Genomic DNA, 72,089 nt, shown 5'->3' on the forward strand with positions numbered 1-72,089 from the left:
GAAAGAGAAATCCTTCTCTTAAAAGAGAAAAAGAGATTCCTATATCAAAATGGCTAGAACTGAAAAAGAAAGTCCTCACCTCATAACAACCCTACTTGCAGGCTATCTTGTTTGTAAGATTTCTTTGTCATCTAGGCTTTACCAACTGAAGTTTTTCCACACAGCACATCCGGTTTTGTATATTAGTATATCTTTTTCTTCTAGCTTTCACCAAGCATATACCCCGCATTACCAAGTTAGAATTTCATTTTCTGTAGGTATCTAACATCTCTCATTTAAAATTCTTAGGAGCTACGCACAAGCTAGACTCTTTATCTTGGGTATTTTATTCACTATTCCTCTTTTTTGTTTTCTTCCTCTTCATCTCCCTATTGAGAGACCAAGGCAATTCATAACAAAAGCACTTCATCAACAATATTAATTGGATTAACATTCACAACCCTAAACACATTTACTTGAAAGTAAGACTCTTATTTTAGTGGTCTTTTCACTTGGAGATGAGGTAACTTCACTGAGGATTGAAGCGAAAATGTATTTTTTAAAAAAATCTCTTGAATACAATTAATTATACTGACAAAAATGTACTCAGCTGTTAGGCTATGTAAGACCACAACACCAAAGCACATTAAAGTCAGTGGTTGTTGTGGGTTTTCCGGGCTGTATTGCCGTGGTCTTGGCATTGTAGTTCCTGACGTTTCGCCAGCAGCTGTGGCTGGCATCTTCAGAGGTGTAGCACCAAAAAACAGAGATCTCTCAGTGTCACAGTGAGACTGTGACACTGAGAGATCTCTGTCTTTTGGTGCTACACCTCTGAAGATGCCAGCCACAGCTGCTGGTGAAATGTCAGGAACTACAATGCCAAGACCACGGCAATACAGCCTGGAAAACCCACAACAACCATCGTTCTCTGGCCGTGAAAGCCTTCGACAATACATTACATTAAAGTCATTGGAAATGCATACAGGTTTTTTTTTTTCATTTTCTTATTTGTAATACAATGGGTTTTTTAAAAAAAATTGACAGTCTTTTCCTAAACTTCAAACAGTCAAGGCCCTGATCCCGAACCATCCCAAAGTGTGTCAGAATAGGGTGGTGATAGCAGTAAATTTATTTGACTGAAGTTTATTGGCAGGCTAAGTAACTAGCAGCAATATAGGATGGTGATGAATAAACTACTCTTCTATAATTGGTGGTAGCTCAGCTGCAAGTCTTTCATATCACCTACTACATTATGCCTTTAGCTGGAGATGCTGGGAGACTCATTTGGGTCCTTCTGCATGAACAGCAGAAGCTCCACCACTGAAGCGCAACCCCAGCCCTCCTCTCAGAAATGCATTACATCATCAGGCACTGTTAGCAATCTCAAAATGGTTTCAGGTAGGTAGCCATGTTAACCTGTAGTAGAAGAGCAAGATTCCAGAAGCACCTTAAAGATCAACTAGATTTCTGACAAAGAAAGCTTTGACTCTTGAAAGCTCATACCCTGGAAATGTGGACCCAAACCAACCTCAAGATGGGGTTTTCCTGGAATTATATCTAATCCCCAGATTACAAAGATATGTCCCTCTGGAAGAAATGGCAGCTTTGGAAAGCAGACTATATGACATCACATCTCTCTTGAGCTCCTTTTTCACCTTAAACTCCACCCTCCCCATTTACTGTCTCCAAATCTCCAGGAATATTCCAAGACAGAGCTGGCAACCCCATGGTATGCATATACAGAATGTCTTTGCAAAATGCCTCTCAGACAGGACTGGGCCACTCAGTCCAAAAAGTGGAATGTATGCTTTTCACCACCACAATAGTTCCAATTACACTGGTTTATATTTCCACATGATGGACTGGTAATATAGAAGAAAACAAAGGACTAAGGAGACATTACTGGATAGTCTCAGAAGCTGTTTCTGCTGGCCCTGTCCACCAAGAGTCACACTTCCTACAGTCCACATAGCCTGCTGATTGTGATTTTTTTCCTGGCCCTGCTAGAGTTTAATGCTAATAGAATGTGAACTGTTGTTTAGCCCAGTTATACCATATTAACAAGAAAAGCAGTATTCTAATCAGCCTGGTTTCTCCCCATACTAGGAAATACAACTGCAGATCACTTGTATAAATGTAGCAGCAAGCTGTGATATTGTCGATACTTCTTCCCTCGAGCAACGGCATCTAATTGGTGCCGTTAATGTTCATTATTGTGTCCTGATAAACTGTTGCCCTACCAAGCAGCGGATGTGGCTGCCTACAAGTTGTCACTGAACATTTGCAATTGCAACTCCCTTCTTTCTGAAAAGAACATATTGCAATTTAACATGGTGGAATGCAGCCTCTCTGACAGCAGATGTCTCTCTGGCAATGCGACTATGCACGAAAATTGTCAACATGCTTAGAGTCACCAGACACAGCCATACGGTTTAGCAGGAGCAAAATGATGTTCTATCATTTCATTCATCATTGATCACCATCCCAGGTGGCTATCATTTACTTAACTTGCCAAGGAAATTCAGTAAAAGAGAATTACTCCTCCCACCAACCATTCCTGACACAGGACTGTGTGTATGTCATAATTCTTTGAGATAACAGAAAAAACATGGTTTCAGAGAGCTTTCCTTCCTTAGCCTTTTGTAGCCTAGCTTAGCCTTCGAGTTTCTCATATGCTGATTCCGCACATGTTGGATAATGCACTTCCAATCCTCTTTAGAGATCATTTGGAACTGAATTTTTCATGTGTGAAACAAAAAATCCACTTCCAAACAATTGCTAAAGTGCATTGAAAGTACATTATCCAACATGTGCGGAATCCATCTATGATGTAAACAGAGTTTAAAAATGGATGAAATTAAAACCATAAGAATGTACGAAGAGCTGAAGGGCCCTGCATCTTTTTTCATACAATGGCATCTTGTTGCTCTGGAGGGTCAACAAATAGGACATGGATGCCAAGGAGTTCTTCTGGTGTTGCCTCCGAGCATTGGTATGGGAAGCTCACTGCCTCTGGATGTGGAGGTTCCCTTTAGTCTCCATAGCTAGCAGCCATTGATGGAGCTCTCCTTCCCGAATCAAAAGAGATGATATGAAACACTTGAACAAATCTGCAGCCTCCTTAAAAGAACTGCTTAGGTGCTTGTGCAAGTGGAAGTGTGAAAAGAGGGACCTCATGCGAACCCCTTGCTCAGAGTTAAACGTAATGTATCTTAAACTGTTGTTCCTCTTGTGCACGGCATTGTGTGCCACTAATTTCTGACCGTGAAATATAGGGAAGAAAATGCACAACATCCTATGTAAGCAAAACTGTGCTGTCCCTTGATGTTCCTTGCTTGTACATTGTCCGATGCATCCCATGGATGTCCATGGAATCAAATACCTAGACTTTGTTTGCTAAGTTGGCAAAAACTAGCTAAGCACTACAAGAATTTCTGTTGGTTTTCACTGTATCACAAGGGATGGAAAAACTGCAAATGGAAGCAAATATATTTACTGTATTGAGGTGTGCTGAAGAACTCAATACATCTGCATCTGACGAAGAGAGCTGTGGTTCTCAAACGCTTATGCTACAGTAAAGTTGGTTAGTCTTAAAGGTGCTACTGGACTCTTTACTATCACTGGGATACAATCTCATATATACTTGCGTGTATGTGGTGTTGTCCTAGATGTGTCTGCAACTGTATGCAGGGTCAGTAAACCGGCAGAGAACTAATAGTTCCGTGGTGGTGTTTTTGTACTTTGGTGACTAGTACAGTTATGCAATCCTGTGCTTTAGATTGAATACCTAAGTCAAATGTGACTTAATATGATTTTTTTCCCCTGAGGGAAATAGGCTAGGATAGTGCCCTGAATTTTCCCTACAACATTCTTTTATGCATCATTTTTCTTCAGTGATTGGGACATTATGGGAACAAAGCCATGCAACAGGTGGCACATTAATAGCAAGGGAAAACGTGATAAAATGTTGCATTGTCAAATAAATCTCTAACGATCTGGTGACTGTCTAATCTTGCGAAAGGCTTCCTTTCAAAAAGAATCCCAAACTCTAGCATGAAAAGCAAATGAAATTGCTGCTAATTTACATCACTTGTTGGTTTTACAGGTGTTGAGAGCCTTTAATGTGCTTTTAAACTGTCCAAATGCCCTTCGTTGTAAACAAGATGCTGCTGTTTGACTTCAGCATCTGACTCTACTTTAAATCACTGTGGAAAACAACAACCACAAACATTTGAGTTTGTTTTCCTCCCTTCTCCAATTGGCCAAATTATTCATATGTTAATTTAAACTCCTAATTTCTTTCTCCCACCTCCACACTCCCCCTCTCCTTCCCTTAAAAAAAAAATCTAGTACTACTATACTAGCAAATAACATATTGCTGACAGATGGAAAGGCAGCCTTACAAAACAGCAAAGAGTAATTAATACTTAATATGATTTTTTTCCCCTGAGGGAAATAGGCTAGGATAGTGCCCTGAATTTTCCCTACAAGAGTAATTAAGGAATGTGAAGCTTTCCAAGGGTTACCAACACCAGTTTCTGTCTTTTCATGGTGGCCTTCAGATTATCAACAAGGATTCCCTCAATGTTGTAATCCTTTTCAGACATTACAGCTATGCATAGCAAGAGCCTACCAACAGGAGCAAATGCTACCCATGATGCTAGTAACACATGCAGTCGCCATTTCATGTGAAGATGGCAATGCACATGCTACCATCGGTGGGATCTTAATATACATAGTTATAACATTTGACAAGTTGTCTGCCATCTTGGTCATTCCATGTTGTTATTCACATTAAAAAAATTCTGTTTAGGATTACTTTATGGCTCGACACAGACATAATGAGAAAGCATGGTTTAGTTTAAAGACAGTCACAGCTCAGGCCTAAGAAGAAGAAGAATTAAACCCTTCTAAAACCATAGAAGGAAATGGCCTTAGACAGGTGTAACTTTGCTTAGGACTACTTTGTTTGTTTGTGAAACTAGGATTTGGCTTGTAGATAACTATTCACTCCTTGTTTGTCTTGACAAAGGCTGATTTCATTGTCTCCATCCTTTCCCATACCTCACAGCATCTTAGCCTGTGTTGAGACATGGGGAGTGCCAATGATAGAGTTGTCAGGCCCCCAAAGTCCAAACTGGAGGATGGGTGGTGTCTTGGGGAGGGCGCCCAAGGAGGTACTTAACTTGCACACACACAAAGCTCATGCGTGCTCCAGAGTCTTTGTTGTCACACCGGGAATTATGTCATTTCTGGCATGACAATGAAAGCTCTGGAGTGTGGACTTCTGGTTTGGGATCCATGGAGGTCTAATGCAGCTCAGGGAGCTGAGCTGTCCATGCCGCTGTTTGTAGGGGCTGGAGGGGCGCAAGTTGCCCATAGCCCCCTGTTCTCAGGCGGAGAACAAGCAAGTACGCTCAAGACCTTGAGAGTGCGTTGATCTCGGGTGTGAGGGGGGGGTCTACGCAATGATCCCCCATCCACCCTTGAGGTCCTACTCGTAGACGGGTAGCCAAGATCTCTGCAGCGGCTCTGGAGTCAATTTCTGGCATAAGACCTTCATGCCCAAGCTTCAACAACTTAAGAAGGGATTTTGAATCGATTGGATAATTGAAGCAGTGATTACAACCCAAGAGAAACGTCTAAGAAGGTAAAGATTGCTATCTCTCAGTACGGGACAGATTACAATAAGAAATAAAGTAATAAAGAGAACTAGAAAACTGCAAGAGACTTAATAAATAACTGAGAAAATTCTGGCAAATAAATTGGCAAAAAGTGACATTTTAAAGAGAAGTTAGTGCGGAAAAATGGCTATTGTTTACATACCTGTGGCTAGGAGGAGATAGCGAACTGTGAGAAAGTTTTAACATTGCGAGAACTGCTGTGCAACGGAGAGGAACAGGAAGTGCGTCAAAACCATAAAGAGATGGGCGAGAAGCGGCTTGTAACCAACGGAAGTGGGAAGTTGCCATTTGGAAGAAGGGCAAAGTTTTGGCTTCAAGGAAAACGGAAGTAAGACATCTTGGATAAGGGTAAGGGCGTCTGCCTCAAATAAGATCATAGAGAAAAGACGCCCGGCATTTTGGATTTCGTAAATACCAAACTTTGAAAAAATAACCTAAATTTGGACTTTTAAAATAAAATAAAAGAATAAATCTGTGCCACGGACCTAAGGAAAAGAGTGGACTCGTGGGAGCGAGGTAAAGCCAGCCCCACGATGTCGAAAAAGGATTGGCAGACGGCGCTGGAAAATTTGGACAAAAAAGTTACAGATGGAAATAAAGAGATGGAGAAAAGAGTCATGGAAGGAAATAAAGAGCTTAAAGACATGATGCAGGAGATGGTGAAAAATCTGAAGGATTTTAAATCGGAGATGGCGGAAATATCCAAGAATATAGATCAAGTCAAAAATGACTTACAAGTTAAACAGCAGAGAGTCAATGTAGTAGAAAATGTAACTGATACTTTGGCGGATGCACACAGAATGGAGATGGGAGGAGTGAAGCGAAGAGTGGCCGCAGTTGAATGTAAACAAATGGAAAAACAACTTAGATTTCGTGGGATCCCAAAAGTTTTGGAAAAATCAACCCAAGAGCATATTACAGAAATTTTGGCAGGTTACCTGGACAAAGAAGAAGTGGAAACGGCAGCTCTTCTAGATGTGGCATACAGGATAAACTCAAAATATGCGGCACAAAAGAACTTACCAAGAGATATGATTGTGCATTTACATCTAGAAGTATCAGAGAGTCAATTGTGAGTAAACAATTTCAGAACCCATTAGAAGTCGACGGTAAAACGGTGAGAAATATGAAAGAACTGCCCAGATCGGTGTTGTTGGAGAGGAAAAAATATAGAGAGCTGGTCCAGATGTTAAAAGAATTGAAAATTAGATACAGATGGGAAATACCAGAAGGGCTGGCTTTCGAATTTGGTGGAGTCAGGAGAAACATCAGATCTGGACAGGAGATGGAAATGTTTATTAAGGACAATGAAAAAGACTTACCTAAAAGAGCTAAAATTTGAACATGGAGTGTAAAATTATATCTTGGAATGTAAATTGACTAAATTCACCTTCTGAACGTAAGACTGTATTCCACTGGCTTTTAAAACAAAAATGTAATATAGTGTGTTTGCAAGAGACACATTAAAAAGCAGGATGTAAAATATTGAAAACTTGCAAACCTTGGAAATGAGTTTGCAATGGCTTCCAAAAAGAAGAAAAGAGTTGTATTGTATATAAAGGAAGAGCTGCAGCCTAAATTAGTACTATGTGACACAGAAGCCAGATATATAGCAGTGGAGATAATCTGGAATTCAAAAAAGACATTGGTGATTGGGATCTATGTGCCTAACGGTGCGAAAGAAAATTTTTTCAAGGATTTACAGAAAGAGTTAGATGAATTGACTTATGCTCAAATAATTTTGGCAGGCGACTTCAATGGAGTTACAAACCTGGATGAGGATAAGAAATCTAAAAGTGCACACAAAAAAAGAGGACTTTTACCAAAATCTTTTTTTGGGATTAAAGAACAAGAAAGTCTGGAAGATGTGTGGAGGAGACAAAATCCCAAAAATAGACAATACACATTTTACTCAGCAAGACACTTTACATTATCAAGAATTGACATGATCTGGGCCTCCAAGGAACTGGCGACATGGACTAAATATGTGGAGATAATGCCCAAGGTAGGCTCAGACCACAATCCAGTCATGTGGAAATTTGGGAAAAATACTAAGAGAAGAGGATGGAGGATACATGAGGATTTGTTGCAGATAGAAGAGAATATGGCGTTGCTACGGAGGGAGACCAAATTCTTTATACAATACAATATGAAGAAGGATGTACCAACTTATAAGCTGTGACTAGAGGAATATTAATGGACTTGAATGCAAGAGATAGAAGGAGAAAGGAAGAAAAGAGACATGAAATTATGGAAAAAATTAAAGCCAAAGAGATACAACTTAAGAAAAGACCAGGGAAGAAGAAAATATATCAAGATATAAAACTTCTGCAGGAACAATTGACGGCAATGAATAATAAAGAATTGGAGTGGAATTTGAAAAAAATGAATCAAAAGTCGTTTGAGGGCGCAAACAAACCTGGGAAATACCTAGCGTGGCAATTAAAAAAGAAAAAGGAGAAGAAAACCATATTTAAGATTCGAGAAGAGGATAAAATAATGTTGGATCAACCAGCTATTAGTAAAGCCTTTTTTAAATTTTATGCAAAATTGTACCAAAAAAAGGAGGTGAATAGAGATTCAATAGTGGAATATTTGGAGAAAACGAAGCTTCCAATAATTTCAGAGGAATGGAAAGAAAAGTTAAACAGGGAAGTGACAGAGGAAGAAATAAAAGAAGCTATACAATCAACTAAACTAGGGAAAGCACCAGGTCCGGATGGAATAACAGCAAAGTTCTATAAAATGATGGCTAATGAATTGGCACCTTTTTAAAGAGAGGTGATTGCAAGGCCAAAGGATTCCTGACTCATGGAACGAAACCAACATATCGTTGATTCCGAAAGACGGACAAGATTTGACCAATGTTAAAAACTATCGGCCAATTTCGTTGTTGAATAATGACTACAAGATCTTTGCAAAAATTTTGGCGGAAAGGTTAAAGGGACGGCTGTTGGAATTTATTGCAGAAGAACAGGCTGGATTTCTACCTAATAGATAAATTAAGGATAATCTAAGGACAGTAATAAACGCTATTGAATACTATGATAAGCATTGTGATAGGGAAGTTGTTTTCTTTTTCATGGACGCGGAAAAAGCATTTGACAACTTGAATTGGGACTTTATGTTTGCCACTATGGAAAAGCTGCAAATGGGAGAAAAGTTCATACAAGCAGTTAAAGAAATTTATAAAGACCAGTGTGCAGCGATTGTAGTGAATGATGATTTGACCAAAAAATTGAAAATAAGCAAAGGTACAAGACAGGGCTGCCCATTGTCTCCACTGTTGTTTATTTTGATCTTGGAAATATTGTTGATTCAAATATGAGAGGATGATACAATTCGAGGCATAAAAATAAAGGAATTTTCCTACAAAGTCAGAGCATTTGAGGATGATGTAATGTTAATAGTCGAAGATCCAATATATAATATGCCAAAAATAATAGATAAAATAAAGGAATTTGGAGACTTGGCTGGATTCTATGTGAATAAAAAGAAGCCGAAAATATTGTGTAGGAATATGACAAAGCAAAAACAGCAAGAACTAATGGAGATAACGGATTGCGAGGTAACTAATAAAGTGAAATATCTAGGCATTGAGCTGACTGCGAAAAATATAGACATTCAAAAATAACTATGAGAAACTGTGGCTACAAATAGAAAGAGATTTGATAAAATGGAACAAATTAAACTTGTAATGGTTGGGAAGAATAGCAGCAGTGAAGATGAATGTGTTACCACGGATGATGTTTTTGTTGCAAACAATTCCAATTATCCGAGACAATTTGATAAATGGCAAAGGGAAATTTCAGATTTTGTGTGGGCAGGCAAGAAACCTCGTGTGAAAATGAAAGTATTACAAGATTCGAAAGAAAGAGGTGGACTGCAACTGCCAAATATAAGATTATATTATGAAGCAATTTGTTTGGTCTGGTTGAAAGATTGGATAACGTTAAAAGACCGTAAACTGCTGGCTCTGGAGGGACATAAAAAATTGTTTGGATGGCATGCCTATTTGTGGTATGATAAAGTAAAAGCGGACTTTATGTTTTTGCATCATTATATTAGAAGAAGCCTTTTCACAATCTGGAAGAAATATAAGGACTATATGGATGGTATCCCCTCATGGGTGGTACCATATGAAGTAATAGATCCGAGAGCTGTTTATAATGAACAACGTTTAACTTACAAAGAGATAATATTAATGGAACATAAAATGTTAAAAATAAAAACGGAAGAAGAGTTATCTCCTCATTATGGATGGTTTCAAATCAGGCAAATCAGAGATCTTTACAACTCGGACTGTTTAAAAGGAGGAATAAGATTAAAAAATTCGGAACTAGAAGAAGTGATTTTACAAGAAGGTAAAAAAGAAATCTCGAAAATTTATAAAATACTTCTAAAATGGCACACGGAAGATGAAATAGTTAAAGTCCAGATGGTGAAATGGGCAATAAACTTTCATAAAGAAATAACAATGGAATCCTGGGGGCATTTGTGGAAAAATACATTGAAGATTTCAACTTGTACTAATATTAAAGAGAATGTATATAAAATGATGTATAGGTGGTATTTAACACCAAAGAAAATTGCGCTACGAAATACTAATATGTCAGATAGATGCTGGAAATGTAAAAAGCATGAAGGATCATTATATCATATGTGGTGGACTTGTGAGGTAGCTAAGCAATACTGGGAAGATATAATTGAAGTAATTAATGAGGTTTTGCAAACCCAAATAAATAAGAACCCAGAATTGTTGCTACTGAACCTGGGAATGGAAGATGTTCCAATGCAGTACAGAACATTGTTATTTTATATGATTATAGCAGCAAGACTATTATATGCGCAGAAATGGAAAGTGCAAGAAATACCAACTACAGAAGATTGGATTTACAAATTGCTGTACATGGCAGAAATGGACAAAATGACAAGAAAACTGAAAGATCTTGATCCAGGAGAATACATCGCAGATTGGGGGAAATTGAAACAATATTTAGAAAAAAAATGGGATGTGAAGGGAGGACTGTGGCAGTTTGAGAACTATTAATTTGTGATTTTATAAATAGAAGAGAGAAGTAACTTTACCATTAATGGGAAAAATTAGCTATTAATTAACCTAAGCTAGTATCAGTATTAAGGAGACTTTATTAAAAATATACAGTTTAAATAGTGACGTAGAGAATAGATATATTAGTGGACTTGATATAGTATATATAAAAGAATCTGAATATGCTTAGAGTAAGAGATATAATATATATATGATTTAGAAGAATATAGTTGAAAATAAGTTAAGTAATAAGATAGGTTAAGGGTTGGAAAGCTGTTGGAAGTCTATAAGGAAGGGGGAGGGAAAGGATGGGGGTTGATATAAATTAGGTAAGATGGGGAATGTGTGTATTAATTATGTACTCACCAATAAAAAAATTTATTAAAAAAAAAGAAAGAAAAAGCTCTGGAGTGCATGAAAGTACGCTCCAGAGCTCCTAGGCCCATCCTCTGCACCTCCCCTCCTGCTGGCTGGTAAGAGGTGGCAGGGGACCAGGGTTGGGAACAGGGTAGCCCTTGCTCCCACTGGGAGACTCAGGACCCTAGCCAGTGAACAAGCCATGTTTAAGGAAGGACGTCCAAAGTTAATTCATTTTTGTGTATCACATGAAATCATAGTTGAGACTAACGACGGTTAATAAACCAATATCAAACTATGGGTTCAGATCCTGGTTTGATGGGTCTTAACCTTTGCTAGCGGCGAGGCCTGCATTCAGATGAACACAGTAACCATAATTAGTTTAATTAAACTGTGGCTTCAACTTATGACTGAAGTGAGCTATTGTTCACAATTTCCAAGGAGGTATGTGTTTACAGCCTTGACTTTCAATGTTTTAATTATTTCATTATTTTTATCGATAATAGAGATAATGAAAAAAAATCAGTAAAATACTGCCTAGGAAAGGCAAGAATAGATAACATGTTTGTTGGGAATTTTTTTTTTAATTTAGCCAATTGTGATTAGAAAGGGAGTTTTCTGATGAAAACCTGTGTATGCACAACATGACTTGATAGCAGGAAAAGATCATGAGACAAGATGATGCACAACCACATCCCCTGTCAAACAGTGCACTTCTAAGCAGAGTTACACCCTTCTGAGTCCTAACTCTGTTTAACACTGCAATTTAAATGTCCCCAAAAAGCAGAGACCCAATTCGATCCTCTGTTCAATGCAAAGAAGTGAGAACAGAGGGCTATATTCATTCCCTGCATAGATGATCTGAGGATTCAGAATTCAGAACATAAATGACCTGCGGATTTATGGGCAAGAGTGTGGCTCAATGGTAGAGCATCTGCTGTGCATACAGAAGGCCCCTGGTTCCATCCCCAGCATTTCTAGTATTGAAGGATTTGAGTCCAGTGACTCCTTAGACACTGGTACCTTCATATGTCTGAAGAAGGGAGCTCTGATTCTTGAAAGCTTACATTCTGAAAATCTTGTTGGTCTCTAAGATGCTGCTGGACCCTAGTCCTGCTGTTCTACTGCAGACCAACAAGAATATTGACTACTAGAGTAGTCACTATTGACTAAGGGTGTGCACTCGAAAAATATTTGGGTTTCCTGCTTTTGCAAATGGCAAGAAAATGCCCGCAGCTTTACAGCTGATGGGAGGGGGATCTTCCATCAGCTGAAAAAAGCGGAGGGCATTTATAAGGTATTTTTCAGCTGATGAGAGGAGAATCCCCCCCCTGTCAGCTGAAAAAAGCAGCCGGCATCTAAAGGGCTTTTTTCAGCTGATGAGAGGGGAATCCCCTCCTATCAGCTGTGAAGCGGCTGGCGTTTTTAAAGCAACACCTTTCTTGCCCCTCACAAGCAGCAAGAAAAGTGTGGCTCTATGCCTGAAACTTCCCAAAGCTATACAAATCGCTTTGGAATTCCCGAATCGGCTCAGCAATGCTGGGGCCAATTTGAGAACCCCAAATCTTTCCAAATCGGCTGATTTGGGTTAAAAACTCGAATTGGAAACCCGAAATGCACAGACCACTAGTCTGATTCAAGATAAGGCAGCTTCATGTGTTCACCAGAAACTGGAACATTGAGAATTATTTTGAATTTCTCAGTCCTGGTGTTTCAACTCCTATATCCACATTTCAGTTTAGTTTTTCCTTTGTACGTGGTGCTTTATTTTGCACATTACTTTTTGTTGCCTTACTTAGAATTCTCCCCTCTCCAGTGTACATGTTTTTCCAATATAATTTGTTCATCAATAAATCAGCCTGATATCTATATTATAGGCGTAAATTACATCTATCAGATGTATACTTTATGAATTGCATATTAAAACTGTCCAAAATGCATATAGAGTACAAAACAAACAGACAGTTCTGAGAACTAAAACCATTGTCCAAACTATAAATGGATATAAAAAGAAATGAACAGGGAACATTAGTTCATTCCTGTTGAATACAATGTGGTCTGTGGTGATACAGCCCTTTCTCCTTAGCCAGGCCGAGGGAAACACATATGCACAATATCCATTTATTTCCTCCCATTAGGTTTCATCAATAAACTTGACATTTCTCAAAGGACTGAGTCATTTAAAAAAGTGACTTTTATGGCTGTCTCCCCTGCTTCCTCAGGGAGGAAACAGAATATATATATATATATATATATATATATATATATATATATATATATATATATATATATATATAATTTTAATTTGAAAGCATATTAATATGATGAACTTTTCAAAATGTTCCTCGCTCCCTGAAAATTCTCGATGGCATTGCCACATCTGGGTGAAACTCCACACCAGCCCTCCCGTCTCATTCTTACTGTTCCAGAAAACTTTTCAGGAAATGGCAAAGGAGGCCTGGTGGGCGAGTTTGCATCCTTGAGACAGCAACACTCTTGGCATACATGGTGTCAAGGATAATTATTGCTGCTGCAAAATCCATTCAAGGCTCTACTGCTGCTGGGGATGCTGTTGTGCCAGCCTTTGTATTTTTATTAGTTGAGATGAACTGGTGCTCAGTCAATGGGAAGACTCAAAGGAGTTGTTTAAAGTAATATATTCAACCTGCCCCACAGGACTTATCTCATGCTGCTGACCCCGCCATCCATTTTCAAACAGAACTATGTGGAAAGTTGGGATATAAATGCTTAAATAAATAAATAAATAAATAAATGGATGGATGGATGGAATGGAATGGAATAATGAAGCAGGGTTTCCGAACATTTTCTTGATTGGGTTTAAATAATTTGGGTGTGTGTGGTGTGTGAGTGTGTTTCAAGCTTCTACTGGTACATGAAAAAACCATCTTTGGACCCCACTGATTCATCCAGTTACCATCCTGTTTCGAACCTCTCATTCCTGGGGAAAGTGATTGAAATGGGGGGGGGGGGGTTGTGGAACAGCTGCAGATTTTCTTGAAGGATTCTTCTGTTCTGGACCCATATCACTCTGGTTTCCATCCAGGCCACAGGATAGAGAGAGTGCTGGTCGCCCTCACAGATGATCTTCATAGATGCCTGGATCAAGGCGGGATGGCGCTGCTGGTGCTGTCGAATCTCTTGGCACAGTTTGACATGGTTGAGTATCAATTGTTGACACACCACCTCACCAATGTGGGGATGTGCAAGACAGAGATGTTCTGCCAGGCATACAGTTTAGGCCATTGTGTGTACCATCTGAACAGCCTCCCTACTAGACTCCCATTGAGTGTGGGGGGATTGCTTTCTTTTTCTTGACCCCCCCCCATCTGAATCAATTCTGCTTAAAAATGCTGCTCCTGTCCTCCTTACCAATATGTTGTTGGAGGCTTGTTTTCTATCTTGCAACTAGATGTGTGCACCCCCTCCCCCCCAAAAAGGAAGGGGGATCAGGATCTGGGTTTCAGGGCTCTCAAAAAATCTGATTTCCTGAATTCCAGGTAAGATTCTTTTTATTATTCTCAATGGGGAAAACTATCGGGGGGGGGGCTATTCAGGAGGCTGGAGGTGGCATTTTTCAAGGAAACTCCACCAAATTTGCAGAGATCCTACTCCCGATTGTCCTCTAAAGACCAACCAAGTTTCAGGAAGATTGGACCTTGGGTTCCAATTTTATGGGCCCCTGAAGAAGGTGCTCCCAGGCACTCTCCATTTTTCAGTGGAGGAAACATTTCCAAGCAGGTTCCCAGGCAGAAACACATATGGGCAAGGCTGCCAGTGGCCAAGGGCACACTCCCAAATGCAACCTGAACCCAGAGAAAGCCCAACAGAACCAAACTAAAATCATGCACAAACCCAAGTGCCCCTGGACAAGCTCCTCAGCCACTCTCCATCTTATGTGGAACAGTTATTGTGCAGGCTGGGGTTGGATTGCCAGCCCCATCCCCTGCTGGAGGTGGCATTTCCTGCTACCATTCACTTGCCCAATGGGGAAAGGGAAGGCACCAGGAAATGGCTGGAAGCATGTGAGCAAAGTGTGCACGAACCCACTCACAGCACCATCAAATTATATTTCTGGTATGACATGAAACAGAAGAGATGAGTCACACTGTGGGCTGATTCGCTAAAAATTGGCCCCAAACACTCTTGGTCCCTGGCATGGTGTGTTGCTTCTATATCACACTTGAAATTATGTTATTTGCTGGTGCCACAGGTACACATGCACACTTTGCATGCCCACACAGATAAGTGCCTGCCACCACCACATACTCCAAACAAAAGCACAGAAAGAGCAAACAAAAGCACAGCTAAAATGTTGCAGAGAGCAGAAATGATGTTCCTCCCAATACGCTCGCTTTGTTCCACTGAAAAGTCCATTTCATAGTTAGTTTCCAGCCTTAAATGTAAGATCTTCATTATAAACACAAAGCCCTCTGCAGTATGGTGTTACCCAAATAGGCAGTCTTCTAATTAGTTGGAGGAATTAGCTTAAAGGAGACAAGTGAGGGGAGGGCGATTAGTTGGGATTCTCCACCAATATTTATGGGGATTTTTCCCTTAAGAGAACTCTTGGGGAGGGAAACCCAGATGTTCAACCTGAAATGTTTTTACCAAAAGGGAAATAAAAAAGGCAAATATACAAACACACATAGCACCCATACAAGGCTAACTAAGAACCAAGCTACAAGAGACGAATTACACAAGGAGGAGCACATGAAGGGAGTCGCAATGTTAGCCGGGAAGCTGAGTTTTAAAAGAGATCGGAAGGCTTTGTCAATTTCCCCTGTCTACAGAGCCAGGGAGATGGCTGCTCAGAAGGCTTGTTTATTTCCTCTTTGCCTTTTAGAAGGGGAGGTGAAACTGATAGAGCCTTCAGGAGGCAAAGAAGAAATTAACAAACCCTCTGAGCAGCCATTTCCCTGGCTCTGTAGAGAGGGGAAATTGACAAAGCCTTCTGATGTCTTTTAAAACTCAGCTTCCCAGCTAACATTATGACTCCCTGCATGTGCATGTCCTTGTGTAATTCATCTCTTGTAGCTTGGCTCTAAGAGGAATTCAAGGAGGAGAGGGGAGAAAGCAATTCCAGGGAGGGCTGTAATTACCAGTCTGGAAGGTGGAGGTCCAGGGAGGCAGCAGCGAAATGACCAGGACTTCACAGAGAGAAGAGAAGGCTCAAAGAAATTGGGGGGGGGGGGGTATGTACAGATCTCAGGACACACACACTGGTGGCTAGGGACTCCAGATATAGAGCAGAATGCTCTCCTTGGCAAGCTGATGTATTTGCCCCCCAAATAATAACTCAGTGGGTTTTTCCGGAAGTGGATGAGTTGGGAGAGGCTTGATGGGTTCACCTGAAGTCAACTATAGGTGTAAATGGTGCTTGGTCACCCTGTGAGTACCGGATGGGAAACGCTACCAGGTTTGGTGAATAGCTTTATTAGGGTAATTGAATAAGGGGAAGTGAGGCTGGGTGTTGACGAGATTTGTCAAGAGTTTCTTAGGAGACCTTTTGTCCTACATTATGGGTATCTCCAGGGCATGCAGGGGGGCATTAATCAGCCAGCTGCTCTGACTTTCCCAGGCTCTTTCCGGGCTGGCATTCGTTTCATTTTAGGCCAGGTAGTGTCTTGCGCATAAAATGCCCCTCAGTGTGAGGAGAGATCTGACTGCTAACAACGGTCATGGGAAGTGTTTGGTGGTGGTGGTAGGCAGTTATGGCAACCTCTGCTCCTCAATTTCTGGAGGGCAGAGGATTGAGGCCAGCGATGGGAGTTTACCCACTGTGCAGGCAAATGGCAAGCTTAGTAGGGAATTTCTTGTTTCATTTCTGGCAATCCCTTTCAGGGTATTTCTATCTCTTCTAGGTTGGGGTTGCCTTTGGGGTCCTTAATGAAGTGACTCTGCGAGGGGTATAGGAAACCAAGGGTTGACTCGCCATTTAACTTACAGGGAAAATTTCCCAGAGACCCACTGCCCTAGAGGGCCACTGGTGGCCAAGAGCAAGCATCAACAAGCTCTAGCAACTCTGCTATAACTGATGGGGCCAAATCCTCAGATCTGTCATCAGCAATAGTAACTGGTGTCAGCAATGGTAATGTTGCTGGTTTTCAGAAGGGAGCAATATGTGAGCTAATACCCATTGCAGTGCTAGCTTGTAGCATCACAATGGCCACTTGGCTTGGCTTTCTCCAGGGCCACTTTCACTTCCCAGTCTGCTCCTGTGGGAAACTCTACTAATCATAGATATATTTTCTTATTACAATACACACACACAGCACGATGGAACATCAGCCCAGTGGAAGTCCATCAACTCCCAAAGTAGCATGTCTGCAAATGGATAACTGTGTCCACTTGATTTAACAACATCAAGTAAATCGTTTTTGATTTTTCATGCCTCATCAGTCTATTTATAACAGTTTACCCTTTACTGTGACAGCTTTTTATGATATTTAGCGATGACCAGTCATGGGGAAAGGGGGTTCAGCACACTGACATCTAATTTTATTATCTCTGCTACCTATTCATTTTCTAGAAGGGTTTATTTGATTCTGTGCCAGCTTAAGCTACTACAGCCCTTTCAAAAACCAGTCTGCAGCAGGATGAAATGTTACTGTACTCAGCCAGTATGGGTTTTATAAGACAAATCACAAGTGAGAATTAATCCATTTAGAATCTTAACCAAGACTGTAAAGCCAAACAGTCAAAATGATCCAAATACCCTGAAATCTGTTTACAACCCAGTTGCTACTGAGATCATTCTAAAAATTCTAACAACATTCTTGCCAAAAGTTTCAGTGCAATAGGAATCTTAAGGCAAATAGTGTAACCTATCTCTACCAAGTAAAAAGGAATGCAAGATGAAGCATTCATTTTTGTATCAGGCAAGGAGGACACATTAGGCAGGATTTGATCAACAATGAACCCTTTATTGGTTCTTGCTTATATACAGTCCCCCACTATTATTCTGTATCCATCTTCCTCCTCTGAATGGACGAACTTCTGAACACAATGAACTGGCGTTGTTAGAACACAACATGGACCTAACATATAAAATATCTTCTGCCAGCCTTGAAATCGGTAAGAAACAGTGTGGAGTGGCCAGCAGTGATGGTGTGATGTCACTTCTGGGGAAAGCTGTAAGTGATGTCATGCTTCTCTAGGAATTGCTGGAAACGTTATGATTTCTGGAAATTCTTAGAAAGGTGTGATGTCACTTCTCGGTATTCCCATAAGTGACCTCATGCCGTCAACAACAGTGATTTTTTTTTTCTTTCTCCCACCAGCTGCTGGGCATATGTCTGCAGGCATACAGGATTCCTAGTCTTCCATATTATGACCCACCCCAAATTCTAGCTATTGATTTGTTTTGATAAGAATCCAGTACTTCTTTCCGGGAGACTTAGGGCCAAACTAAACAATATTCCCAACATGTGCCCAGTCACAATTGCACAAACGGACTATCAGTCAGATGTACATTGGGAGGAACTCAGCATAAAAAGCTTTAAAATAGGATTGAGTGAATCCATCAAATTCCATTCTGCAGAGTTCTAATCAAGCAGTGAGTGAACCCATTCCATTATGCCAAAATTCTGAAATGGAATGTGGCATCCAGAATACTTTTACAGTCCTCTTCAGGCATGCAGAACTAGGCCACCCTGCTCATATCTTTGGCTGAGGGAGCAAAGGAAGACCTCAGAACTGATGGTGGTAGCAGGCATGAAAGTCAATCATGTTAGAAGAAGAGGACTCTACACTATCCCTTTCCTCAGGTTTCAGAGGGGGACAAACCAAAGGGTTTGAAAGACAAGAGAGGTCAGGGCATCTGTTTACTGCTTACTTCTCTGATTATCCTTTGATGTGTAGATTGCTATTCTCAGGACTTCCTCTTCATGGCATCCTTCTCTTCCTGGCTTTGTCACAGCTACCATCTCCTTCCTCCTTTCCATCTTGCAATCATGGATGCAGGACTTGTCCTGCCATCCATGCCCATCCTTAGATTAGACAGGTAGATAGGCTCTATCTCTCCTCCTTTTCTATCAGAGTATGGAGTTCCTATAATAAAGAACTCCCCACTTTCGATGGAGTTTGTTTGACCCTTGCAGACTCAGTTAAGAGCCTAGGGGTTATACTGGATCCAGTGCTACTACTAGAAAAACAAGTTAAGGCAGCTGCAAAAAATGCTTTCTACAATCTCACTCTAGCCTGGAAGATGGCTTCTTCTCTTGACACAGCTGACTTGGCCACCTGGATCCATGCTATGGTAACATCAAAACTTGACTATTGTAATGCATTATACATTGGTGTTGGGATTTTTGCAAGTGTCCTACGTTCAGTCATGTAAGAGTTAAATTGTTATTCTGTTTGTTTAGTCAGATAGCTAGTTAGCATAGGAACCACTTAGGCTTCGAGTAAAAGTTCCCACCACGGAAAGGGGAGTCTTTAGTCTTAATGAAGGAATCTAGGATTGTTTATTGGGTGAGCCAGTTTGTTGGGGGCAATTAGCTAGCAACATATAGTAAGGTTTTATTACTCTTCGTTCCAAGTCACACTCAGTCTTTACTCAGTCTTAGTCTCTAAGTTTCTCTCTCTAAGCGCCTAGTCTAGCCATCAAGATGTAGTTATTTAGCTATTCTTTATTTTCACACCAAATGTACTCTTTTCCTTGTTATGTAGTATAGTATTTTTATAGAGCTAAAACCACAGAAGTCTGTCTACTTAAGTAAGGTAGCAGAGTTTGGTAGCAGATAAGTAAGGTAGCAGAGTTTGATAATGCACTATTATCAAACTCTGCTACCTTACTTATCTCTTTTTTAATCTCACCCGCCAACAATTGGTCTCCCATCTAAGTTAGCTAGGAAGCTCTAATTGGTGCAAAATGCTGCGGCTTGACTATTATCAGGAGCAAGCAGGAGCTTGAACTTCACTCCCATCCTACAGTCACTCCACTGGCTACCTATCAGTTACCGTGATTAGTTCAAGGTATTGGTTATTACATACAAAGCTCTTCATGGACTTGGTCCAACATACCTACGGGACCGCCTCCCTCTCTATGTACCTCCATGGAAGCTTCACTCATCTGATCAGGGTTTCTTGCAGGTGCCAGTCTGCACATGGGCGAAATCAACAGCAGCCCATACATGAGCTTTCTCTGTGTTGGTCCCTACCCTATGGAATGGCCTGCCTGAGGAGGTCAGGAGAGCCCCCACACTCCTGGCTTTCCACAAACCATGCAAATCTGAATTATTCAAAAAGGCTTTTTCTCAGCTAGGAGGGCGGTATTGTAAGAAAGGGGTCCCAGATGTTTCACTAATGAGTTAGGAACCATAAACTTCACCATTATGTTGCCTTACATATTATCTGTTGCTTTATATACTACCTGTGCTTCATGTTGTTTAATGTAAGTCCTAGAATTGACTATGTTCTGTGACTATGTTCTGTTTCAGCAATTCTTCAATCCCATATTGGATCCTTGCTAATGCTATGACTTTGTAAACTTGTATTCATTTACCCGCAGAACTCTCCTCCAACACCACATTTCAAATGAATCCATTTTCTTCCTGTCAGCTTTCTTCACTGTCCAACTTTCACATCTATACATCATAATCCATACTTCAAAGTTATGTCTGCAGATTAATATTTTACACTACTAATGATTTCCCTAGTATTTGTCATATATGCCTCCTGCATATCTGCCATTGGCAGACTTCTGGTCTCTGAGAGTGTGGGACGTTCTTTATTGTTGCAATGCCAGTAGGTTCTCTCACAAATGTTTACTTTCTCTTTCTCTCTCCACTGAGCCATTGTCCTTGACTGCCAGCTGCAACTGGCTCGAAATGTATCATTCTTGAGAACCAAAGATAAGTTCATCTTTCTCATTGTCTATTCTAAACCAATGTCTCACTCCACCCCCTCCCCCATTAATGGTCCTCTTTCCCAGAGGCGGGAATATTCCCTATAACTAACATTGCTAGCCCCAAACACATCACTTCTGCCAATTTCACTGCCTGAACACCTCGTACTGAATGGATCACTAATAAAGTTACTTCAACTGGAACACCTGTGTGTTAACTGTGGAGAACTTGGGGATTTAACTGCCATGGACTGACAGTATTAATGAGTTAAAAATCAGCTCCTTATCTTTTTGTCCTGTATAAGAAAATGGTACCACAAATCACCCATAATTCCATTCAAATGTTCACACTGAGCTGGGTTGCACATCACAGATGCTGTTTTGCACACCATTTTCAGCTGAGAGTTAGTCCTGTGATATCATTTCATACACATGGGGACTGCCAGAAAGAACATCAGACCAAGTGAAATGAATGGACTCCTGTTTCCATTCCTTGGCTGCAGTCTGCAGGGACCATAATTAGTAATGCAACTCGACAAGCACAGACTTCAGCAGCATTTAGTGCAAACAACTGCTTTGTCCCATTGGAGGAGATAGAAGTGAGACTAAGTAGAGCAGCAACACCTGGTTGGCAAATGTTTTGTAAACCTAAGCCAGCAAGGATATATGTTTGTAACAAGCAAACATGCAACTGTAAAAAGTCTGAGACAGAAAACCTAAACAGAATACATACAAGCTGAAATCCATAGTAGAGTGAGATGTTTTAACACAAGTTATTAAAAATTCTGTATAAAAGGTCACAGCGCCAAGGAGTTCTTGCCTTCCTTTTTGTGACTAATTACTGTTCATGAAACTCAAGTTATCCAGGGATGAGTACACTTCTGCACTATCCTTGGTAGCCAGCCACTGCTAAATGTCAGAGTAACTCCTTTGTTTGTGATTCTTTTGTCCAGAGTTAAAAGAATTCACAAGGGCTGAACACCCCTGTTGATTCTCTGAGGCTACTCCACCCAGGCAAGTCCAAACTGAGAAGTTGGAGTGGAAAGGAGAACAATTATCTATTGGTGTTTCCTCCAGGGTATGGATGTTTGTAGGCATTAGATCAGTAATCAATAATCTAATAGTCATCCAAGGAAGATGACTTTACAAAATGTAAACCATTAAGATTTAGGGATTGCAGAAAGCACAGTGAAGAAAAATAAGAGGAACAGTCAAAGAAACAAAACTTTGAGCCATTTAAATGCTCATTTAAAGTTTGGCAGAGACAACTTTGGAGCAAGCTAAGGTCCATGAAAAACCAAAAAAAGTTTGCTTTGGAATGAAGTTATATTTTTGAGACAATATGCTCTTACCTAGCCATGTACATATCCGCCATGATCATTATGCAGGTCTTCGAGGGCAAAACAGAATCCACTCCAGTCTCAGTCCTTAACTTTGCCAACATGAACAAAAGGTTTTGTATATAGAATTGATAGGAATTCCAGTCAGCAAGGGGTTGCTTCCAAGAAAGCCATTCATTAGGTGTCAAAGCAGGGTAAGTGAATTACATAACCTTTGTCCAATTTCTTCCTCTGTTACATGCAATTGCTTCATGACCAAAGAATTTAGCCGGGTGGGGGGACTACCTTCATTCTATTCAGATAACGTAACTAATTTCACTTGGGACTATCTTGAAGACAGCTTGGAAGATTAACCGAACTTTAAATTAGGACATTGTGGCTTTCAGATTGGTGCAAAAAGAGATGTTTCTTTAAATGGATTGGTATTTGTTTGCTATTTATTTATGTTTATTTATTTAGAAAATATGTATGCCACCTCTCCAGAGACTTGCTCAAAGGACTCACAATTAAAAATGATAACCATAAAATCATTTAAGAAACCCATAAATTATCAAAATTAAAAGGAAACCATTAAAAATAAGGCCATAAAATCATAAGCTTATCGGGCAGTCTAAAAAAATGCCCATACAACAATCCACAAACTAGAAGCAGATCATAAAATAAAATTTTAAAAGAGATTAAAATCTATTGATTAAAAGCATAAGTAAAAGAAGTGCTTAGCCTGGCATCTTAAATACAGTAAATTAAGGTACGACCAGGATTTTTTTTCTGGGGAAAGAGATGGGGAACTCTCACCCGGGGCAACTCCTGGGAGGAGGTGCTGCCCCTGTGACTACATGCTGCGTGCGCGCACGCTCCCGGGACTGCATGATGACATCACTTCCAGGAAGTGACATCATCACGCAGGCTGTGACCACCCCGGGAGTGATCCCCTGCTCCACGAGGACCAGGATCTGGCTAAATTCAGTGACCATTGACACATCACTGTCTGTGGTTGCTGCCAACCTCACCATTGCCGGAGTGGCCATAAACAAATGATCTTACCAGCAGATTGGGCATCTCATGCAAACTTGGTGCAGTGAATCCCCCCACTAGTGGCACCTGTTTTCTCAAATTGTCAAATGAAACTGCAAAATCGGCTCTCAATGGCATAAATCACAGTGCTGAGAGAGGAGGAAGGAGAGCAATTTGCCCCCTTCCCACTGCAGCCCCCAAACTGTATCCTGTGATCCCAGAAATCTACTTGCCCAACAGAAGGAACTGTTGAGTCAGAGGGGAATATAACAAAGATCCACCTTTCTGCTTGCAGAAGTGAGAATCCAAACCACTCAGTTCTCCTCTCAACAGCAGAAACAGAGCAGAAACAGTTCAGCTTAATTTATAAATCTGACTGTGTTAACATCCTAAAAAAAACAAAAAACGGTGTGTCTATCCAATAGCATCAATAGCAGAAAAACAACCAAACATCACAAGATTAGTAAGTGTCAAAACCATATGAAGCTTCTTTTGCTTTTAGCAAAACCAGTCGTCTGACATGACCGAAAAAAGATTAATCAACGTCACAAAATCAGCTGCAAAGTTAATGAAAAGGTATTCAAAATTTGAATAAATTGGAGGGGGGGGGAGGGAGTGCCTGTCATGAACAAACAATGAGGGGGGGGAGGGAAATCCTGCTTCTAAGAAATGGTTTTTCAATACTACTATGCCATGCTAGCATAAGTCTTCCAAAGCTAACTGACTCCAGAAACAGTTATATGTTGTGCGCTGATGTTTATATGTCGCCCTTTAACAATTGCTATGCAGGCAGCACCAAAGGAGGGGGTGCAATCTTATTACAAAGAAATGGCCACTTGGGTCTACTTGATATTGCAATAATGAGGACAGTCGTTATGTTTCTTCTTTCTGAAAGAGATAGCTAAATCATGGTAACGTTGTGCCATTTCCTTCTGAAATGTCAGAATTTGGCAACGCTGTATGCACATTCTCTTCCTTTGGTTCTCCAGGGCTTGTTAAGATTAGAAGTCCTTTGCCTTCTGTATTGTGCTGCTCATAAAAATTTTAGAAGAAGGGACGTGTAGGCAAAGTTCCCCCTGTAGCTAGACAGTATTCGACATGTGCAATGGTGAATTAAACTGTACTGAACTATATCCTGAAGTCCTTGACTTCCCTGCCTTGTGTGTTGCAGCTGAGCTACCTAAGATGAAGATACAATAATCCGAGTGAAGAACCCTTTGCTAAAGACCTATGTAGGCCTTTATCCAAACGAGGGTGACCATGCCCGACAAGATCATTGCTTTAGAAAACTTATATGCTGCCTCTCTAGAGACATGCTTGAGGCAGCTTACAGCCAAAAACACCAAAACAAGGCCGTTCAGATCAAGTCATTAAAAATAAGCCACTTATTAAAATTATACATTAAAACCAGCCAAAAAACATTAAAAAGAAGTCAGAATATAACAATAGCATGAAACAAGCACTGAATAGCTTAAAATGATAGAACAGCCCTCAGGCCAGAAGCACACACATTAAACAGCTTTTTAAAAAAGATAAAATCCATTTAGTTAAAATCCTGGGTGAAAAGAAATATTGGGGGGGGGCACCTAAAGGAAAGGAAATTAGATGCCAGGCAAACCTCAAGAAGGAGGGCGTTCCAAAGGTGAAGTGCCACCAATGAAAAACCCTACTGCTGGTTGCCATCTGCCTTACTTCTGCAGGGCTTTGAAGGAAGATCTTAAATGGGATGCTGGAGAATACATGTGGAGAAGATCTTTCAAGTATCTGCCCAGGCCTAAGCCACTGAGGATGCAAGTGTTAAGTCCTGTATCATATGGCAGTGTTCCATCTACATAGCAGAGTGCTACAAGAGGAAAGGGTAGCTTTTGCCAATTCCCCGGTTCCATGGTGGATTCCTAATTCCACACACACACCCCAAACACTGGGGTTAAGGTGTTGGAATCAGGGAGATTCACATTCCAGAATATGGAAGCTTGCTGGGTGACTTTGAGCCAGTCACACACTCTCAGCCTAACTTACCTCACGGGGTTGTTGTGAGAATGAAATGGAGGATGTGTTAAGAAGAAGAAGAAGAAGAAGAAGAAGAAGAAGAAGAAGAAGAAGAAGAAGAAGAAGAAGAAGAAGAAGAAGAAGAAGAACATTCAATTTATATACCACTCTTCAGGACAACACCTCCTTAGAGCGGTTTACAAAGTGTGTTATTATTATTCTCACAACAATCACCCTGTCAGGTGGGTGGGCCTGAGAGAGCTGTGACTGACCCACGGTCACCCAGCTGGCTTCAAGCGGAGGAGTGGGGAATCAAACCCGGTTCTGCAGATTAGAGTCCTGCCACTCTTAACCACTACACCAAACTAGTGGAGAGGAGAATGATGGTAAAGCAGCATGACTGGGGAAAGAATGCTTCAGTGAGAGGGAGACAACCTCGGTGCTTAGAAGACAACATAGGTGGTTTTTAGAGGGAAATTCCACTAGGAGATGAGAACTTCATGTAACAGAACAAACATAATTTTTTAAAAATGAGTATAATAAAAAGGGTTCCCAGGCCAAGCCTGTTAACCAGTGGAGAAGAGGGGGGCAGCAGAAGAAAAATAAGGCTCTGGCCTACCAGCACATCACTTCTAAGGTTTCTGTCTTCAGGGATGATTTTGAATTTCTCATCCCTGCTACATCAACCTCAAAAATCCCCATTTCCATTTCTGCTTCGCCTCTGTGCAAATCAAACCCTTGGTGCTTTATTGTTTTCTGTTTCCTTGCAATGCTCTGACTTTCCCCCATAAAATATATGCATTTTTTATATATCAGTGTTGAATGAACAGGCATCTTATCTTTCCCTTAAATCCAAGGAATGAATATGGAAGGAGGATACCTATTGGATTTGTGAGGTTTAAAGACCATTTTTGTTTAAAACACAAACTCTCAAGTGTTGTGGATCATGAACTCCAAAGAAATGCTGATAGAAATACTTTCCATAATTCCTAAGCAGGTTCTCAACTGAGAAACTTAGTCTTTGTTATCCCTGCCCCTATTATGCATCTTGCCTCTAATATATACCCCATCTTTAACCAGCTTCCAAGATGTTGTTTTAATCTTTGACACTCTGCATGCAAGTAGTGTGTAACCAATGTGGTGTGGTGGTTAGAGTCCTGGATTAGGATCTGGGAATCTTAGGCCAAATCTCCACTCCCCATTGAAGTTTGCTGGATAACTTTGGGTCTGTCATACACTCCCACCCTAAAAAGGAGGAAGGAAACTATATAAGCTGCATTTGTTACCTAAATGGGGGGGGGGGTCTCCTTGTGAGTTTGGGGGAATTATCATGCAAGGAGAGACAGTAAGAGGGGGTAATGAGTGAGATCTTTCACCTGTGTTTACAAGGATTGTTCCTCCTGAGAACTCTTGATAAAACAAATGGATGTTCAATCTAAGAGTTTTTTATTTGTAAAAATAATAAAGACCAATTGCACACAAAACACACAGCACACACACAGTTAACTAGAAAACAGGGAGGAAAATTGGAGAGAGTTATAGGGTCGGGTGATAGTTACCAGTCCAGAAGAGGAGAGGGCATCCATGAGAGAGCAACCAGCACTTCGTGGCAAGAAAATAAGAGACACAGACATGCATCTGAGAGTGGGTGTCTGATCCAAGAGTGCACACACAATTATGGTGGAAGGGCAGCATAATTATACTGTGGAAGGTACCCTGGGGCAGGATTGCTTCTTCTGCCCCAAAACAATAATTTAATGGTTGTCTCCAGGGCGAGAAAATAAAACTGGGAAGGTGTGATTAAAACTTCCTAGGCAAAACTGAAGTTATCAGTGCTGACTGATGACCCACAATGGCTGGAGCGGCTAGCAGAGCCCTGAATAGCCCAGAATGGGAGAGCAGATAAGGAGAAGATCAGCAGCATGTGGAGGTGATAAATTCAGAAACTTCTGGAATACCCTATTATTATGGGATCTTTGCACATCTCCAGGGGTGTAGGGCTGAAAGCTAGTCTCACCCGGTGACTCACATGCCAGAAATTTTACAGCTCCAGGCCAGGAGTTAGCAGCCATTTTCTGCCCTGCCAGGCAGTGTTTATGTGTTTAAAACACACGAGGAGAGGGGCTTGTGTGATATAGCCATATTCATAAGCTTCTTTATTAATGTGAGGGCAGGTTTGACTGCTAATGCTTTGGGTTCCTATTGGGAAGAAAGGCAGAGTATAAATGAAGAAACACATTACACACCCTTACAAACAAAATGTACAAAACTAACAACAAGGAGTAGAGAGAATAATAAATCTTGACAAAAATAGAAATAAATGTAAAAGGAAGTAAAATGGGAAACACCTGCTCATCCTTAGTTTTGTGGTACCTTAAAGACTGGGAAATATTTTTAAAAGACCACATAACATCCTTCCGAGCTGCAACTTTATAGTCCTTTAAATGGAATTCTCTTAAAACCCACTCTCAGCATTAATGCTTTACCTGCTTTTACAATCAATGGTTTGCATTTCAAAGTTGTTTCATTTCACTGCTGTTCAACCGAGAATTCCAAGGGTCAGGGGAAAGGATCCCATTACATGGGATTATGTCTTGCCAGTCACAAAAAAGATTTAGCAGGAAAACTTGAAAGCTGACTGATTCATGTAATTTTCTAAAACGGCAGGAGTAGAAAGTGTTCATTTTTTGCCTCCCAGTTTCCCAAGTGGTAACACTGCAGCTCTTCAGCTGTGAAGCATTCCACTGGAGGGAACAGCCAAGCAAGTGTTGGATATTTAATAGACTTTTTTCACAAATCCACTCTGAGTTGTTAATATTAGCTGTGTGAAATATTTATGATGGCAGAACATTTGGATCCCACATCAGGCATTTTGCCTAGCTGTAGCCTAGCCAATAATTGCCAGGGAGGAGTTATAAGCACACATCAGAAGGGTAGAGGAGGCTCTTTACATGAAGCTTTTATAGAACCCTTTTTAGCTTAGCCTTTAGAAAACAGAAAATCTTAATTAATCACTTAACTCTATTTAGCACAGAGTGCAATTCAAACTATTTTTCATGCGTATTAAGCTTTTTAAAGGGCAGGTATAAAACATGAGAGAAATTACTTTCTCCTCAAAGGCATACTAAAAAAGAAAAGAAACTTCAGTTTGTATTCAGTTTGTTGCAGTGAAATATTCATGTAGGTTGAAAACTGATATATACATACATACATATATATAGCAGCTTTATGCTGTTTTTATGCCATTGCTGGATTTTTAATGTTGACTAGTTTTAATACTGGGGCTTTAGTTGTTAATAACTTTTATGATTTATGATTTTCTTATGATTTACTTTGTAAGCCACATTGAGCAGACTTTTGGGAGAGGTACCATAGGAATTTTCTGAATGAATGAATGAAAAATGAATAAATGACATGGCTTATAGCAGCCTTTCAAACAATCTGGGGAGAATGAACATGTGTGGTGGGAGAAGTGGGATCACAGAGGCAAACTCCACCCTGACCTCTATCAGTTCCTTGCACGTTATGTATGTGTCTTACACCCAGTTTTATCAGATTTCCTAGTTGTGTGGACAGGTTCCTTACATTTGTACTCAATAATCTTCCAGTGAGTACACAGTCATGGACAGAGTTTTCTATCATGATGATCCTACTTCCCCCACTGTGCACATTTATTTTCTCCAGAATATCAGCTGAGCAGGGCTCAGGTTTAGTAACGGACTAAAAAAGTTTTTAAAAAGCTTGCTTCCAAAGCTGTCATATTTTGTTTTATTGACTGATCTATAATTTTTCATTAGTATACATAGTTGTTGGGGGTTTTCCGGGCTGTATTGCCGTGGTCTTGGCATTGTAGTTCCTGACGTTTCGCCAGCAGCTGTGGCTGGCATCTTCAGAGGTGTAGCACCAAAAGACAGAGATCTCTCAGTGTCTCTGTCTTTTGGTGCTACACCTCTGAAGATGCCAGCCACAGCTGCTGGCGAAACGTCAGGAACTACAATGCCAAGACCACGGCAATACAGCCCGGAAAACCCCCAACAACCATCGTTCTCCGGCCGTGAAAGCCTTCGACAATACAGTATACATAGTGTTGCACAGACTAACAGATGTAAAAGACAAATCCCTTTTCTGAAGAATGTACAGTCTTAAATTATTCCCAAACTTGGAAGGACTATAAAGGCTTCTTGGTCTAGCTGGCCATTTGTATTGCATTGGTAACAAGCACAAAGACCTCCTTTTCTTTTCTCATGGCTACATCTGACCCACAACTGATACAATGTGTTGAATTAAAGATTAACACTTCTTGACCCTGTCTTTTTGCTTGTTATTATGTAAAATGGCATATATGTTATGAATAGTTTGAACCAAAACAATAGCTGCATGTTTATTTTATGTTTTTAAAAATCTGTCATTATGATGCCAGGAAGGAGGGCCTACATATTACAAGGACCCATGGGAAGAATACACTAAGGCACAGGGTGTCCCACTTCAAAATTCCTGTCAGTGAGAACTGAGAACTAGGGATGTGCGTTTCGGCATTCAGAATGCCGAAAGAATGCCGAAACAAAAGTGTTTCGGCTTCTTTCGGGGAATGCCGAAACGTTTCGGGGAATGCCGAAACGTTTCGGGTAGCCGAAAGAAAAAAGCCGAAACGTTTCGGGATTCTTTCGGCTTTCTTTCGGCTTTTCAATGGGAAAATGCCTCCGTCTTCCCGGACGTCTGGGGGAGGCATTTTCCCACCGAATAAGCCCAAAATTGGTGGGGAACTTCCTCTAACCCTTCTCTAACAACCACCCAAGTTTCAGACAGATTGGACTGAAACTTTGGCCCCCCAAAGCAGGTCCCCCCATCCTCCCATAAGAAAGCGAAGGAGCAGCATATTGTTAGCATGCTGCTGCTCATCTTTCTTCATTATTTCCTATGGGGAAAAAATGAAGAGGCAGGCTTCCTTTGCCAGGGGTGGCATTTTGCATGCAAAATGCCCCCTCACCCTCAGGGGCCCTTCTCCCACCCCTCCTCCCACCCCCCACCAAGGCTCAGCCTGCTCCCACTTGGGGGGGCCATTTCATGGCCTCCCCAAGTAGGTGCTCTAATCTCTACCACTGACAGCTGGGGGAAGGCTTGTGTTGCCAGGGGTGGCATTTTGCATGCAAAATGCCCCCAAGCCCTCAGGGGCCCTTCTCCCACCCTTCCCCCCACCCCCCACCCAGGCTCAGACTGCTCCCACTTGGGGGGGCCATTTCATGGCCTCCCCAAGTAGGTGCTCTTTTCTCTACCACTGACAGCTGGGGAAGGTTTGTCTTGCCAGGGGTGGCATTTTGCATGCAAAATGCCCCCCAGCCCTCTGGGGCCCTTCTCCCACCTCTAATCCCACCCCCCACCAAGGCTCAGACTGCTCCCACTTGGGGGGGCATTTCATGGCCTCCCCAAGTAGGTCCTCTCAGCCCCTAAAGTCCACCCCTTACAGCCCCACACAAACCCAATTCCCCCCCCAGCTGCCACACACAGACCCAAATCCCCACATTAGCCCCTCACAGACCCAAATCCACCCCCACCTGCCCCACACCCATAACCCCAGGAACAGGCTGGCAAAGGCCAGCCCTCTCCCTTTGTTCCCTATGCTGGGAACTTCTAAACTCTCTTTCCCTGGGCAATTCTGCACAGCCCAGGGGTGCCACAATGGTGGGCACACTTCTGAGTGCCAGCTGGTCCCTGTGAAAGAGCACCTGAACCACAGACACCCTCCCTCAAATTCCCCCACCACCTACAGAGATGGCTGGCCAGCCAGCCCCATTGTTCCCTATGATGGGAACCAACTGCACAACAAAGAATAAAACAAGAACAACACAAAATAAAGTTTTAATTTTTTTTTCTCCCTTCCAAAGTACAAGTAGGCAAAGCATTATGACACATTACACCAGCAGTCCCCCACACAGAAAAATTAAAACAAAACTCACTTAACATCAGAGAATCACAAAGCACAATTCCTGTCAAAAACACTTTATTTCTTGAACAGCTTTAGGTTACACAGCAGGGGGGAACACCAAAGGGCATGGCAGCACTATCTTACACAAAAATAACACAACTCACTTAACATCAGAGAATCACAAAAACACAATTCCTGGCAAAAACACTTTATTTCTTGAACAGCTTTAGGTTACACAGTAGGAGGGCACAACAGGACATGATAGCAATGTACTACAAAAAATAATACAACCCACTTCACCGTTTTTGACAGCAATTGTGTTTGTGTGATTCTCTGATGTGAAGTGAGTTGTGTTATTTTTGTGTAGTACACTGCTTTCCTTCTCTGTGGTGCCTTCCTACTGTGTAACCTAAAGCAGTTACAGAAATAAAGTGCTTTTGACAGCAATTTTTTGGGGTGATTCTTTGATGTGAAGTGAGTTGTGTTATTTTTGTGTAAGATACTGCTTCCATGCCCTTTGGTGTTCCCCCCCTGCTGTGTAGCCATTTAACTTACAGGGGAATTTCCCACTGGACCAAGCCCCAGCAACTCTGCCTGAGCCTCAGCCGCTTGGCCCAGACACCTGTCAGCCATGGCAGTTTCTGTTAGCTCACCAACTGCCTTCTCCTGTGCTGGTTCCAGTTTGGGAATGATGCTGTGAGTGAGCTAAGGCCCATTATTGGCCTTGCTGAACTGAAAAGCCTGTGGCTTGTAGAACAATGAAGGCTGCTCAGCTTGACTTGCCCCAGGGCCATTTTTATCTCTCAGGGCCAAGCTACAAATGACAAATGACACAGGTTGGACACTTGTCAGCTTCCCTCAAGTTTTGACGGGGAATGTAGGCATCCTGGTCTTGCAGCTTGGCTCTCTGACTGCTGTCCAATGGACTTTTCAACTGTCACTTGTCCAACATTCTACCAAGCTGCCTACATTTCCCATCAAAACTTGAGGGAAGCTGACAAGTGTTCAACCTGTGTCATTTGTCACTTGTAGTTTGGCCCTCTGTCTGCTCCTGGATATATAAAGCTATCCCGCCTTTCTGATTTTCTGCAGCTGGCTTGTAAAATAGTAATAAATCCTCTAAAATCAGTATAGAAGAATATCAAGAATAAAAAAGCAAGGAAATGTTTGTTTCAAGTGGCCCTTACGCACACAGAAGTGCTAGCTGCAGAGAATTAAGCTTTGCAGAGGAGGATAGCCTCTCCAGCCAACACAGAAGTATGAGGAGAACAATATTGTAGGCTTCAAAACAAAGAAAGAAATACTTCTTCAGTGTAAGGGTGTTCTATTTTTAAGCAGGAAAATTCATGCCACAAATTTTGCAGTGTTTTGCCCTTCTCCCTGAAAGGTTAAAAGGATGTGTTCTTACATACCTCCACAGGAAAGTTATTCCTACAGAGGTCATTTCAGTTTAAATTTTATAAATGACTCTCTTTATGGAATCTGAACCTACCCTTTAGATTTCCCATTACAGAAGCAAAAGGCTTAAAACTTTTACAATCTGCCATCAGTGGTAATTACTGAATGTCTGCTGACACCTGCAGTCTTCACCAGTTGGGCAGAAGCCAAGTAACTACATAGTTAATTACCATAGCAGTTTATCCTCATTACCATGTCCATGGCACAGTAAATAATTAAAACTCTTTCCTGTAACAAATGCCGTTTTTCTTGTTCCTGAGAAAGATGTCAAAAATTGTTACTTCCCAGAAGTGACAGTGGGATACAACCCAATCGCTTGGCCTACTTCTGACACCATTTTTACCAAGTTGTTGAGATTAAAAATAACATAGAAAAACAACATCACAATTATAAAAGCATTTGCTTAGAAATTCTGCCTGCTTTCCAGTAAAGCATCTGGTACCACTTGCTTCGACCTCAGCGGTTTGGATTGCAGTAGTATTCCAGAAGTAGTAAGACAGTAGTATTTCAACAACTATTGTCCACTCTGGGCAAAACTCACAAAGATTACTTTTGAGGTGAAGGGCTGTGGCTCAAAGGCTGAGCAACGACATTCCATGTAGAATGTGCTAGTTCAGTCTCTGGCACCTCCAGTTCAAACCTGAGAGCTTGGAGAGAATGCAGCCCTTTCCCAGCAGCTGCCCCACAGCTTAAGCTGGGGGCTGAAGTTTGCCCCCTTGGATGGAGGAGGGGACAGACAGCTTTGCCTGTTATCCAGGTTTCTGGCTGGGGGGCAGAGACAAGAGCCCTAGGAGGCATCTCTGCCCCATAGCTTCAGTCTCTCTGTGTGATCAGCCCACCCACCTCGCCCTGTTTTAGTGCAGGATTAACCGGCTGCTGTTACAGAGCCAAGTAGGAATTTTTTCCCATTCCCCAAATTGTCTGGAAGGGGTTGGGTTTTTCGCCTACCTTGTACTGATGCAGGGGTTTGAGGCATTTGTAGGGTGGCGCCTAGTAGGTGTCACTGGCAGGAGAAAGTTAGGGAGTAGGGAGCGGGCTGGTGAGCACCTCTTTGGCAATTCCCCATCGGTGGGGAAAGGGGTCTGTCAGGAAGGAGGGTATGCTTCATGGCTGCCACCACCTGTCCAGACCGCCTCCAGGGAACCCCAGGTGCAAGTCCTTCCCTCATGCTGTACGGCTGAGGCTTTAGGAGCTTGATGGGGGGAACCCTTTGCCTGGACAGCCGGGTCCAGGCCATTCTAGGAATAGCTCAAGCCCGGGGCAGCAGGGCTTGCCCATGCAGGTCCGGGTGGAGGTCCAGGCGTGACCCCGTGGCTTGACCTGTACTGCCAGTTTGCCTTGCCGCAGTTTAGTGTTGACATTGTGTTTAATAAAGTGGCCCTTAGTTCCAACTATTGTGTCTGTCTCATTCTTCTGACTGTGGGGGCAATGATCTGATTCAATATAACACATTTTTGGCCGTTTCCACATGCTGTTAAAGAGACGGTCTACTTACTGAAGGCTGGCGTTTTTTCCTACAGATTCCAGATGCCTCCGATTTCAAAGCGGAAGCAGGCAGTTTGTCTTGCGTCTAATCAGCGTCCTTTACCCGGCACAGAAAAGAGCGGGAAATCCCAGTCTCAGAAAAGATGCTGATTAGATGCAAGACAAACTGCCTGCTTCCGCTTTGAAATCGGAGGCATCTGGAATCTGTGGGAAAAAACGCCAGCCTTCAGTAAGTAGACCGTCTCTTTAACAGCATGTGGAAACGGCCCTTATGTGTTCATGTATTATTTAAGGATAAGATGCTTAATTTGCATATCCAATAACATATGGATCCTACTTAGAAAAGATAAGGCCATCATGTGGAGGATGCCGTAAACTGAGCCACCAAGTGATTTATTTGGGCAGCAGCTTCCCACGTGGCTTTACACTCAGTCTCTTTCCTGTACAGGCTGGTAATGTGATAATATCACGGCCACATGAAAGGACCCCTTGTTGTTGCTCTTTCCCACAACAGTATTTCCCTTCCAGAAACTTGGACAATGTTGATATCATACAGATGTGTTCTTCATATGTGGTTCAGAGCTTTACATGTTTCCTCTGAAGTACGAGAAAGAGTTGCACAGGAATGGCTCCCTCACTGACAATGTAACATGAGAAGGAGCCTTGGATCTCAGAATTGTTAAACTGGATTTTTTTTAATTGAATATAAATGATTCAACATAAAAATTAGCATTTCAAATATATAGAGAGCAAGATAGAACTCATTGTGAGATATATTATTAAAGATAACACTGTTCTTTGCTTATTTAAACAGTTATTACATCTTTCCAGAATGATCAGAAGTAGTTGGAGGTGAGGAAAAGGATTGGGTTGGGTCTAGCTGAGCATCTGCCAAATAAAATAAAATTCTTCTCATTTCATTTGTTCTGTGATAAGCTTTAGCTGGTGGTTAGGCTTAGCTGTCGTTTGATTTCACAGTATAGAGTCAACCCTGCCTACCCACAATCCTTTTGGAGGTTTTCCCATTGATCTACAGAGACAGTAAGGGCATTTGGGTGAAAACTCACTGTTTTCAGAAATACAACCAATAACAACAACAACAACAACAACATTCGATTTATATACCACCATTCAGGACAACTTAATGCCCACTCAGAGCGATTTACAAAGTATGCTATTATTACCCCACAACAATCACCCTGTGAGGTGGGTGGGGCTGAGAGAGCTCCAGAGAACTGTTACTCGCCCAAGGTCACCCAGCTGGCTTCAAGTGGAGGAGTGGGGAATCAAACCCGGCTCTCCAGATTAGATTCCCGTGCTCTTAATCACTACACCAAACTGGCTTTTTTTCTTAGCAGAGCTGCAGAGAACTAGGGACTTAAGAGACAAAATTCTGGGGTCCTTGTCATTTCAGGAACCCATGGGTCCAGGCCAACCATCCAATGTGTTTTCATATGATGTTTGGGTTGAATCTGACTTATACTAAGAAGGCCAAAGAGAATCTTTGGTGACCTGTGAAGGCAGCTCTGTCTTTCAGCTTTGAACTTAACAACAACAATAACAACATTTGATTTATATACCACCCTTCAGGACAACTTAACGCCCACTCAGAGTGGTTTACAAAGTATGTCATTATTATTATCCCCACAACAAAACATCCTGTGAGATGGGTGGGGCTGAGAGAGCTCTTAGAAACTGTGACTGATCCAAGATCACCCAGCTGGTTTCAAGCGGAGGAGTGGGGAATCAAACCTGGTTCTCCAGATTAGAGTCCCACCTCTTAACCACTACATTAAACTGGCTCTTGTCCAGGCTAGTGAAACTATACATAATCCAGAGAGGTTCAGGCCGGTAGACCTGTGGTTTAGCAATTGAGATGACTGCTTAGTTATGATGGGGGAAGTTGTACAGGGGTCATCTTTTGTGCTGGCCTAGCTCTGTAATTTATTCAGCAGCGTGTTCAATAGTATCATCCCTAACTTAAAACTGAAAATCTGTTTTATGTTGAAAAAAAATCCCAGACATATAATCTATGATGGGCATTTAGTAGAGGGCTATTCAAGATCATTATGGCTATTATAAAAGGCCAACACGATCAGAGGATTTTTGCATATGGAAGAATGAGATCAGTGTGGATTTGACATTTCCTCTGCACTTATTGTCAATACCAATTATTCTCATCTCCAATTCATGTTAGGAGAGGATTTAAAGAAATTGACAACAATGCTTCCAAATCTTTTTTTGCTTATACCAGAGTGATAAATATTAAGTGAAGGCATTAAGAGGATATTAAATGATGATCCCTCTTGAATTTCAAGCCCTGATTCACCACCATTCAAAACTTACCATGTTCTTTCTGTCTCTCTAATTTTAGTAAGTATGGTGGCCTGTTTGCTTTGTTCTAGTGCTCTTTTGCTTGTACAAATCAAACCCATAGTTCTTTTGTTTTCATTCTTTTAAAAAATCTCCTAGCACCAAAATGTTTCCTATTGAGTGTATACATTTTGCAATGCTCTTTATGCATCAATAAATCATAATTCTATATACATTATTTGTACAAGATATTGCATGTATAAACACCATTTACATTGTGGAGAGGAGACACCTAGGCTGGCAACCCTGGAAGCTGGGGGGTGGGGGGGTGAGCTAGGCATTGTGCAGAATTGCCATGACATCATTTCCAGTCGCATAACTGGAAGTGATGCTATGCTTTATTGTCATGTTCTAGCAATCCTCAAAATGTATATGGTAAAATCACTGATATTTGGAAGATTGCTAGAGATTCATGGCAACATGTGACATCACTTCCACTTCCACAACTGGAAGAGACATTGCATAGTTGTTATGATTCCACTCCCTCCCATTTTCTATCATTGCAGCACCAGTCAGCAGCAGGCAGCCAGAGGTGGTGGGTAGGAGGTCTCCTGCTACAATGGGAAACCGGGTCCCCCATGTTAGAAGTAATGGTAGTATAACAGCAGGGATGACACTGGGAACAATCTGCGTGTGGGGAATGCTAGTTATCCCTCCTCCCTCCCAGACAATTAAGAATTTCCGCCTTCCATACTGTTGAAAGCATGTATAGAAGAGAAAGCTGTTGAAGCATGTATAGAAGAGAACTAGGGAGTGCAGGGAAGGTTAAGCTGTGAACATTAGTCCTTTCCTGATCACTGATTCCCTCCTACAAATGCCCCTCTCTACCTTTAAATTCTCTGGGTTGCTGGGCAGGAGTTTCTGAAAGTTACTGGATTTTTGACACTGCCCCTTTAATCAAAAAATGAATGACGAATCAGTAACTGTGTATATGAAGGTGCTTTTTAATTGGTATCTTCCTTATTTGTCTGATATCTTCAGAAAAGTTATTTCAAAAGGATGCATCAAGGACATGCTTCTGAAAAAAGTCATAAAATCCATCATTCTGCTCTTTCAAATAAAAGTCCTCAATACAGTCTTTAGTTTATTGTGCTTATGTCAGAGTGCAGTTCATCTAGAATCTAAATGATATCGTATATCTTAAAGAAAAGCAAACATAGGGATGTAAAACAGAATGTTACTTTTATAACCGTAATAGTTTCAACCATGTTGATGTAATAGAGAACAACAATACTGTTGTGCAGCCATGCGGATTATAAAAATAATCTCGTTTATGTTCCCACTGTCTGAATTTTCCTTTGAAATTGAAGTAGTGACTTGCTTCAATTTATTCATTTATTTGATTCATTTCAAAATATTTCTATTCTACTTCACTCCCCAAGTACATGCAAAAAAAAAAAATAGACAGCAAATGTAAAACATACCATTACCCAAATAGGAAGTCTCCTTAATTGGTTGGGGGAATTAACATTAAGGAGGCAACGAGAGGGAGTAACTGGGATTCTCCACCTATGTCTATGGGAATTTTTCCCTTAGAGAACTCTCAAATAAACAGGCAAATATTCAAAGGAAAGGGATTTTTATTGTCAGAGAAATAAAAAGGTCAATCAAACAAGCTCAAAACACACATGGCACACATACAAGGCTAGCTAAGAAAACAGAGAGGAATATGGGAGAGAGTAATTTGGGATTGGGTGATAATTACCAGTCCTGATGAAAGAGAGGCTGGTGGGAGCAGCAGCAAAACAACTAGTGTTTCATGAAGAAGAGAGGAAGAAGGAAGGCTTAAGTGACCTTGAGGGTGGGTGTATGGATCCAGAACATGCACACACTGAACACATGACGGGGAGCCCAGTTATACGGCAAAACATTCCCTGGGGCAATGCTGATGCCTTTCCCCAAAAACAATAGCTTAATGGGCTTGTCTGGAGGTAGGACAATAACTTGGGAGAGGTTTTATATGACTATCTGGGATGGTCTATAGGTAAAAATGTTGCTTGGTAAACTGGTAAGTACCAGGCAGGAAGGCTATCAGATGTGCTGAATTGCACTAATTAGCTAAGTAGAGGGAGGTGGAGGATAGCATTGAAGGGATTAGGCAGAAAGTTAGGCAGAAAGTTTTCTCAGGAAGTCTTGTAATCTCTGTTGCTCTCCAGGGTGTGGAGGGCTGTCAGTCAATCATCCCCCCTGTGACTCATAACTTGGAAAATTCCACTCTCCAGGCCATCTGGCATCCACTCTGCCTGGGACCAGGCAGTGCCTAAGACTTATAGCAAGGGGTTTATGATATTCCACATCCATAAACTGCCCTTTCAGTGTGGAGAGAGGGTCTGACTGCTAACACAACCAGATTTTTTTTGAGCTTCTATGAGTCACAGCGCAATTCTTCAAGAATTGACTCACAAAAGCTTATACCCTACCACAAATTTTGTTAGTCTTATAGGTGCTCCTGAACTCTTGCTCTTTCCTACTGCTATAGGCAGACTAACATGGTTACCATCCTGATGTATCAGAATTTTTTAAAAAGCTAAAAATACCGATGACTATTTTAAGACCAATCTGGTTGATTGATATTTTTAGTCTGTAAAAAAAAAATACAAAAAAAAGTATTATACTTTTACTGTGAAATCCAAAGCAGAATTAGGATCAACGGGCTTAGACTGGAGTAACTCGGCTCAGGATTTCAGTGTTATTTTTCTTTGAAACAAATCTTAATATTTGGTATTTATATACTTTCCTTAAGTATTCAGTGCTTTTCAGTAAGTTTTGTAACCCCTATACCCCTTTAAGGTCGACTGGTGTTACTGTTCCTCTACTACAGATGGAGGAGTAAGGCTGAAAGATATTGTATAAAAGTCACTAACGCCATTAAAAAATCTGTCAGATCATACATTAAAGGGGTTGGGAAGTTGTGACAAAGAGATTGGTCAAAATGTGGGGTGTGCTTCTCCTAATAGCTAGGGGACAGTAATTATATTTACTTACATCTTCCTCTCTCCACCTCTTTCTAGACTCTGCATCTTTTAACATAACTTCCTATGAGTCTGCTTTATTCCATATCTTTCCTCTGTTGTCCAAATATCCTGGTTATTTTCTTCTCATGCTGTTTCCAAGCCACAGTGGAATGTGAGAGTCTCTCATACATCTATTACCACAGGGAGGAAGATGCCAAGTTTTTTTTTTTAATTGTAACCTAGCAGAAAAATGCAAAAATATTTCAAGAGACAGAACATTTTCAGCGAAGGCAGAGGAAGAAAGGAGAGTGTGACTACAAATACCATATCACCAAGAGTCTCATATTTAGGGTGTATTTTAAGCTTTTCCCCTCCACTGCACAAGCAGTCAATGCCCATCCTCCCCAACATTAACACAGACACAAACCTCAATCTAAAAGAGAATGGAAGGAAGGAAAAAGAATAGAAAGGAAGAAAGAATGGAGATAAGGACAAAAATGACAGAGAATTTCTCTGCATTCGTACTGCACCAAATATGATTACTGCGATCCAGATGGAAAAAATAATTGAGGCAGGTGATCCAAGTTCAAAAAGTTTGAGAAATCACATTGGATATGCAACCTTCCCTCTTCTCTGGAGTTTGTTTGCCAAGGACAAAGACCAATCTGGCCCTCTCCCAGATTTTTCTTCTTCTATAATGTCACCTACACTGTGCACTACGGTAAGAGTGCCAGGCAATAGACCATTTTTGTTTTCTTGTTTAATTTATTTAAAATAGGTATCACCCACCTTGCCTAGCCATAGCTTTTATGGAGACATTGGCTGTAATCCAAGGAGCACTTCCCTGGGAGTAGGCCACATTGAATAAAATGGGATGTGCTTCTAAGTAGAACTGCTTGGGATCACTCCCTTAGGGATTTGATTTGTAGTTCTGTAATTACAGAACAGGAGCCCAACAGGAAGCCTTAGTTGTATGGGCTTCCTGGCCAGCCAGCTCACCCAGAGGCACGGCCTTACCTCCTTGCCCTGGCATGCTGGGGCAAGCCTTCCATGCACTGCCACCACAGCTCTCCTCTTGCTCTTGCCTCCTCGCACTGGAAGAAGATGGCAACCCAGCTGGTGAGCCTTGTTACTGTCTGCCTGCTGTTAACTATCCTCACCAAACTTGTTCAAGGAGTTAGAGCTGGCTGGGCTGTTTGCTGTGCTTGGGGTTGGGTGGCCACTTGGCAATCCTCATGGTATATAAAAAAGAGCAGAATTCATATTAAGATATTCCTTTTGAAAAGCAGGGTCAAAGTGGTCCCCAGGAATCTCACAGATTGACTCATGATTAGAGATGCGCACGAACAGAAAAAACAAACAAACATGATGTTAGTTGTTCATTGCCATCCATAAACACGGACTCATGAACAACCATGAACATGGCCCTGTTCACAAAAATGTTCGTAGTTGGCTGTTCGTGGGGTCAAGCAGGGTCTCCTCCAGCCATCATCCAAGTTTGGTCAAGATCCCTACTGTACCACTCCCAGAAACCTGACCTGAGCAGGCACCAGGAAAGGTACCAATAATAAAGAATAGCTTGGCCCAGAGCCTGGCAGCATCCCTGGAACTTGAAGGAGTAGATCCCTATCCCACCACACACAAAGAAAATACAATCTCCAATGCACTCTCTCTATCAAAATGCCAACAGCAACTGTCTCTCCCTCTCTACTGTCTGTAAAGTCAGAGCTGGGAGCCTCCCTCCCCCCTGGTATTTGCTCCTTTGTTTTAACAAATGTGGAGCTCCACACTTGAAAGGAAGACCTGCCTATCAAGCTAAAGTGGGCTTAGATTGAGGTTTCCAGGGCAACAGCAGGAGTTCAGACAGAGTACAGACAATCCCTGCCTAAGTTGCCAAGGGAATTGATTGCAGGTGCCAGACTGTCTGGCTTGACCAACAGCAAGAGGAACAGCAACGAACGAGGCTTGCAATGACCACTTGTTCATTTAGAATGGGGCCTCACAAACAGCTTGTTCTCGAACAGCAGATTGGGCTGTTCGTGGCTTTTTTTTTGTTCATATTGCTGTTCATGACCATCTCTACTCATGACCATATAACAGAGTTCTTTGTTAAAAAACTACAAATCAATTAAAAAGGTTGTCAGCAGACACAAGTTTAAACCAAGGGAAGCTGTCACTCTAGCTCAGTCCTTAGCTGGTAGATTCTTTCTGGTATTCTACTCTGTGTTCTTCTGTTCCTAGGACAGAACAAAACTTGGTAACATGCTGGGTGGTAGGGTGGGGATAGGAAGTATCTTGTGTTATTCTCATTACTGTGAAGTAGCTCTCATTAAAGAAGAGGTTGACCATGCCTGCTCTGTAGTTATCACTCATTACTGGATTGGCTTGTCTGCACAGGATAGCCTAGTTGTGAATTATTGCTATAGCATTCAATAGATGCAGCCGCAGTTCTCAATAAAATGTTTTTTTAAAAAAAGATGCTGCCGTAGTTGATATTTGGATGTACTTAGCCAGTCCGTGATCATGAAGCTTTGGCAACAGAGGCATTTTTGTTTCCATTCCCTTTTTTTATTCCCTTTTTTTTGTCTTTGCAGAAACTCATTATTATGTTTAATCCAACCCTGTAATCCACAGGGGGTCCTTTGATTGCTTTCAGGACTATAGCAGAGAAATGCACTAAGGGCATGAATGAATAAGTTATCTCAATAAAGCCACATCTGAATATGGTATGTATCAGCTGCAGGCTTTCTGCACAGAATTCAGAGGGAGGTTGTTCCTTAGTGCTACTGTTTTATACAACATACTGTCTTCTGATCCGTTCCTAAATTCCTCTTAAATCACCCAGCTGGGTTATTTCTACACATCTGCAATTCCTTTTTTATTCTTTAGAATGGATTCACATCACTGTGCTGTGAAACTGTAGTGAAACAGTAAGCCAGAGTGGCACAGTGTTAGAGTGTTAGAGTAGGACTTGAATTCAAATCTCCATTCAACGATTAATCTCATGGGGTAACCTTGAGCCAGCCACATTCTATCAGGGTTGTTGTGAGGATAAAGTGGAAGAGAGAGAAAATATGTATGCTGCTCAACTCCTCAGAGAAAGGACAAGATAAAAATTTGGTAGGTAGGTAGGTGGGTGGGTAGGTGGATGGATGGATGGGTGATAAGTAAAATTGTGTAAATGTGACTGAATTGGAACTGAATATTTTACCATAGGTTGGAAAGGGCAGTAAAACACAATAGGTACACCCCCTTGACCTTCCCTCCTTTCTGATCTTAATAGAAGAAGTTAATTGATGTATGAAATCCATTAGAATGTAGCACCAGAGGGCTGGACTAAATCTGTGTTTAAATCCCATCTCAGTTACAAAGTTCACTAGTTGACTTTGTCAGATGCTGTCTTTCTCTTAACCTAACGTTGCTTCACAGAGTTGTTCAAAGGGAGGCATAACATGAACATGGCCATTCTGAACTCTTCAGAGAAAAGGTGGCGCAGAAACACATAAATAAATACATCATAATTCCAAATGAATTCAAGCATTGGATTCATTTGGATCCCTTAGTGCTACTGTTTTATGCATCTTACTGCCTTCTGATCTGTTCCTAAATGCCTCTTAAATTCCTGGGTGATACTCTCTTAAAAATATACTGTACATGTATGTTTGGCATGCTTAACATCAGAGTACAGAAAATGCCATCAGCAGCAGTTCAATGAGGCCCAGAGCTACTTTAAAAGAAGGTCAGTTCAAGATTAGAGATGGGCACGATCCAAACAAAATTAACGATCCAGCTGATCATGGATTGGCGCCGGCGACGATCCCGAATTAACGATCCACACTGATCATCTTCCATTCCCGAGCCGTGGATCGTGGATTGGGGAGGCCAAAGCGGGCCGCACTGCTATTCCCAGCTATGTGGGAAGGTGGGTGGTGGCGGCGGCTGGGCCTGGTGGGCACGGGGAGGTGGCAATGAGCCGCTTCCCCTCAGGTCCCATTCTGCAACGCAGGAGGTCTGTTTGGCTGTCAGAGCTGCCTATCAGGGTTTGCAGGGATGAGATTGGAGTGCCCATGGCTACAGAACACCCCCTTCCCCCTCCCTCCCCTGGGTGTCTTCTCCCAACTTGTGACTGCTTTGCTGCTCCGTGGTTGGAAGGAAGCCCTGCTGATCAAGGAAAGCTGGGCTTCCATTTGGGTTTCCAGGGTGACAGAAGGAGAGCAAACAGAGCTCAGGCTTTCCCCTGGCTCCGTTGCCAGGGGAATAGATTGCTGGCGCCTGAGTGTCTGGATCCCCGCTCTGAGCCCGAATGCAGTGATCCAGGCCTCTCCTGATCGCTGGATTGTTGGCCGTGGACGATCACGATCCACCAGGTCACAATCGCGTAATCGCCATTATCGTGGGGTTTTTCTATCGTAATGTGGATTGTGCCCATCTCTATTCAAGATAAAGGTAACAAAGTAGGATGAGGCCAAGTAGGGTTGCTAACTCTGGCTTGAGAAATTCCTGAAGATTTGGGAGTGGATTCTGTGGAGGGCAGAGTTTGGGGACAGAAGGGAGCTCAGCGGGGATGTGATTGTATAGAGTCTCCCCTCCAAAGCTACCATTTTCTCCAAGAGACCTAATCTCTGTAATCTGGAGATCATTTGCCATTCCAGGAGAAGTCCAGGCACCACCTAAAAGATAACAATACCAAAAGGGCTCACACAGGTACCGAGTCCAACCACAATCCAGTAGACACTAAGGGCCAAGCTACAAGTGGAGCACAAGTGAACAGGGAGGAATACATGTGAGTCTGTTCACTTGCCGTTCAAGTGTCATTTGTCACTTGTAGCTTGGCCCTTAGTCCCTGTGGGAAACAATCACAAAATTCAAACTGTTTTTACAATTTTTCATTTGAAGTGCAAAGTGCTCAATCCTAACAGTGAATGCTAAGTAATAAAACTACAATTAATCTATTAACATCCCCCAAGGAACAAGTACATCAAACACAAAAAATTCATTCATAAATCCTCAATCGTTCATAATTCATAGATCTATAAACTACAATTGCAAGAATAATTACACAATAAATAGCATGAATATCATAATAAATAATGCAATAAATATTTCAATGAATGGAATTAAATAAATAAGCAGTTGTGTTTTGTAAGTACTTTGCGCTTGAAATGAAAAAAATTGTAAAAACGGTTTGGATTTTGTGATTGTTTCCCACGGGGACTAAGTGTCTAATGGACTATGCCCACCTAAAAGATGGCAACTTTATGGTCAAGGGTAGTGAAGGCCTTTCCTCCGCACACCTTCATCCTTAATCTAAATCCTGGTTTGGATCCAATCAGGTTTTCTGCTGATAAAAAAGGATGTCCAATAATAAGATATGCTGGAGATCATGGAGACCTACATAGACAAAAGCCAGGAAGGGCAATTGTAGAAAGGAGGTGAATTGGGTGAGATTGATCAAAAAAGATGGTTGGATTCTAGCCTCTGTGCGCAGTTCTGACTTGCATGCTGGACACTCCATTGTCCACTGGACACTTGAAATATCAATGTTTTTTGGTAAAAGAAGCAGGCTGACAAATGGAATGTGGAATTGTCCTCTCTCCTAGCAAATGGATCACATACCTCTGAAATAGTAAAGTTGATGTACATTTTCTGGACTATGCCCAGGAGGTAGATCTCATACCCCCTTTTGTAGCATGTGGCCATCTAAGCACTCTGCATGTCATAGCTGAGAATGAAACGCATTTATCAGCTTTTGGCTGATCCCTACACAGAGGAAAATTATTCTTCGCAGCAGCTGTCGGACAGCCTGTTGCATTATACCTCAGTCATTCTTTGCAAAGAGCTTGCCTTCCCATTCATTAAGATTTCATATATCGCATAACTAAAGCTAAAATAACAGGAGGAAGGTGGGAAACTTTCAACCTGCCTTCAGACATCACAGAAAACAGTCCCAGAACCCACTGTATTCGTTCTGCAGCAGGAGCGATGGCTTCAATGCAAGTTTGGGAGAGGAGGTTACCTCAGATGTCTTGTCTGAGGCAGCTGTTTCACAAATGAAGCTGCTCTCCATTGTTCTCACAAATATAACCTCCAGGCAAGGCTTCTGCTCCCCCTCAAACCAAACCGCCAAGCAGGATTGAAAGTCTTCTCTGTGGAGGGTTGCTAGGCGACTGCCATTCAACTTTCACTTACTGTGAGGGAGCCAGTTATGGCAACAGAAGTACCAGCTACTAGTACTAGGGCTGGGCTGAATTTTCATCTATTTTGTAATGCTCTGGAGAAAGGCGGGCATACAAATATTTTAAATGAAATAAAAATTTACAGCAAGCTGTGAATTTTCAATAAACCTTTTGTGAAAGGGAAGCAGATGACATGACTATTGAAAGTGCTCTCCCATTTTCCACTGAGAAAATTGTGGGAAGGGCCCAAGAGTTGTTGTTGTTTTTTTAAAAGCAACAAGAAGCTGTAAAATACCTCAACATTTACGAAGTCCACAAGCTGACTGATCAAAAATTTGTAGTCTCTTTACGTAAGTTTTGTCAGCCCTGACCCAGTGTAACATTTGCAGGTTACACCAGAAATTTCCAAGTTACATCTGAGTTTATTCTTGTCACAGTTCACAACATCAGAACCAGGAATCCACCTGTGAAAGTAGCTCAAATTTAAAATGGATGTGAGAAATGGTTGAATGTAAAGTATTGCTTTGGTTGCTTTAGGGTTGCCAACCTCCAGGTGGTGGCTGGCAGTCCCTTGGAATAACAACTGATCTCCAGATGACAAATATCAATTCCCAGGAGAATATGGCTGCTTTGGAGAGTGGACTTACGGAATTATACCCCACTGAGTTCCCTCCCCTCTCCAAACCCTGCCCTTCCCAGGTTTCACCCTCAAATTCTCCAGGAATTTCTCAACTTGGATCTGACAGGCCTAGTTTAAGGTTGTGAGGATGTGAGTCCATTCTAAACAACTCCTCCAAGGATCTGACTCTGGGGGTTTGGGGTGCTGTCTAAGAGCAGAACCACAAGTGACAAAAGGCACAGATTGGACACTTGTCTGCTTCCCTCAAGTTTTGATGGGAAATGTAGGCATCCTGGTCTCGCAGCTTCGCTCTCTGACTGCTGTCCAATGGACTTTTCAACTGTCACTTGTCCAACATTCCGCCAAGCTGCCTACATTTCCCATCAAAACTTGAGGGAAGCAGACAAGTGTCCAATCTGTGCCTTTTGTCACTTGTGGTTCTGCTCTAAGTTCCAATTTAGCCATACGTCTTTGCTCCCCAAACACTGAGTAAAACTGCACACTTATCATCTACAACACTAGAAATGCAGTACGGTGGGCTCTGGGACCTCATTGCATCCGGATCCCAGTCCTCCTAATCAATACCATCCTCATTATAATTCCACATTGTGTTCTCCCACCCAACAGCTGTATCTTTACATATTTAGCGTAAATGGCCAGGTGAGAACATGGCTGCCAATGTATCTCATTGTCAGTGTAGCACTTGGAGGTCATAACAGTAGCTATTGCCCCGACAGTTTTACTTCTGCTACTGTTCACAAAAATCCAGGTAGACTCTATGGTATTACACTCGTCTGAGGTCTCTCCCTTCACAAGTGCATCCTCCTTCTGGTTCCATTTCCAAATCTCCAGGAATTTCCAAATCCAGAGTTGGCACCCCTAACACAGTTAGAGACCCCAATGAGCTACAACACAAGCAGTTTTGGATAGTGTGAAGATAAGCTATTTACTCAGCTCCCCACCACTACCACCACTAACCAGTTTGGTATAGTGGTTATGAGCAACAGGAGAACCAGGTTTGATTCCCCATTTCTCCACTTGAAGCCAGCTGGGTGACCTTGGGTCAGTCACAGCTCTTCCAGAGCTCTCTCAGCCCCAACCACCTCACAGGGTGTTTGTTGTTGTGGGGATAATAATGACATACTTTGTAAACCACTCTGAGTAGGTGTTAAGTCATCCTGAAGGGCGGTATATGAATTGAATGTTGTTGTTGTTGTTGTTGTTGTTACTTCTGCATGCCCCCCAAGACTCAGTCTCACCCTTTCTCACCCTTTCTCAAGGAGTTCAGAGCAGTGACATGATTCTGTCTCCTACTCCATTTTAACCTCACAACAACCCTGTGAGATAGGTTAGGTTGAAAGAAAGAGTGACTGAGGGCCAAGCTACAAGTGATGAATGACACTTGAACAGCAAGTGGATTGAGTGGAGGGCAAGTGAACAGGGAGAAATACACTTGCTGTTCAAGTGTCATTTGTCACTTGTAGCTTGGCCCTCTAGGTTATCCAGTATTTTCATGGTGATTAGGGACTTGAACTTGACTCTCCAAGGTCCCAGTCTAACACTTTAACAACTATCCCACACAAAATAGAGCGGCGAGTGGGATAGGCCACTTAGGAAGTGGACCTTTCTTTTTTATTTAAATATCTATTCCCCATTTTTCCTTCTGGTTCAAGATGAAACCTCTCCTCTCAAATACAAAGTATAGTAAAACCCCACTTATCACATTCCCCAGAACTTATCTACAGCTTAAACCACATCAAAATATTATTTAAAAGCATCTTTACAGCATCCTATAAAAACTTCAAGAAGGTGGCAACCAGAAGACCATAGATGTCTATTGGGGACTGATGGTCCCTCAGATATGTGGGTCATTTATGACCAGCCCTTAGACTAGAATTTGGAAACAAACTGGCAGTCAGTATAGCTGTTTTTTAAATGGTCAGTGTCAGCAACTCCGTCCATCTTACCTAGAACCTACCTCAAACAGCCTGGCACAAGGATGGGGTTGCCAGTAGCCCCCAGGCATAGCTTTCCACCACTGCTCAACTGGCTGGTGGGAGAAGAAGTAGAAATTTACCATCACTGCAGGCCCCTTCTGGGTGAGGTCACGATGTCACCAGTGATGCAACAACACTTCTTCCTGTACACGTGGAAGTTATGCTGTCATCTCACAAGGTGAAGAAGACCAAATACCAGAGCAGTTCCAGCATGGCGCTGACATGATGATGTCACTACTGGAAATGATGTCCTTGCATTGCCGGAGAGTGCATGTATGCTAACATGTGCTCACAAGTAGATCTCCCTCACCACCCACCATCTCATCCTTGCCCCCCACTGGTTGCTGGGACAACCTGGCAACCCTGCACAAGAACCTTGTCTTAGGAATTGCAACTAATGAAACACTTCATTGGCAGTTTCTTTTTACTCCCTGTGTAGTATGCCATGGAGGAGGACATAAAACATGTCACTGTGACATATTTCAGAAGCACTCAGGAGGACTGGATCAAGGTGTATTTGACACCCTAGGCAAATTCAGACCTTGGTGCGCGCGCACACAATTCACTAGTGAGAAAATGACAGGGGCCATCCTGACCGTCTAGGCAACCTAGAATGCCATAATTTCAGGTGTGCCAAAAAGGTAAGAGGAGGGTTGCTCACAGGTGGGGGCTGTCCCCCACAGCTTCCACCCAAAGAAATGGTATGAGCAGCATGTTCAGAGAAATTCAGCACCTCCGGCCAACAGAGAATGGGGGAGAAGTCAACACCCCATCAGCTCGCACAGATAGAGGAAAGAAGACTTGTGGTTATATGTGGTTATATATGATTAAATATATATAAATATTAGAGCCCTGTGGCACAGAGTGGTAAGCTGCAGTACTGCAGCCCAAGCTCTGCTCACGTCCTGAGTTTGATCCTGGTGGAAGCTGGGTTCAGGTAGCCAGCTCAAAGTTGACTCAGCCTTCCATCCTTCCAAGGTCGGTAAAATGAGTACCCAGTTTCCTGGGGGTAAAGTGTAGATGACTGGGGGAGGTAATGGCAAACCACCCCATAACAAAAAGTCTGCCAAGAAAACATCGTGATGCGGCGTCCCCACATGGGTCAGCAATGACTTGGTGCTTACACAGGGGACTACCTTTACCTTATATAAAAATATGGTTAAATTTAAAAGGTCTTCCTAAAATAAACGGGGATCTCCACCTGAATTAAGAAAGGTTAAATTTCACTGTGCTCTATCAGTATGCAGATATGCATTGGTAATTAAGTCTCCTGAGGCTATAGGAAAGGGAAGAGTCTTTTGCATTTACAACCCCTGCCTTTGTAAAACAGACTGAATGGAAAGCTGTTAGTTCAAACTCGATAGCATCACATGTGAAAGTGGTGTGTACATGTCTTATAATCCATTATTTTTTTTTGTCTTTCAAAGATGCTGGAAAGTAAGCCTTATACTCTTAACAGCTTTTTCAGGATGTTACATCATTACAAACCATAGTGTTATCACCTGATGTACTAGGCAATGGGACATTCCAGATCCAAATGCCAGATATTTGCCAGATAGAGACTTTTGTCTCTGTGTAATTCTTATAACTCAGCAATCAAAATCTCCTCACATTCCCACTGCATATGGAAACACCCCAATTTCCAAACCTGACCCAAATTACCTCAGAATACCCAAATGATACTGAGACACATACCAAGTTTTAAATTAAATACCTAATTAACATTGCCTGTGGAATATTTGGGTATAAAGGGACCCCACATATGCCATTTCATGCTATCTTTTTCTGACTGCCCCATCATCTTGATGCAAACCACTAGATTGGAAAATGCATTTCCTGTGCCATCCCAAAGGGCGGGGATTCGTAAGGCAGGAAAAAACCACGCTGACACTTGTTTTGGAGAAATATTGGCCACAACTTTATTGGTTACAGAATTAAAAGAGCTATGGCTGTGTAAGGGCATGGATCCCAGCATCGGCAGGCCCGCCTGCCCACCGATGACTCCTCACCCTTGCAGCACGCCTGCTGCAGGGGGAAACCACGGGATGACAGTTAAGGGAGTCACACTGGGCGGTGGCCTCTGTGTGGCTCCCCTGTCGCCTGGACACAGGCCTGTTCTGTCAGCCCCCCGAGCTGGGCTTCCCACTGCAAAGCCTGGTCCAAGATCCCTTATGGGGATCCCCCTCTATGGGGAAACAGTGCCAGCAGGCCCTGTTTTACCCAACGGGATCGGTGCCCTATGCACAAACCGCCCACCAAAAGTTGTGACAAGTAACGCTGATAATTTCAGAAAAACTCAACCTTTAACATAACCAAAGCTAACAAATGACTTTTCTCTATTTGTATGTACATTAACATCAGTGTACCAAACTTAACTTCCAATGAACGCATGGTCCCCAAAACCGTGGATCAAGTGGAGGGTGGGTGGGGATCGCTGTTCCAAGACCAGCTGCGCAATGGAGGCTGGCCCAGCAATAAATCTTCAGAGGGAGGACCTGAGTGAAGCCCTCCTATCTCAGGTCGGGCATCGCCAGCCTCCCTCTGATTGGTCCCCTGCTAGCCAGCCGGCCGCCCCGATTGGCCGGCAGGGCTACTGGACTACATTGCCCAGCCTGCATCAGGGCCGGGTGTCTGATGCTGGGCCGGCGAAGACGTCGTCCTGCCCTCCTCCCCGCCTCGAGAGGCACAGCAAACGCCGGCGTGGGTAAGTCCCCGCCGTATGCTTCCCAAGGCTTGTGGGGAAGAGCATCCCTGACTGCCTTTCCTTCAGGACAGGTAATATAATTTTCTTGCGTACCCGCACATCAACACTATAGGAAATACTTATGATCCATAGCCTCAGTTTAACTTAGCCTCACGATGGTAGAAACAGATTTCTGATGCATGGCAGAAACAATTTGGGTCTCTCATGGAATGTATGCAGGTCAACATTCCTCTCTTTGCTTACATCTTCTCTGTTGTAGTTTTTCTAGTGTTTGCCTTAGTAACAGTTCCTTTGCTCTTGTATATTATTTTGACAAAGCTTTGTGTGAGATCTTAGAGGTTATAGACTGGCATTGACACCTGCCTTACTAATGAGAAGTTGGATACTGGACTGTCTCTGTTGTTGCTCTGTAATTGTGACAGAATGGATATTGATTATTGCATTTATAGCCATTCCATTGTGTTAACCTAACTCTAGTAAATTCTTCATATCATTCTTAAATGAAATTCCTTTGCAGTTTCTTTGCATTAAATCAAGTGACATTGATGGATATAGATTTGAAGAAAGGGATTTTACATACAATATTGATTCCACATCAAATTAGATGGTAACTCATGAGGGTTACCTGTGACCACCATTCCTGGCAAGTTTTCGTTCCTCTGGTAAAGCAAGACAGCATCCCCACAGGACTCTTGTATAGATTAGAAGAAAGATCCCCAAGGATACGTTAACCCTGGTGGTATTGTTTGGTTTGCACTTTGGATGAGCTCAGAGGGATACCTCTAGAGGCCAGAAAACAAACTTGGGTAGCCATTCAAGTAGCAAGACACTCCCCAGCAGGGAACAGCAAAACAACCAGAAATGCTTTATGTGAAGCCCTTTTTGAAGCGCATTTTTTTCTGATCACTCTCTGCCCAGGGAGACTACAAGAGATGAATTACACAAGGAGGAGCACGTGAAGGGAGTCACAATGTTAGCCGGGAAGCTGAGTTTTAAAAGAGATCGGAGGGCTTTGTCAATTTCCCCTCTCCACAGGGCCAGGGACATCACTGCTCAAAGGGTTTATTTCCTCTTCTCCTCTTAGAAGGGGAAGGGAAACTGACAGAGTCTTCGGGAGGCAAAGAGGAAATTCTTTTAAAACTCAGCTTCCTGGCTAACATTGCGACTCCCTTCATGTACTCCTCCTCATGTAATTCATTTCTTGTAGCTTGGCTTCTACTGGGGGTGAAGACTTTTTTGTTTTGTTTGGTGTTCACTCAGTGATCTCTCCTTCCTGCCCAATATTTTATTTGCTTTAAATATTTTAATTGTTTTTTTTTATGTCTTTGTATGTTCTTAGCTCTGCTTTAACTATCTTAATGACACGTTGCTGTTATTATTATGGTTGGTTTTAATCATTCTAAAATGTGATTTTATTCTGTATGTTTTAATTTGTTAGTTGCCTTGGCGCCATTATCAGGGCAGAAAGACAGGTTATAAATTTTGTTAAATAAACAAACAAATGTAGCCAGATTATTTTTTTGAGCAAGGTTTTTGCATAACTAGTCCCACAGTTTTTCCATAAATATATGTTTGTAGTATTATATTATAAATTGTTTTATATGACTGTGCTGTTAACTTTAAATTTAAAACTTCATTTCCTTCTAATTGTATAAAAATGTAGTTATTAACTATTGGTTCTGACTGAGCAAAGCATGCTGCAACTGATGCAAAAGGAACAGTATGAATCTGTGGCTGAAGACATTTCTTTGCTTACATAGTTGGCTGTTGTGTCACCAATGTAAATGCATGCGAATAAACAAGCAGTTCTGTCTTTATTTTATTTTTTTACGGCTCTCATACAGTACCAAATGTCACAGTTCTTCTGCCTGTGGATATTGCCATTACTCTCATATCCTATGGAGTGCTGAAATCTTGGGTGACATTTAAAAGTGTTTGTCTTGCATACAGCCGCCACCACTTTATACTTCAGACGCTACCCTTTGTTTTTAGCTCTGAAGTGGAGCAAAGTGGGCGAGAAGTGCATTCCTTTGGAAATACCATTTTCTGAAAAAGGAAAATGTCGCTATACAGTGATGGTTATCTTCATTTTATGACTTAAAATGTTAGGATGTTATTAGTGCTTGCACATAATTTCTAGACTGACAGAATGTAATAGGATAATTTAATAGAAGCATAAGTGCAAGACCAGTGCCTGAAGATGGAGCTTTGCCCACTCGGAGTGGGCCACTGTCCTAATAGCATGTCCATTTTTTATGTAGAACCCCGGAATGGCAGGGAGGGGGGAGGGGGAGGAGCTTCTTTTATATGAAGGACATTCCCTTAAGGGTTCATTCTAAATGTCCCATTGTGATGTGGAATAATACTATTATAAATGTTGGCTAACCATACTCTTGTTCGGTTAATGGATCAGAACAGTTTGCAGATGTTTTCTCAATGGGTTCTAATTGTTCAGGGATAGCTCTGTGTGAAAAGAAAGGGCAACAGCTGTCACTGCTTATTAAAATAAAGTTAATCCAGTCACATGGATCGATTAAAAACCTTTGGTGCCTGAAAGGAAATGGGTCGATTTCTACATAAATACACACACCTAATTAAAAATAGAACAGAATAATAGGCTTCAAGACATAAACTAAGCATTAAGGATTACTAATTTAAAATGAATTAACATTTTGAGGATACTGCAGAGCATGTGCATTTTATTTTTAAATGCACTTTACATGGCCTGAGAAAATAATAATGATGTCACTGAAGTTCAAAAATTTTGGTCTGGAAATAAGAATTTTCCTTGCTCACAAAATTCCTAGCTCAATGCACGTCAAGCTGTTCTTTCACAATCGCAGTGAACTTCTTTTGCATCCTTAGTATAGATTTCATGCATATTGATTGGTATACATTTATCGTTTGTAGTTCACAGCTTTTCATTTTAAAAACAGTGGAAAATCTAAGGGTCTTTTGCTGCAAGATTTCACAACACTCCGGATGTATCTTATCCTTAGCCCTGATCTTCTAGATTCCATCATTCATTGCCACAATAACCAATTTTTATCCTCTCTGTGATTGCCACAGATTTGCAGTCATGACCCCAAAAGGAAATACTTTGGAAATGAAAAATTGGCAGTCCTCAGCAGAACATATACTTGCTTTGCAAGATAACTCTGTTTTTAAAAACTTTTATTTTAGGAAAAATTAGGATAGTTTTCCAAATGGAGCACGAACAATTCCTGGGATGTTAGTTCCAAAAACGAGAACTGTGTGAATGGTGCCAAACTAACTTCAATTAACAACTGCAATTCCAATGCTGATAAACAACATATCATGGCTTGAGGGGTCAAATCAAGCACCCAACCAACAAACAAGATTTCTAAAATGCTCTAGCCCACCTGTCAGAGGAATGCACCCAATAATGAGTGCTAATAATGCACGTAATACCAATTAAGGAGCACATCAAAGGGCATAGGCATGCAGACCCCTTGGCTGTCATCACAGTGTCCTTTTGCATGGTTGCTAGACTGAGTACCACCTTTGCCAACAACAAACAGTAATTATCTGTGCCTGTTGCGTTTTTTTTAATTTGAATGTCTTCTGCCTTCCTAATCACCTGTGGCAGCCTAAGAGACTGGAACAACCAAGTCCTGGCTTACTTCTCAAATGATCAATACATACAGTTTTTGCAATGATCAAGAAAGAATGGCAAAATAATCATCCATATTCATGAGCGAATTGTCACATTTAAAAGAGAATGAAGCACTATTACAGGAAACCGTGCATGCGGGCAGGCGTGTGTGGGATTCAGAATTTTATTATCGCCAAAGATGAAATGTGGCTTCATTTGAATAATGTGCTGTCATCACCAAGACAGCCAAATGATGTTAGCAGATTTTTTCCCCTTTTTGCTGGGGGGGGGGGTCAAAGTAATAATATAACACACCTCTGAAACAAGCATTCATATAATCAACTTTGTAGCAAGCTCCTTCCAGATTTTAAATCAGTTAATCTCTCAATGTATGGTTTGAGAGGTGGTACACAGAGGTGGTACACACACATGCAAATCACCCAGGGAACAGGCCTCTTTAGGTAGATATATGAAGTTCCTGAAGAAAGTGCAAGCTCCTTTATGTCTTCTCTCGTTACAGGTTCGCCTTTGACAATTTTCAGTTGGAACAAGCCTTGCAGAGAGCCACTAATGAAGCAGTCTGCATATTTCAGCCCTCATGCCAATTACCCAGACAGCTTTGTGTAGATCCAATAATACAGCAGGCCAGTGTGTGTCTCTAGGTGCCATGTGCCTGCCAACACCTTTCCCTGCACATGAAAATGGGTGGGTCCAGAGGGAGAGCTGCTGTTGCAAAGTGATTAAGTGGTTGGTCTGCAAATCAGAACTCTGCTCGTCCAAATCCCACTACTGCCACGAGTTCAGCAGGTGGCCTTAGGTAAGCCACTCCTCTCAGCCCCAGCTCCCCAGCTGTATAGTGGGGATAATAATAATAACACTAACTTTGTTCACCACTCTGAGTGGGTCACTAATCTGTCCAGAAGAGCAATATATAAGTACACTGTTATTGTAAATACCCTGTAATGAGTAGAGATTGCCATCAAGTCATATCTGGTGAGGCTTTCATGGCAAGAGACTAACAGAAGTGGTTTGCCACTGCCTGCCTCTGCAACCCTGGTCTTGGAGGTCTCCCATCCAATTGCTGACCAAGGCTGACACTGCTTAGCTTCTGAGATTTGATGAGATCAGGCTTGCCTGGTCTATCCAGGTCAGGGTCACTCTGTTATTAGATGGGACTTTTGTCCAGCAAGCATTCTTATTGGGCATTGGAGATCTGATTGGCCCCACCCCAGCACTGTATGAGCAAAGGTAATATGCACAAAAATATTTTAAAACAGTATGTTCATTTAAAAAAGCATCTTGTTAAACAGAGGTTGTCTCTGAACAGCTGAAGTTATTATTAGAGTTATGCAAAAAACCCATTCCCTGGCGTCTTGCAGTTGGCTCAGCCTCCTGTGGAAGCCATTTAGTCACTGTGTCCAGCAACCAGAGTCAGAATTCCAAAGGTGTCTGCAGGCTTAGAAAGCTTGAGGACTTTTTCAGTAGGCTGTTTATCTCATCTCTGATGCGAGTTGCCAGCACCGCCAAAGCCCTGCATCAATCCACTAATTCAGTAGCCTCTCTATTTCAACCCTTATGTTAATTGCCCATAATGAACATTACTGATTAATCTTTTTATTCTTCCCTTCCTTCAAGGAGCTCAGGATGGTAAACATTATTCTCCTCTCCTCTATTTAACCTTTACAGCAACCCTAGGAGGTCGGTTGGGCTGAAAGAATGGGTGTGGCCCAAGGTCACCCAGCAAGCCTCATGGCAGTGGGCAGAGCTCAACGCTGACTTCCTCAGTTGGACATGCTAACCACACTACTGCTCTGGCTGTTCCCGAGGCACCTCAAAACATATTACTTTTTTCTTTGGAGAAATCATCCCCCCCTCCCCCGGTCAGAACAAAGAGGCAGATTTGGAACTAAAGGGCCACTTTATTAATATAACATCAACCACTAAATATGGCAAGGGCAAACTAGCGGTACAGGTCAAGCCACGGGGTCACTCCTGGACCACCACCATGACCTGTCTGGGTGAGCCCCACAGCCCCAGGTGGGAGCCATCAATTTAATGGCTTTACCCTGGCCAGCCAGGCAAAATGGTCCCCCCCTTCAAGCTCCCAAAGCCTCAGCTGTACAGCATGAGGGAAGGACTTGCACATGCGGTTCACTGCAGGCAGTCTCCAGGTGGTGGAAGCTGTCACAAGCTAACCATTCACTCTGGGTAGAACCCATTTCCCTACCAATGGGGAATTGCCAAGAGGTGCTTACTGGCCTGCTCCCTATCCCCAAACTCTCTCCTGCCAGAGACTTACAATGATGTACCACCATTGCCAATTACCTCAAACCTCTGTCTGTAGTGCAAGGTAGGCGAAAAAAACACCCCTCCCCCTTGCCAATATGAAGAGAGGAGGGAAAAAATTCCTACCTGGCTCTGGGAACAGCAGTTGGCTAATCCTGCACTACTATAGGGTGAGGTGGGTGGGGCGAGCACGCAGAGCAACTGCTAGCCAGGAGGGTAGAGCTGCCTTCTGAAGTCTCTGTCTCCACCCCCCCCCCCGGGCAAAACCCCATATGCCCACAAGATGCCTCTGCCTCCTCATCCTTCCAAAGGGGCATAATACAGTTCCCGGCTCAAGCCACTGCATAGCAGCCAGGAGTACTGCATTACCTGTTCCTTGAACAAGGACCTGTTATCACAATGTAAGTTTCACAAGAAAATCAACTTTTTCTACATAGCAGCTGCCAGACGTGCCAATGTGAAAGTCAGTGTGGTATAGTAATTAGAGTATTGGACTGGGTTCTGGGAAACCCAAGTTTAAATTCCAACTTATCATAAAGCTCATTGGGTGACTTTGAGCCTGTCATTCTCTCTTAACCTAACCCTTCTCACTGAATTGTGATAAGGATAAAATGGTGGAGGAGAGCTATGAAGGATGCTATGAGCTCCCTAAATGAAGAACAGATTGAAAAAGATGTTTAATAAATATATTTTACACCACCAGTTGGGTTATGCCACATGATGGTGGCTTACATTGGCCCACCGAATCTGCAATATCATTTGTCTGCATTTTTAAAAATCTAAAACCATTTTATGTCTTCAAAGGTTTGTTTCTAATAGTCTTGCACTTTTCTGAAGAAAGGTAGGTCCCTTGGGACAATCTCGTGCCCCCTACAAAATTCACTTTTATGGAATTCGTGATCCACGCTGATCGCTTTCCCTTGAAGGATATTTGCTTAATGCACCTCTATAATTCCTACCTACTTTTTACAACTTTATAAAGCTGGAAGGGTAGTTAACAATGGCTATCATCTGTGCTCTTGTAAGCAGATTGCCTAGTAGTCCTGGGGAGAAGTTGCTGAGCTTTGTACTGCTGATTAGAGATGGACACAAACCTGAATACGAACAAAAAAACCCCACGAACCAGCCCGGTTCATGGTTCATGAACCAGTGGTTCATGGAAGCTCGTTTCCATGAACTTCCATGAACTGGTCTACTGGTTTGTTTGGTTCGTTTTAAAACAGCAATGCCCTTTTCCATGCTGCTGCAAAGCAGCAGGGAACAGGGCATTTAAACCCATGGATCAGCTGCTTGTCGGGGAGATCCCTGACAAGCAGCTGATCATTTAAACAATGGGACTTGGCTGCCCGGCCAGTAGTTCCCAGCTGGCTAGCCAAGGCCCACCCGCTGTTTAAATAACCATTTCCCCACTGCTTGGAGTGGCCATTTAAACAGCCCCTGTCTGAGAGCTCCCCAACAAGCAGCTGATCCATGGGTTTAAATGCCCCTTTCCCTACCACCGCTAAGTGGCCGGAAAAGGGCATTTAAACCCAACAAACTACGAACTGGTTCATGAACTTGCCCCAGTTTGTGGGAGTTCGTGGTTCCTGGTTCGTGAAAATGCCACGAACCACGAACCACGCAGTTCAGCTTTTTTGCGGTTCATGCCCATATCTACGACTGATTTTCATGAATGTCCTTTTGACAGTTACAGACACATTACAGCCATACTATGTGGGGACCATCATGGAATGGGAAGTTACTGAGTTCTATAGGGATCCTCGTCAACTACATGTACTGGAAAGGACAGTCATGCCCTATATGTACTCTAAAGGAAGAATAACCGGGTCCAAAATAAATGAGACAATGCCTTTCTTTGGCAGAGTAAGACAACAATTATTTGCATTGTTAACAATTTTAAATAGTTTATGTTCCGTACAGAGAACCACCTGACCAAACACCAACACCATTTTGAATAGTCTCCATACATAAAGATGGGATTTTGCCTAGATAATGATCAGTACTTAGAATTCAATTGATTTGGCTTACAGTGCAATCCTAAATAAAGTTAAACCCTTCTAAGTCAGTATGAAAAATCTTGGCTTTCCATTGACAGTAGTGCAGCAGAGAGGAACAAGTAGGTCAAGCATAGCAAGTAGAAGACAGGAGATTTTCCATGTCTTTGAACATCTGTAAATTCTAAGGGTCATGGCAAGTGAGGCAAGGCTACAATCCAATGTCCCCTTTGCCAAGGACACTTTTTAGCCACAGTATTATCAGCTGTCAGATCAGGCTAAAGGATATTTGTGACATTTGAGTCTGACATTGAATCCACATGTCATTGGACTTTGTGCAGGCAGAAAAATTGAGGAGATAAATGGGTATGATAACACAATATTCAGTGACGTGTGGATCACATTGTAGACTCCCCTTATGAAGCAGCTATTACAGCCTCTCTACCAGCTTTCACTCACATTTATCATTCTGGGAAAAGACTCTTGACCTTGTTTTGCATTGTTTTGTTTCTAAAGTCTAGAATATATAACCCTAGGCATGGTGATCCATTGAAATTGATAACTGGGGATGAGGGAGCATCCATTTTTATTAAGTTGAAATTTGGGCCCTCAAACAAAGGTATTCTTTGGTAATGCATAGCATAGAGGTGGGTTTGGTTATTTTTTCCAAAAGGGATCCATGTTCTCTTACTTCCTTCTTCTGTTTTATGATTTTGATTACATAGGGAAAAATAAGGAGTTCAAATGCATCCATGTGTCCATCACCACGTTTCCCACCTTCTCATTGTTTAGTTATTAGCTGTCTCTGCTCACTTTGCAGAACAAACCCTCTGATCCCCCCTCCTCCCATTTTATATTCCACTTCCGAGTAGATACAGCTTCTTGGAACATGTAAATAAAGTGTGGCTTGACTCAGTATAGATGCTCATTTGCACATTCATGGAACATGTGGAGAAGGGAACATGCAGGAACATATGAAACTGCCTGTTATTGAGTTAAATTCAACATTGTCTATTCTTGGCTGGTTGTGGTTCTTCAGGGTCTCAGGTAGAGGTCTGTCACATTACCTACTAGCTGATCCCTTTACTTGATCAAAACTGGGAACTTCTGCATACAAAGCAGATACTCTATGGCCATTTTCACACATCTTAACCATTGTGCAAAATCATGCAAAACTCACAGAACGACAGTGTCTTCATGGCATGACTTCCCATCATGACTCCGTTTCGTGGTGCAATGACATCAGAAATCACACCATGAAATGTAATCATGATGGGAAATTGTCTCATGAAGACGCTGTTGTTCCATGACTTTTGTGCAATTTTGTGTGACGGTTAAGACATGTGAAAATGGTCTACCACTGTCTCCTCTAAAAAAAGAAAGAAAATGGAGAAGGATCACATCTGCTGGCCCTATTTGCCAAAATGTGTGTATAACCTCTTTTTTCTTTGGGTACTATGAGGCTAATTTAGGAACCAAACTTGCAAAACAAATGTAAGTTAAGCAAATTTCTTTAAACCAAACTTTTCAGCAATCAGAACAACACAACTATTTTTTAAAACCAAAATCATAAGTGCAACAAGGAACAGAAACTTGCAGCCAGTAATGTCTTTAAGTTCAGCCAAGTAACTGGTTGTCTTTTGAAACCACCTCAGTGTAAGAAAGGACCAACTTTTTGGGTCCCTCCAAGTGCCAAAGTCTTTATGACAGTTTTCTTGATTATGGAACACACTGGAACCCAGATTTTTGACTTCAGTTTGAGAATTGCAGCCTTGCAATAATAACATGATTCCTGTAATAATACCAAACTAAATATAACACACATACACCACTTTTACTCACTATTGTTTACACACAATGTGTTTCCAATTACCTTATTCAAGGTGATAAGACCACATAACATTTTATCAAGCTCCCCCAAAACTCCGACCTACTGGGCTAAACCAATTAGCTAATCGGGTTATGTGTGTATTCAAGCAAACACCTGCTGAAGAAAGCTCCTAATGGGTATATTTGTATGCTTCAATGCAGTCATGATGAGTGACCACTGCATAAAGTGAAGCCCTGGTCTTATGGAGGAGCCTAGTTACATTCCCTTGTAATACACAGGAACCTGCTGCAGATGGTTGAGTGAACACATGGATAATGGAAAGCAGAGCCAGTGGACTAATTCATGTCCAATGACTGTGCAGATATTTATGATAGCTTTTGTCTTTTGCTGATCTTCCAGGGCTTCTAAGTTGAATCTAAAGGGATATGTATGGGCAGAGTGCCTACACAACATTAGCCACACATTACTGTTTAAAGAGTTTTAAAAAGTTTATTTTGGATAGTGATACTTGATAGTGGAGAGCTAGTGATACTTGATAGTGAAGAAGAAAGATAGAGACACATCTAGCTATCTAGCTGAGTAAGAGAGAGGAGTAGTGGAGTTCTGAGAAGAGGGAAGATATTGCCCTAAGAGTACCAATCTGGAGGCAGGACAAGGAAATGAGACTCAATAGAAAAAGAAGTACTCTCCTCACATTCCTATCTAACTAATAGTTGCTGCTCCCTGCAGAGTAGGGACTTCTTCTCTTTCTCTTTGTACACCAGACATTGCTTCTTCCAACAATATGCACCTGAGTGTGTGCAATAAATGTGCTATGCAAAATATACTCTGTAGGTTTGCATGTTTCAAGTTGTATTTCTTTATGTTGCATTTCTGAGCCCATCTGGGGAGGGTGGGGTATAAATAAAATAAAATAAAATAAAACAAACAAATAAATATTTAAAGTAGCTGTAAGCCCTCCTTTCTCCTACAAAGTTAGATATATTATTTTGACCAATACTAGACAAGTAGATTTATTCCTCTTCTCAGAAAGTCCAAATATTCAAACCCAAAAGAAGGTCAATATCACCTGTTTGTTTTTCCTTGCAATACAATACAAATAGACATGGGGATTTGGCAAATGGTTTTTCAGCAATTTTTTTATAAAAATATCTTTCCCCTAAAGTACCCCTGCCTTTACATTTCATGCAATCACGTTAGATAGCCAGATAAACAGATCGCTTGATGTGCTCTCAGAAGTAAATAGCAGGTACAAAGAAAAAGCTTCTAGACAATTTTTTGTCAGCAATGGCAAAAAATGGGGCTTTTTTGTGTGCAAATACAATTAATCTATGAAAGGCTGCTGTCAATGTGGGATCTTCCCAGACCAAATTAGATGTTGTGTTTGTTTCAACTGGGATGATTAATTAATGGTGTAAGCTCATATATTTATTTAACAATATGGTTTTGACACAGGCTTACCAATTGCACAGCAAATCCTGCTTGATAAAGTAGCTACTCCTCCCTCAGTTTAAACAGCTGGCCAAAAGGAAGGAAAAACAGTTCTCCTCATAACATTGAAACCATATTGCCAATTTAATGTTACATTTTCAAGTTTACTTTACATCTCTAATGGTTATTTCTGCCAAGGCACAGACATTACAGAGTACCCCAGTCAGGGAAATCAAGAAATGTCTTCCTTTACTGCCCAACTCTCTGGGAAAACATAAAAATGCACCTCTCCCTAAAATGTTCTCAACATTTGGCTAATTTCTGTTTCTCCTGCTGTTTGCGGAGTTAATTCTATGCTGGGTTTTGATGTTCTGCTTGTTACTGTTCTTGTTTTGCTTTCATTTAGTTTTTAAAAATATTTTATGTGAGTTCCATTGACCTTTCTTAAAAATAAAAGCTATCATCAAATCATATCATCAAATCACCATTATCAAGAGGATTTTTAATCATTCTTATTATCAAAGGCCCTTTCAGATGAAAGATGGTAGAAACTATGATTTGAACATAACTTCAACACTGTTTGGAAGGGATCTGAGGAAAGTCATTGTAGGGTAGTGGTTATACCATTGGCATAAAACTGAGAAGATCCAGGCTAAAATCTCCACTCATGTATGAAGCGCACTAACAGCGCAATCCTAAGAAGAGTTACTCTAGTCTAAGCCCATTGACTTCAATGCCCTTAGACTGGAGTAGACATGGGCACGAACCAAAAAAAAATTAATGAACCAGCGGATCGTGGTTCAGTGCAGACCACAATCCCGAATTAGAGAACCGCAACGAACATCTCCCATTGCCGAACCAGATCGTGGTTCATGGAGGCCACAGCGGGGCGTGCCGGTGTTCCCAGCGATACAGGAACAGTGGGTGATGCCGGCGGGCATGGGGAGGAGGCGGGGGGTCTGGCTGCTCGCTGGCGGCACCCCCCATGTGCCTGCCCCCAGGCCAAAGTGGAGCATCTTGGTATTCCCAGCGAGGGCAGGAACGTGGTTGAGGCTGGCGGCCACCGAGCCTGGTGGGCATGGGGAGACAGCAATGAGGCACCTCCCCTTTAGGGGGCAGGGGATCTGGCCACTCACTGGCAGCACCCCCCATGTGCCTGCTCGCCGGGCCAAAGAGGAGCGAGCTGGTATTCCCGGCGTGGGTGGGAGAGGACATGTCATTAGGACGGGGGCCTGATCTCCCAGTAAGGGTCCTCAACCAAGGGCCCCACTGAGGAACAGTGCAGCAGCAGCTGACAACACACACCTTCCTGCCTTGCCGGAAAGGACAGGAGGGAGAGGAGATATCATTTGGAGGGGAAGTGGGAAGATCTACCAACAGCCGCGAGGCCTCCTCCAAAGCTCCCACTGAGCTACTCTCTGGCGGCAGCCAACAGTACCCACCTCCCTGCCTGCCAGAAAGGATGGGAGGTAGAGGACCTGTCATGTGGGGGGTAAGTGGGAAGATCCCCCTGCAACCTCCAGTCCAGAATGGAGCACGCTGGTATTCCCGGCACAGGCTGGAAGGAGGGTGATGATGGTGGTCGCTGGGCCTGGCAGGCATGGGGAGGCGGCGACGAGCCACCTCCCCTTTAGGGGGCAGGGGGTTTGGTTGCTCGCCGGTGGCACCCCCTATGTGCCCGCCCGCCAGGTTTCCCTGACAAGCAGCTGAGTGGGGGATTTAAATGTCCCTCTTCCTGTGCTGTGCAGCAACAGGGAGAGGAAAATTTAAACCATGGCAGGCTGCACTCAGCCACTTGTCAGGGTTTTCCCTGACAAGTGGTTGAGTCAGGGGTAAAGTGCCCCTGGGTTTAGATTGGGGTTTCCAGGGCAACAGGAGTTCAGACAGAGTTCAGAAAGTTCATGCCTTCTGTTGTCAAGGGAATTGATTGAAAGGCACCCAACTGTCTGGCTTGATGAACAGCTGATGAACACCATGAACAGGGCTTGGAACGAACACATGTTCGTCGGGGATTGAGGCCTCACAAACAGCTTGCTTGGGAACAGCTGATCAGGCTGTTTGTGGCTTTTTTTGGGTTCATATTGCTGTTCGTGCCCACCTCTATTCTTGACCTTGAGCCATCTAATTTCCTTCTCTCCCTCTGGTGACAATAATAATTTGATTTATATACCACCCTTCGGGACAACTTAACGTCCACTCAGATGCATTCACAAAGTATGTTATTATTATCCCCACAACAATAATCACCCTGTGAGGTGGGTGGGACAGAGAGCTCCTAGAAGCTGTGACTGGCCCAAGGTCACCCTGCTGGCTTCAAGTGGAGGAGTGGGGAATCAAAGCTGGCTCGGCAGATTAGAGTCCTGCCTCTCTTAACCACTACACCAAACTGGCTCTTCAAGAAAGGTAAATCTATGGACTGGAACCTATGAATCCATTCCACTAACTTCCTTCCAGTGTCTTCCCAAATGAAATGGGCTTGTGTCAAGGGGAAGGCTCTTTGTGCTGGAGGAAACTGTCACCTCTCCTAGAATGTAACCCCAAGATATAATCCTGACCTCCTTGGATGGGATAAAAATAGGATAGACGGACATTTTCTTTTTAGAACTACCCAAATATGCATTTCAGAACAATTTGGAAATAAAATTCGTTCTATTGGCCCCTTCTGGTGGGCAAAGGTGATCATTTATTAATTATTATCATAACTTATTAATAAATGACTTTTTTTGGTTTTGTGCAGTGATACATTTCATAAATTAAGAAAATTGTTTTTAAGAGTCTGGTTTATTAACTGTTAATTATAAAAGAAAGAGACAGAGGTATGGCCTATCTATAATAATTTTCCTTTATTCATAATCAACTTTTCTTACTTAAATTAAAAAAAAATCCTGACAAACTATAGATGACCAAAACTCCTCCATTAGCTATGTAATGGATAATCTTAGTAGCAGTGCAATCTCTGTCACAGAAAAGTATACTATTACATAAGTTGTAACATTAGAATTGTAATCATATATTACAATTATAATACTATTGCATTAACAGGATGTAAAAACAACAAGCTTGTTAATAATAATAATAATAACAATAACTACAACATTCGATTTATCCTTCAGGTCAACTTAACGCCCACTCAGAGCAGTTTAGAAAGTGTGTTGTTATTATCCTCACGACAATCACCCTTGCGGTGGGTGGGCCTTAGAAAGCTCTGAGAGAGCTGTGACTGACTCAAGATTACCCAGCTGCCTTCAAGGGGAGGAGTGAGGAATCAAACCTGGCCCTCCAGATTAGAGTCCTGCCGTTCTTAACCACTACATCAAACTGACTCTGCTGTTAAGTAACCATCTAGACACCTGGGATTGAGAGAATCCAACACTTGTTAGCAACAGGAAACAAAGCAGAATTTTATTATAAAAGACCTTGCTACTGTGACACATACCCTGGTAACATATAGAATAGGTTACTGCAATGTGCACTGTGTGAGATTGCCCTTGAAGACTGTCCAGAAGCTGCAATTGGTACAGTATGTGCAGTCAGAATAATGACAGGAGTGGGTCGTAGGGACTATGACTCCAGTCTTGTTCTATATACACTGGCTCACAATTTGCTTTTGGGCCCAATTCAAGATGCTGGTATTGACCTCTAAAGCCCTATATGGCTTGGGACCAGTATACCTTAAGTATCATCTTCTCCCATATGAACCTGCTGATCCATTTGTCATCTTTAGAGGACTTCTTTTAGGTGTTGAAAGCATCTGAAGATAGATGGGTGGCAACCAGAGAAATAGCCTTCTCAATCATGTCACTGAAACTTTAGAAATCCCCGCCTAAGGAGAGTCACCTCTCATTCTGTCATCATCTTCTACCAGCCAGTGAAGACTTTTTTCATTTCATTTGGTGCACCTCCAATAAACTCTTACTGGCTTCCTCCCTGGTGTGTGTTTGTTTATGTCTATTTTTGCATATAAACATTTTAAATGTTATTTTAATGTTTTAAATGTTTTAATATTTGTTGTTCACCATCTTAAGGACCCTATTTTTGGTGGAAAAGTGGCCTAAAATGGTTTAAATAAAATAAATAAATAAATACTTATTAAACTTGGCTTAACTGTAAACTCTAGGCTTCCCATCTTGTTTACTCCAGAATTTTTTTCTAGTTTAATAACAACAACAACAATGACAACAACAACCAACAACAAGAACAACTGCGCTTATATACCACTCTTCTAGGCAGATGAGTGCCTCACCCAGAGTGGTGAACAAATTAATGTTATCATTATTCCTGCAATACAGCTGGGGAGCTGGGGCTGAGAGGAGCAGCTTACCCAAGGCCACCTACTGAGCTCATGGCAGTAGTGGGATTTGAACCAGCAGTGTACTGATTCGTAGCCAAACCACTTAACCACTGTGCTACAGTAGCTCTCCTTTGACCTCTGAACTAGGAACTTCTCTCACATTTCCTCTAAAAAAATACCTGAAAGTTTCTTTCAGTAATGTCAGAATTAGACATGGGCACAAACAGAAAACATGGTGTTCATTGTTCGTTGCCATCCATAAACAATGAACAGTGAACATTGACAAACGTGATCCTGTTCACGAACATGTTCGTTGTTCTTGGGGGCCAGCAGGCTCTCCTCCAGCCATCAAGATCCCTACCTCACCACTCCCAGAAACCCTGCCTGATCAGGTAGCAGGAAAGGTACCAATAATAAATAATAGCTTGGCCCCAGAGCCTGGCAGCAGCCCTCGAACCTCAAAGGGTAGATCCCTACCCCACCACACACAAAGAAAATTCAAGCTCCAATGCACTCATCCTGTCTCTCTAACAGCAGCTGTCTCTCCCTGAAAGCAAGAGCTGGGAGCCCCCCCCACCGGTCTTTTCCTCGTATACCAAATTTGGAGCTCCAGTCTACACTTGGAAGGAAGACCTGACTATCAAGCTAAATAGGGCTTAGATTGGGGTTTCCAGGGCTACAGCAGGAGTTCAGATAGAGTTCACACAATCCCTGCCTGAGTTGCCATGGGAATTGATTGCAGGTGCCAGACTGTCTGGCTTGACTAACAGCAACAAACAGCAATGAATGAGGCTTGCAATGACCACCTGTTCATTTAGAATGGGGCTTCATGAACAGCTTGTTTGCGAACGGCAGATTGGGCTGTTTGTGGGTTTTTTTAGTTCGTATTGCTGTTTGTGCCCATCTCTAGTCAGAATCAGATGGAAACAGTTTTGCCTAAATCTCCTCTTTGAAGTGACCACCTAGTAAGAGTGGTGTGTGTGTGTGCCTTCTCACAGGTGGTACCCTATGTCATTTATCACAAAATCAAACAAACTTGGCAAGCAGTCTTGAGCCCCATAATGGGTGTCTGAATCCCCCCTCTTCTACAGAGCTTTCTCATTTAACTAGTTTAATATCTGGGAAGGAGTTGTGATGGGACCATTAGAGGAGTTTGGCTATCATGGCACATGAGCAACTCTGCATTTGAGGGAATGCATCTGTATACCTCTTCAGCTACATCTTCTTCAGTATTTTGGAAGCTATCTTCATGAAGCCATAGCTCTGAGGAAACCAGGGACTAGATGTTTGGTGTTGAAATCCATAGTTTTCTGCAAATGTCTGGAATTCTGAGGTCTTCAAAAGCAAAAACTGACAGCCATTGTTATTCTGGACTAGCTCAGGGACTCTGTGTCTTGCAAAAATGGACTTACAATGCAGGATTACTGCACTGACACTTGTCTTATCCAGTTTAGCCATTTTAGGGAAGCAAGTGTAGTAATATTGGATCAGGAGAAATCAACTGGTCTGGCAAAGAAGACTAGACATGGGCATGAACAGAAAAAAACAACTAACAGCCCAATTTGCTGTTCTCAAACAAGCTGTTCATGAGGCCCCATCCTAAACGAACAGGTGGTCGTTGCAAGCCTCGTTCATTGCCTTCGGCAGCCGTTCAGCAAGCCAGACAGTCTGGCACCTGCTACAATCAATCCCCTTGGCAACCGGAGGCAGGGAGGGACTGAACTCTGTCTGAACTCCTTCTGGCTTTCCTTCTGGCTTTTAACCCTTCAAAGCACTTCCAGCAGAGAGTCCCATTTTTGCCACTGTGAAGAGAAAATGACAGCCAACGGGGAGATCCGTAGATCATGCCTTTCCCGGGGTGCAATCTCTCTGAAACTTGGGGGGTCTTCAGAGGACAGTGAGGACTATGTCCCCTGCAAATCTGGTGGATAACCCCTCAAAATAGCTGCCAGCAGACACTGCTGTTTAAAGGGCCAGGTAAGTAGGTTTGAGGGGAGGGGGGCTAAGTGGAGGGGTTTGGGGGTGGGGGTGGTTCTGGCCCCCATGAACAATGAACAATGAACATGTCCGGGAACAGTTCATGTTCGTCCATGTTCATTGTTTGTTGTTCGTGGATGGCACTAAACGATGAACAGGGTGTTCAGGCTTTCCCCCCCATTCATGCCCATGTCTAATGAAGACCCACCTTTTTCCAGGATCTCTCTGGAGATACCTTGCAGATTTATGTGTGATGCTGGGATGCAAGTAACAGTGTTACACCAGCACTCTTATAGTAAAAAGAGGCAGTGGACTGAAAATGGCCTGTAACTTGTTCTAATATACCATTCCTAAATTCTGCCACTGGCTGTCTAGAAAGAGCATCAGCAACAGTCAGATTTCCCTCCTGTACATGAGTAATACCAAATGAATAATGCATTATCCACATTTGAAAGCACTGCAGCCAAGATGTGAAACAATCCAGGGTGTTTTTTTTTTTTTGCCCAGAAAATAGGGACCATGGGCTTATTGTCTGCTTCAATTCTAAAATGTAGCCCAGTGATAAAATCTTGGAGACCTTCATATGCCCGTGTGATAGCTAATTCTTTTTCATTCTGAGCATAAGGTTTTTCTGATGCTGATAAAGTCCTTGAGGCAAAAGCAATTGCTGAAGTGGTCCATCTTGATATTGTTGCAGTACCGCACCCACTTTATAAGATGAGATAATAGTTTTCTTCATTGGATCAAAGGATACTGGAACAGGTGCTCTAGGCCCCTTTCACACTCACAGTTTAAAGTGCCATTTTTTAGCAGCTACAGTGGCTTTGGCTTGGCACTGATCCTTTCACACTTCCCATCCATTTCGATTTGGCCTCTTGTGATTCCTTCAGACACTTGCCTGGAAGCCTCTGCTCCGTTTCAGACTTTCGGGGCATTGCAGTGCACATCAGCTTTTTTTTTTTTAACTTTGAGCATGTGTGGTAATGACCCTGTCTTACATCTTCCTACAGACAAGCCTCTCCCATGCTGCCCCTTCAACCACCCCCCCCCCACCTCACTCTTCCTGGAGTAAGGCAGGACTTGCCTCCCCAGGGGTCATGAGTCAGCCCCAGCCTCAACTGGCCAGTGGCCACCTTACCTATTGCCTCAGAGTCCTCCTCAGAAGATGAGCAGGAAGGGCCAGCAGGATCTTCTCTAGAGCCAGAAGCCCCTGCAGAAGCTATTGGAGAGGAAGAGCAGTCAGAAACCACTGCTGCTGCTCCAGAGGGAATTCAGCAAGAACAGCCAGAAACCTCCACAGAGGGTGTAAGAGACACCCCCAGGGCCAAAGAGAAACCCGAGCACCTGAGGCCAGCTGAAAGGAGGAAACTTAGAGATAAGACAGCTCTGATGGAAAGACGGAGGAGTGGCCTTTTACAGGCACAGCACCGAGCGGAGCTGTTACAGAGAGAGGCAACAGCTGTTCCTCATTAGGACAGCATAAAAGAAAGACGCCGAAGAAACCAGGTGTGGAAGCAACTCAGCTTGCCACTCCCTGCTACCAGAGCCCTACACCTGGATGCTTTTGCCTTGCCCCCTGCTCTACTGCTTGATTGGACTTTGACCCCGGCCTGCCTTCTGACTACCCTTCTGCCTGCTTCTCCCTCTGACTGGCATATTGATCCTGACACTTAGCCTGACTTCTTGACCCTGGTTTGCTGCCTTCTGGACTACTGACCTCCTGCCTGTTGTGTTCAGCCCTGCAGTACCAGTGAGTCTCCTGCCTGCAGTGCCCAGCCCTGTGTGCGACAGTGGGGGGGGGGGGAGAGCAGACTCATGCCCGCCTTTGACTCTGCTGAGACACGCCGAGCCAGGGCTTGGTGTGCCTTCTGAGAGGCTGCGAAATTCTCTTGTGTGGGGATTGCGCACATGCACTCCAGAGAGGAGAGGCTGCAGCAGCTCTTGAACCCGCTGGCACGATTTGGCTGAGCTTAGCATGTGGGCTGCATGAAGTGGAGAGCCAGTTGAGAGCCTGTGTGTGTGTGTGTATGCCTCTCTCTCTCCCCCTCTCCCACACACCAGTAATGTAACTTTAACATCCCCACCACTCACTCCTCCTCCCCCACCTCGTGCTTTCACTCGCTGGTTTGAAAGGGTGGAGGGAGGGAGATGAAAGAGAAGCCCCACCACTCTGACAGCATTTTGAGAGACGCTCTAGAGAGAGGTAGAGAAAATGGATCCATGCTGAGGAGAAGGGAAGGAAAACAACCCAACCCGGCTTAAAGAGTAAACAGGCAGCATTTGCATGAAACGCGCCGGGGTGCAGGGATAGTACATAAAGTGGAGAAAAGGGAATGAAGTTAAAACAACCCCCCTCCTTTGCAGGTCCCACCCAAAGGAAAAGTATGTCAGAGTCATAGAGACTGTATGTGCAGCCAAAAAAATGGTGGAAAAGAGTTCAGAGAGCTGAGTTATATGGGTGTGGTTAATTTAACACAAACCAATAAGCAACCAGGGAAAAGTAGAGTGGGGGGAGTGCTGCAAAATGTTCACATTGGCATTAATTGAGTCTGGCCCGACTGGGCAGCTGATTAAAAATTAACATCGGGGTATATCAGCAGGGAGAAAAATCAGGGTAATGGGGGGAAAGAGCTGCACCGCGTCCCATTACTAGTTTGCAAATGTGAAACCCATGCAAACATGGGATGTGGAACAGGTGCAGATACACTTTAAAACCCGAGTGCGAAAAGTACCCTGGTGAAAGACATTTTAATCTCCTAAAAGGTTTGTTCCTGACTTGGGATCCAGACACAAAGATGGTTTGATCTCAGCAGTTCATTGAGTGATGCGATAGCCAAGGCAGGAAAGGTCCCAAGAAATTTACCATTCCTAGAAATTGGTGGACTTCTATGAAAGATTTTGGAGTTTGGAATTTCTCAATTGCTTTTACTTTCTGAGGATCATATTCAAGGAAATTTGAACACCAGGCCCAAAACTTTTTCTGTAGAGGGTGACATTTGCTTTCTGGTGCTGCTGCAAGACGTGATTTCATCTTGTGTCATGCTGTTCCGTTAGCCAGGTCATTATGACATTGTCCATATGGCCAAAAAACCCCTCAACAAACCCATACCTCAATGCCTCAGAGCAGATGATTTATTTACGTTTGGAACTGTTCCGATTCAGAATTGATCCCAAATGACAATCTTTTGAAATAATATCTCCCAAAGGGAGCGATGAGTGCTGTTGGCCTCATAGAACTGTCTGTAAAAGGAGTTTGCCAAAACCCACTGTTAGCATCCAAAAGAATTTCCTTTAGCCTCACTGCCCAAATGTGTGTTTCACTTCTGGCATCGGATGCAGTTCTCTTTTCAGCAGGGTCAGATTAGCCCAGATGCATACATCTCCATTTGGCTTACTAGTGACAGCGGCAGGAGCAGACTGTAGGTTCAATGACCCTCATTTAACTAGTTTCTTCCAGCTTTTTCTTCACTTTGCTTACGAGGCACTTATCTGTGAACCTTGAGAGAGAAAGGTTTAGGATCTGATTTAAACGTAATATCATATGAAATTTCCAATACTCAGCTAATGGGTATAAAGAGGTAATGAGATCGCTTACAGGTTCGTTTTTATTTTGTAAAGATGAATTAAATTTTGTATATGTTACGTGCTGTCAAGTCGTCTCTGTCCTACGGTGACCCTATGAATGAAAGACCT

Source organism: Eublepharis macularius, chromosome 5 (assembly GCF_028583425.1).
Source record: "Eublepharis macularius isolate TG4126 chromosome 5, MPM_Emac_v1.0, whole genome shotgun sequence".
NCBI lineage: Eukaryota > Metazoa > Chordata > Lepidosauria > Squamata > Eublepharidae > Eublepharis > Eublepharis macularius.